A 66,310-nucleotide genomic window follows, 5' to 3' on the forward strand; every position below is an offset into this window, starting at 1 on the left:
CACAGCGGCCGACGCAGCCTAATCCGTTTGCCTTCATCATGCAGGTACTCACCATGCCTTCAAAGTTGTTCCTGTTGTTTCTCATGGCTGGCTTCATCGGATCGTCAACAATTCCCGCCCCCTTCCACAGCGGCACTTCAAACTTGAATCCCGCTACTATCGCACCGGATCTAGCAATAGCGCCGCCACTGCAAACCTTGAGCCTCGACCACACGTGGACTGCCCCATCAAAACAGACATCATCTGCAGCCACGACTACAAAACAACCACCCCTGTCCGCGCCGCATTGTGGGCTCGGTAGCTGTGCGAACGCGCAGCCTAATCCGTTTGCCTTAATCATGCAGGTCAGTAACAGAAGTGCTTTTCTTGCTAAGAGATCGAGTAATTATTTTTTAGTTCAGCTGCCGAGCCCACGGTGCTGTGTTGTGAATATTGTTGAGTGTGCGCAGGTCATACGCTCTTTTTTGCTTTTGGCGGGGGATGTCAAAGCTAACCCTGGGCCTCCCACTGGTGAAGACTTGCTTACTGGATTGCAGAAGCTATCCGCTGGACAAAATAAGTTTATTTCCGACATGCAGGAAATTAAAAACCAACTAAAATTGACAACGTAACGATAACAGATTTGTGCAAGCGCATCACTGAACTTGAAAAACATTGCACTGTCCTTTCGTCCATGCGCATAGAGCTGGTTGACCTCAAGACACTCACAAGCGAAATGGCTCACAAGATCTGTAATCTGTAATGACAGTGAGAACCGTTCGAGAAGTAACAATCTTATATTTTATGACATTCCGGATACTACTAAAACTGAAACGTATTCGGACTCGGAAGAAATAATCGTCCGTAACTGCTGTAACACACTCCAACTAACAATTCCTCCCTCAGAAATTGAGCATGCGCACCGCCTCGGGCGCTTCTCAGAAAACCGCATTCAACCCATAATTGTAAAGTTTCAATCATCCAAGGCAAAAGAACTTATCCTTTCCAACGGCCGCAAATTCAAGGACACAGGCTTCAGCGTGGGCGAGGACTTCTTCCCTGCCGTACGTCATGCGTGCAAACATCTAATTGCTTTTGCAAGAACTAAGTCAACAGCTTTCACTGTGCGCTCCAAAACCCTCTTTATCGAAACTAAACGCTACGTCTTTGACGAGACATCGCAGTCTGTGAAATAATTAAAATAGCAATCATCCCGTCCTCGACCAAGGCCAACCTCCCCCCAATTTTTCCCCAAACCAGATTTTTCGTTTTCCGTGATCTTCACTAATATTAGAAGTATCATTTCAAAGCGCGAACATATTTCGAATCTGGCTTTGTCATCCAACAGCGACTTTCTTATATTAACCGAAACATGGCTAAATGACAGCGTCTCTGATCAAGAGGTCTTGGCCGATTTGCCTAATTTTCAGCTATTTCCAAAGGATCGAAAGATAAGAAGAAAGGAGGAGTTCTTATTGCCATAAACCAAAAAATGACCTGCTCGTTAGTTAATCTCTCATCTGACCTTGAAATGATTTGGATTCTTTGTTCTGCTAGGCGTAGTCAGTATTACTTGGCGTCTGCTACAGGCCCCCGAATAGCTGTCCTGACTTTTCTAATAACCTTAACGACGTCTTGAACGAAGTTACAAAAAAGTATCTCAACGCCCCCGTAGTTTTGTTCGGTGATTTTAATTTTCCGGGTATTAACTGGCTTAACCGAACCATGCCGTAACAGGCACAAGGCGAAACCGGGGCTTCCCTGGACGTTTGTTCAAATTTTACCCTTTCACAAATGGTAACTGCATTAACACGCGTAACACAAGAGTGTGAAAATATTGTGGACCTAATACTGACCAGTCACCCAGATGACATGATCTCGATTAATTATCTCTCCGAAATAAGTGACCTTAAGGTAATCCATACCGAATTTGCGTTTAAACCGTTAATTCATCAAAACACCCAGAAAACCATTCGGTTGTACGACAAGGGCAATTATGAAGCAATGAATTTGGCGCTTAGCGCATTCTTATCCAGTTTCGAAACTACTTTCTTTTCCCGGTCCGTCGAAGAAAACTGGACACTGTTTAAGGACAAGGTCAATGAATTGACTGACAGGTTTATTCCGAAATCCCGCTTCCGCGCAAACTGTCGAAATCCGTGGTTCTTTAAAACTCTGAAAAGATTAGAAAACAAGCAAACACGCCTGTTTAGGTTAGCAAAAAGACTAGAAGACTCGCAAACGTGGCAGAAATACTACGCAGCTGAAAAAAGCTTATATATGCGCAGTTCAAGACGCGAAGAATTATTTTTTCAACGTTGACTTACCAAGCATGCTGACTAACAACCAAAAAAAAAAAATGGCAGGTTTTGAACCCCCGGCATACTGCCCCAATTACTCTTACCAGTGAATCTGGTCTCGTATTCACCGATGATCAATGCGCTAACATATTCAACACCGCTTTCTCATCCGTGTTTACCAAAAAAAGTACTGTGTCATTTACAATACCACCCACTATTATAGAATGTGCTATGCCACCGGTATCGTTCACTGCTAATGGAATTATGTGCTTAATTGACAAATTAACTTTTCTCCTCTTCTGGTATTGACGAAATCAACTCCAAATTCCTTAAGAACAGAAAATATATTTGTGCATCTTTTCTATGCTTGCTCTTCTCACAGTCACTTTTAACAAAATGCCTACCAGATGACTGGAAGAACGGGAAGGTCGTTCCAATTTTCAAATCGGGTAACAAAAACTCGCCATTAAACTATCGTCCCATATCTTTAACCAGTGTACCCTGTAAAATCATGGAACACGTCATATACACGCATATCGTAGACTTTCTTGATTCAAACAGCTTTTTTCATCCAGCACAACATGGGTTCATCCAGCACAACATGGGTGAAACGCAACTGGCCTTATTTGTTCATGATTTGCATACTAACCTGGACTGTAACTTACAAACCGATGCCATATTCTTAGATTTTCCCAAAGCGTTCGACAAAGTACCCTATTCTCGACTGTTACCAAACTTTCCCAGTTAAATCTTCACCCGAACATACTAAATTGGATCAAAGAATTCCTTACAAACCGCCCCCAGTCTGTTAATATCACCAACCGTACCTCTAATCCTCTTTCAGTAACGTCCGGAGTACCCCAGGGTTAAGTTCTTGGTCCCACAAGAGTGGAAACTTGGGCTAGTTGGTGCGTAGTCATATTGCAAAATGTTTCAGCGCGCGAACAAAGGAAAAAGGACAGGGTAGACAGAAAGAGCCCCTTTGGTCCCCTTTTATTCCTTATATACATAAATGACTTGCCTTCAAACCTAACCTGTGAAATCCGCCTGTTTGCTGATGACTGCGTTATATATGACACTGTTACTGACACTTCAAAACAGTCATCCTTACAAGCCAACCTAAACTGCCTCCAGGAATGGTGTGAGCGCTGGCTCATGGAACTTAACCCGAGTAAGTGTAAAGTCGTTTCATTCCATCGCCGCCACACGCCGCTTGTGTATCCGTACGCAGTTGATGCCATCCCGCTAGAAAATGTTCCGTCATACAAGCATTTGGGCGTCACTCTTTGTAGCGATCTTTCATAGAACATACACGTCACTATCAATTTATCTGCAAATAAAACACTGCGTATTTTTAAATGCCATATACGCCTCGCTCCACAACACGTAAAATTCATCATCATCATCATCAGCCTGACTACGTCCACTGCAGGACAAAGGCCTCTCCCATGTTCCACCAGTTAACCCGGTCCTGTGCTTGCTGCTGCCAATTTATACCCGCAACCTTCTTAATCTCATCTGCCCACCTAATCTTCTGTCTCCCCCTAACCCGCTTCCCTTCTCTGGGAATCCAGTCAGTTACCCTTAATGACCAGCGCTTATCCTGTCTACGCGCTACATGCCCTGCCCATGTCCATTTCTTCTTCTTGATTTCAGCTATGATATCCTTAACCCCCGTTTGTTCCCTAATCCAATCTGCTCTCTTCTTGTCTCTTAAGGTTACACCTACCATTTTTCTTTCCATTGCTCGCTGCGTCGTCCTCAATTTAAGCTGAACCCTCTTTGTAAGTCTCCAGGTTTCTGCACCGTAGCTAAGTACCGGCAAGATACAGCTGTTATATACCTTCCTCTTGAGCGATAGTGGCAATCTACCTGTCATAATTTGAGAGTGCTTGCCGAATGTGCTCCACCCCATTCTTATTCTTCTAGTTACTTCAATCTCGTGGTTCGGCTCTGCGGTTATTACCTGCCCTAAGTAGACATAATCTTTTACAACTTCAAGTGCACTATTACCTATCTCGAAGCGCTGCTCCTTACCGAGGTTGTTGTACATTACTTTCGTTTTCTGCAGATTAATTTTAAGACCCACCTTTCTGCTCTCCTTGTCTAACTCCGTAATCATGAGTTGCAATTCGACCCCTGAGTTACTCAGCAATGCAATGTCATCGGCGAAGCGCAGGTTACTAAGGTATTCTCCATTGATTCTTATCCCTAACTGTTCCCATTCTAGGCTTCTGAAAACCTCCTGTAAGCACGCGGTAAATAGCATTGGGGAAATAATGTCCCCCTGCCTTACACCCTTCTTGATTGGTATTCTGTTGCTTTCTTTATGAAGCACTATGGTAGCAGTTGATCCCTTGTAGATTTCTTCCAGAATGTTTATATATACTTCATCTACGCCCCGATTCCGCAGTGTTTGCATGACGGCTGATATTTCTACTGAATCAAACGCCTTCTCGTAATCTATGAATGCTATGTATAGTGGTTGGTTATACTCTGAGCATTTCTCTATTACCTGATTGATAGTATGAATGTGGTCAATTGTTGAGTAGCCTGTTCGAAATCCTGCTTGTTCCTTTGGTTGATTGAATTCTAATGTTTTCTTTACTCTGTTAGCAATTACCTTTGTAAATAGCTTGTATACTACAGAGAGCAAGCTGATCAGCCTGTAATTCTTCAAGTCCTTGTCATCTCCTTTCTTATGTATTAAGATGATGTTAGCATTTTTCCAAGACTCTGGTACTCTTCCCGTCAGGAGACACCTCGTTAACAGGGTGGCTAGTTTTTCTAACACAATCTGTCCTCCATCTTTCAGCAGATCTGATGTTACCTGATTCCCACCAGCAGCTTTGCCTCTTAGCATGCTCTCCAAAGCTTTTCTGACTTTTTCTTTCATTACTGGTGGGGTGTAATCTGGGTTACTGCTAGTTCTTATAGTATTAAGGTCGTGGTTGTCTCGGCTACTGTACAGATCTCTGCAAAACTCCTCCGCTATTTTAACTATCCTATCCATATTGGTAGTTATTTTGCCTTCTTTGTCCCTTATTGCATACATCCGACTTTTGCCTATCCCAAGTTTTCTCTTCAATGCTTTGACACTTCCTCCGTTTTTCAGAGCGTGTTCAATTCTCTCCATGTTATACCTTCTTACATCGCATACCTTACGTCTATTAATCAATTTCGAAAGGTCTGCCAGTTCTATTTTGTCTGTTGTACTTGACATTTTCATGATTTGACGCTTCTTAATTAGGTTCTTCGTTTCCTGGGAAAGCTTGCCAGTGTCCTGTCTTACTACCCTGCCTCCAACTTCCACTGCACACTCCGTAATGATACTCGTCAGATTATCATTCATTGTATCTACGCTAAGGTTGGTTTCCTCACTAAGAGCCGAGTACCTGTTCTGCAGCGACACTCTGAATTCCTGTGCTTTCCCTCTCAGTGCTAGCTGATTGATTGGCTTCTTGCGTATCAGTTTCTGTCGTTCCTTCTTCAAGTCTAGGCGAATTCGAGACCGTACCATTCTATGGTCACTGCATCGTACCTTGCCAATCACTTCCACATCCTGCACGATTCCAGGGTGTGCACTCATTATAAAGTCTATTTCGTTCTTATTTTCGCCATTAGGGCTCCTCCATGTCGACTTGCGGTTTTCTCGTTTTCGGTAGAAGGTATTCAAAATCCGTAAATTATTGCGTTCTGCGAATTCTACTAGTAGCTCTCCTCTGGCGCTTCTAGTGCCGATGCCATAATCTCCTACTGCCCTACTGCCTGGTCTCCAGCCTGCTTCTTCCTTACCTTTGCATTAAAGTCGCCCATCACTATAGTATACTTTGTTTTTACCTTACTCATTGCCGATTCCACGTCTTCATAGAAGCTTTCAACTGAAGCGTCATCATGGCTGGATGTAGGCGCGTAAGCCTGTACTACCTTCATCTTGTATCTTTTATTCAGTTTAATTACAATACCTACCACCCTTTCATTGATGATATAATATTCCTCTATGTTGCCAGCTATGTTTCTGTGAATTAGGAACCCCACTCCCAGTTCTCTTCTGTCTGCCAAGCCCCTGTAGCAAAGGACATGCCCATTCTGTAGCACCGTATAGGCCTCATCTGTCCTCCTAACCTCACTGAGCCCTATTATATCCCATTTAACACCCTCTAGCTCCTCGAATAGTACAGCTAGACTTCCCTCACTAGATAAGGTTCTAGCGTTAAACGTTGCCAAGTTCAGGTTCCAATGGCGGCCTGTCCGGATCCAGAGATTCTTAGCACCCTCTGCTGCGTTGCAGATCTGACCGCCGCCATGGTCAGTTGCTTCGCAGCTGCTGGGGACTGAGGGCCGTGAGTTATTTGACGTAAGCATGTGGGAGGTAGTGGCCAGATACTGCACCAGGGTGGCCAATCCTTCTCTGGTGAGGGAGTGCGTTCTCGGCGGTGTTTGCCGGTGAGGCCGCACCCCAGGCCTCTTAATGCAGTTCCATCAACACGCGGATTTTTTTTTAATCCGGTTGGAAACTGTGCGGTACCGGGATTTGAACCACGGACCTCTTGCATGCGAGGCGGATGCTTTAACCACTACGCCATCGCTGCACTACACGTAAAATTACAAGCATACAAATCCATCGTTCGACCTAAACTAGAATACGCATCGCCAATTTGGGACCCTCCACAATCTTATCTTACACATGCGATCGAATCACTTCAAAACCGGGCCGCTCGATTTATTCACTGTTCATACTCTTCAACCGTCAGCGTATCTGCATTGAAAGTAGAATCTGGTTTACCAGATCTAGAACTTCGCCGTCGTATGCCAGCTTGTCATTGTTCCACAAACTTTTTCATAGTCCCTTGCATGCCCCTCCTTATATCGTTCCCGCAACACGCAAATCTCGCCGCATGAGCCATTTGCTTCAAGTTGCTCGGCCACGCTCCCAGACTTCTACTTTTTCTGCCTCGTCTTTTCCACGTACCCCACCAGACTGGAACGTCCTTCCGAGTGAAATTGCAACCATTCTCTGCCCATCATCGTTCATAGAAAACATCAATAACCACTTTTTATGTTGAATTTTTGGCTTCTATGTTTTGTGTTTATAATTACCCACCCCTTATGTAATACCCCCTCGCGGGTCTTTAAGAAAATAAAATGAAATGAAATCACCTTGTACTCATGATTTGGTGTATTCCCGTGAGCTCCTAAGGCAAGCCTACCTATTCCACGTTGCTTAATTTCTAATCTTGCTTCCACTCTGATCTCATGCACAAGACCGCATTGCCGAACGTCAGACCAGGAACCATGACCCTTTTCTATATTTCTCTCACAACAACATACCTATTGTAATTCCACAGTGCCCTGTTTTTCATCACTACTGCATTCCTGTTACCTTTAGTAGTCACGTATATTTCGTGTTCCCTTAGGTAGGTACTCGGCCCCATTGCTTATCCATACGCCCAGATCTTTGTGTTTATCTGTTATCTCTAGCGTGACCTCCTGTATTCTAAGCTCACTCCCTTCATTATCATTGAAAATTTTGACTGCCTCCCTCATTGCTCCAGATGTCCATCATACAACAAACAACATGGTTTTCGCCGACGCCTTTCAACTGTGACACAGTTATTTGAAACCATTCATCACTTTGCTGCAGCTATGAATTCGAAAGAACAAATAGATGTTATTTCATTAGATTTATCAAAGGCTTTCGACAGGGTATGTCATGCGAAACTTCTAAATAAATTACATGGTTACGGTGTTAATTTACAAATAATTAGGTGGATTCAAGCTTACCTGACGAATCGTCGACATTTTGTGGAAATAGCCGGCGAACATTCATCTTTTTTGCCCATTCCTTCTGGTGTGCCGCAAGGGTCGGTTTTAGGCCCAATTTTTTTTCTGCTGTACATTAATGACATTGCAAGTGGTGTACATCCCAACATTGAAGTGCGATTGTTTGCCGACGATTGTCTTTTGTTTACACGCGTCAAGACTGTCTCTGACCAAACTTGTTTAAATGATGCCTTAAACATTATTCACAATTGGTGTGCAAAATGGGATATGGAAATCAAACCTAAGAAGTCTGCCTGCATGACAGTCTCAAACAAGAAAACGCCTTTAATGTTTGACTATACAGTGAATACTAACCAAATCAAAAGATCCACCCAAATTAAATATCTTGGTATGACAATTACAGATACACTAAATTGGAATGCACATATTGACAATATCTGCGGATCAGCGCAGCGGAAACTTGGACTACTGAGACGTAAATTAAGAGGTGCTCCTACTGAGGTTAAACTTCAGGCGTACAAAACTATTGTTCTGCCTACCTTAGAATACGCTAGTTTGATCTGGGACCCGCATCACCAATATCAAATAGATAAACTGGAGCGTGTTCAGAGGCTAGCAGCACGATTTATTTTTTCTGTTTATGAGAGGAGGCAGTCAATAACAACCCTGCTCACTGAGGTTAAACTTCCTCAACTTGCCATTCGCCGAAAAATCACTCGACTAAAGTTTTTATATCAGCTTTACAACAATAAGCTCAATTTAAACCCTTCTCTCTATTTGCGTCACCCAGGAAGAGTCTCATCAAGAACCAATCACCCACACGTAATTATGCCCTACACACCGAAAATTGACACATTTAAAAACACTTTTCTTGTCAGAACGATTGTCGACTGGAGCTGTCTTGCCACCGATTTCTTTGAGAATGTAGACACAGTTGAATCTTTTGTTGGTAAATTAGAATTGTCATTGTATGATGTAGTTCCCACACTGTAACAGCCCGACAGGGCTTACAGTATTGTGAATAAATAAATAAAATAAATAAATAAATCTCTACAAATATTCCTTGTTGTCGGCTATTAGTACTATATCATCTGCGTACATCAATGCTGGTAGTGCCTGTTCAATGAGTTTTCCTTGTTTGACGAAAAACAGGTTGAAGCCCACTCCACTTCCCTCTAATTTGGCCTACACTCCTTGTAGGTACATCATGAATAACAAGGGTGACAAAGGACACCCCTGCCTAAGCCCCCGTTTCACCTCTGTGGGCTTAGATACCTGTTTTTCCCACTTTATAACTACCTTGTCACTTTTATAGATCTCCTTTAAAAAATTAGTGACTACATTTTCCACGCCTAGTGTGTCCAGTATTCCCCACAAGTCCTCTTGAACCACGTTATCGTACGCTCCCTTGATATCCAAAAATGCTAGCCACAAGGGTCTGTGTTCCTTTTCTGCTATTTCGATGCACTGCGTCAGTGAGAACAGATTGTCTTCCAACCTCCTGTGTTTCCGAAACCCATTCTGCAGTTCTCCCAGCACCCCCTCATTATCTATCCATGCCTGCAGCCTTTCCTTTATAATCTGCATCGCCAGTCTGTAGACCACTGATGTCACCGTTATAGGACGGTAGTTGTTAAGGTAAGCTTTGTCCCCCTTTCCTTTATAGATCATGCTCATCCTGCTAAGTTTCCGTCCATCTGGGACTTCACCATCGTTTATTATTTTGCCTACTGCCTCTCTCAAAGCCTGCTTAAACTTCGGGCCTAATGTCTTTATCAGGATAATTGGAACGTCATCTGGGCCTGTTGATGTACTACTAGGAACCCTCTTCTCAGCCCTCTCCCACTCTCGTTGTGAAAATGGAGCCACTGCGCCACTTGATTCATTCTTGTCTATTGTGGTGCATAAAGCACTTATTTGTTGAAGTTTTTTCTGTCACCCTTGTTCTTATATATTCAATAGCTTCGTCCCCTTCTAGCCTAGCACCTTGGGCTGTAGTTATAAAACTCTGCTCTAGGCTCGTCTCATTTCTTAGGGAGTTTAGATGGTTCCAAAATTTCGCAGCTGCATTTCTATCTTTTTTATGTACTTCTGCCAGCCACTGAGCTCCCTTCCTTCTAATCTTTTCATTGATCAGAAGGGATGCATCCCTTCTACAGCTTAGAAAGGTTGCCCATTTTCTTTCAACATCATCTGTCGGTTCACCCCGCTGCTTAGCATGTCTGTGTTCCCTAGAGGCTTCCTGACGTTTTGCTATGGCTCTCTTAACTTCCTCATCCCACGAACTTTTGGGTTTGTGTCTTCTTTTCCGGGGTGACTTGCCACGCGTCTTAGCAAGCTCTAGCTTAAACAGTCTAACTAGATTCGTGTACGTCCACACTGTTTTATTATTTTCAGTGATTACTTTCTCAATTTCTTTAGTAGCTTTTTCTATTTGTCTTTCTGAATAAAAATTTTCTTGTAGTTGCTCATCTTGTCTCCTTCCCGTTTATCTGCTCTTCCAAAACTTAGCTTGATACGTTTGTGATCACTACCCAGACTTATGGAGCCACCTTCATCTATGTGCATTCCCCTGAGCTTATCATACATCCTATGAGACAGTGCGCAATCTATCGTCGACTGCAGCCTTCCTACCTTCCATGTTATTTGCCCTTCACCCTTCTCGGTACTGTTGCAAATGATCAAATCATGCCTTTCACACATATCCATGATCATTTTGCCTGTTGGGTCGGTATACCCATCTATATCTTCTATGTGCGTATTCATATCTCCTAGTATAAGTATCTCGCACTCTCACCCTGCTGCCTACGTGCGCCATTTGTTGACGCCTACGGAAGACCCCCAATTGCACACCTGAACAGACTCTTAGTTGGCGTCGCTACTTTCCCCTTTTGAAACAAGCCTGAAACTACAAGTTCAGTCTTTCAGGCTTTCTCACGACTTGGCCATACCGAGTACGGTAAGTTTCCTGGTTTCTCCGCACCTCACGCAAAGTTATGACCGATGGTTCTTGCGCCAAGCCTTCAGGAGGTGACTGGAAACGCTGCTTGACTCATCCTGAAATGTCCGGTCTACGGTTCTGGCAATAAATATGTAGAGCTCGAGGACGGTGTACTGTCACTTGAAGTCCGATTAAAGAGCACCGGGTTCACACATCCTATTTTGTTAGATAACCCTAGTTGATGTTTGTACAATATATGATCGAGGACTCGGTTTCGGTCTTAGTACCTTAGCGACACAAAGAAGGTGTTGCACCCATTCATTCTCTCCGGGCAACAATGCCCGCAACACCCGAACCGCATGATGTCTGTTGACTTTGTGCGCTTCCTTTTCCCTGACTTGCTTATTGTTCTTCCTCTCTTTGGAAATAGCAGGCCATTTTAGAGTGAGAGCATCGTCAATTTTGGGAATCGTCGTCTTCAGACGTCTGCCCATGAAGAGTTGAGCCGGGCTATAGCCTGTTACTCAAGGAGTGTCCCGATATGTCATACGTGACCGTCTTAAAGTGACCGTCTTCCAACTTGCAGGAATTGACGCGCAGCAGCTTCACTGGAGCAGGATACGAATGAACACGCGACGACCAAAGGACCACGTGCTGACCTACGTCATCAAGGACCATCTTCAAAAGCAGTGAACATTGAGCGCAATAGCACACACGCTCAGCAGCAGTAGCACCGAAAGGCCTGTTCGCGGTATCCCTAACGTGACCGTCTTCCAACTTGCAGGTTGGTGCTCGACCTTATTCTTTTACACTATTTTAAACGTTAGCGAGAGACCTGGTTGTCGCTGCTGCTGAACGAAATGGCAAAAAAACTGCCGTGCCTGTCACAACTGTATCCCAACTGATTCCGTGTATTTATCATGTTCAGAGTGCAGTTATGAGTATCATCTCGGTTCATGCTCAGGCGTTAGCAAAAGTGCATACAAAAAGAAATGGTCTGAGGCCAGAACTTCTTGGAAATGTCCGACTTGCAGAACCTCGATTGTTCGAGGCGGCCCGAGTAATGCAAAAGAAAAAATGGACCGTGAAATAGACCTTGCTAATGAAATTGATGTTTCTGGGCAAACTTATGTACTGTTTTTAGATCTTTGTAAAGCCTTTGATAAAGTGCCACACGGGAAATTGTTACACAAATTACAGCGTATTGGACTACCTACAAAAATTGTTCTGTGGATTCTGTGGATTCTTATCTTCAAGATAGACGTCAGTATGTAGTAGTTGGTAATTCTTCATCAACTGTTCTTCGTGTGTCCTCTGGAGTCCCACAGGGAATCCAGAGGACACACGAAGAACAGGAGATCCTCTAGGAAGCCAGGACATCCTCTAGGTGATTCTTCCTCATGCGTGAAAAAAAGCATGCACACGCTGAAATCCCATGCGCTCTGTATCTGCCGCTATGACGGAAGAAAAATACTTTCGGTCAGACAAGCCAAAAGATTCTGGGGGTGATTCTTATTCATACGCCGTAAAAAAAACAAGCGCACGCTGAAAACTTGTGCGCCCTGCTGTCTGCCGCAGCGTCCTTCGAAGAAAGCTTTCCTTCTGTTCAGCCGAAAATCGTGGCGTGATTCTGGTTAGTATGCGGAAAAAAATATGCGCACGCTAAAATCCTGTGCGCCCTCCTGCCTGCCATGGCATACCCCAAACTATACTTTCGTCGAAATCTGCCAGAACATTCTGGAGCGATCTTTGCTCATAGGCGAAAAAAAAAGCTTGCGCCCGCTAAAATTCCATGCGCCCTTCTGTATGCTTCGGTGTGCGCCTTAAAATAGTTTCCTTCAGTTCAGCCAGAAGATCCTGGTGGTCATTGTTGCTTGTACGCGGAAAGAAAAAGCAGGCGCACGCTGCAATTCCATGCACTCTGCTGTCTGCCGCAGTGTCCAAAAAATAATTTTCTTCAGATCAGCCAGAAGATTTGGCGGCGATTCTTTCTCGTACGCGAAAAAAAAAACATGCGCAGGGTGGAGTAAATAGCTCTGGCCTGTCAGCTGCGGGGTCCGTCTAAAGACATGTTCGTCAGTTCAGCCAAAAGACACTGGCGGTAATTCTTGTGCGTACACGGAAAGAAAAAAAAGGCATGCGCACGCTGTTATCCCATGCGCTCTGTTTTATGTTGTGGTGTCCTCTAAAAATACTTTTCTTTAGTTCAGTCAGGCGATTCTGGCGGTGATTTTTGCTCGTACGTGGTGTCCGCCACAAAACACTCCTTGAGCTCAGCCAGAAAATCCCAACGGTGATTCTTGCCCATGCGCGGAAATAAGCATGTGCACGCTGGAATCCGATGTGCTCTGCTGTCTGCCAAAATGTTCACAGAAAAATACTTTTCGTCAGACAACCCAGACTATTATGGTGGTGATTCTTGCTCGTACGCAGGAAAAAATATGCGCACGTTGGAATCCCATGCGCCCTGCTGTGTTCTGCGGTGGCCACCGCAAAATACTTTCCTTCGGTTCAGCCAGAATATACTCGCGGTGATTCTTCCTCTTACGCGTAAAAAAGCACGCGCACGCTGGAATACCATGCGCTCTGGTGTCTGCCGCGGTGTCCGAAGAAAGATATTTTTGTTCAGACAAGCAAAAAGATTCTGGTGGTGATTCTTGCTCATACGCCGTAAAAAACAGGAGCACGCTGGAAACGCATGCGCCCTGCATGCTGTCTGCCATGGCGTCCATCAAAAAATACTTTCCTTCAGTTGAGCCAGAAAGTTCTGGTGGTGATTCTTGCTCGTACGCAAAAAAAAAAAAAAACATGCGCACGCTGAAATCCTATGAGTCCTGCTGTCTGCCCTGGTGTCCACCAGAAAACACTCCTTCAGCTCAGTCAGAAAGTCTTGGCGGTGAGTCTTGCTGATGTGCAAAAAAGATATGCGCACGCTGTAATCCCATGTTTTCTGGTGTCTGTTAGGGCGTCCCAGAAAAAAAATACCTTCCTTTAGATAAGCCAGAATATTCTGGCGGTGATTCTTGCTCGTACGCCGTAAAAAACATGCGCACGCTGTCTCTCGTGGTGTCCGCCGAAAAATATTTTCCTTCAGTTTAGCCACAAAATTCTGACGGTGATACTTGCGCGTACGTGAGAAAAAAATCTTGCGCATGCTATAATTCCACGCCCCCTGCGGTATGCTGTGGTGTCCACCGAAAAAAATACTTTTCTTCAGGTCAGACAGAAGATTCAGCGCTGGTTCTTGCTCGTACCAGGGAATAAAAGCTGCGCCCACCGGAATTCTATGCACCTTCTGTATGCTGCGGTGTGTGCCTTAAAATACTTTTCATCAGTTCAGCCAGAAGGTCCTTGTGGTGATTATTGCTCGAACGCGGATAAAAAAGCATGTGTAGGCTGGAATGCCATGCGCTCTGCTGTCTGCCACAGTGTTGGCCGAAAAACGTGTTCCTTCAGTTCAGCGAGAAGATTCTGGCGGTAACTCTTGCTCCTACGCGGACAGAAAAAAAGGCATGCGCACGCTCGGATCCCATGCCCTCTGCTGTCTGCTGTGGTGTTCTCTAAAATCACTTTCATTTGGTTCAGTCAGGCGATTCTGGCGATGATTTTTGCTCATACGCGGAGCAAAACATGCACCTGCTGAAATTATATTTGCCCTGCTGTCCGCCGCACTGTCCACCACAAAACAATCCTTTAGCTCAGCCACGCAATCCGCGGTGATTCTTGCTAATGTGCGGAAAGAAGCAAGTGCACGCCGGAATCCGATGCGCTTTGCTGTCTGCCACAGTGTTACCAGAAAATACTTGCGTTCAGATCAGCCAGAAAATTCTGGCGGGTATTCTTACTTGTATGCGGGCAGAAAATATCCGTGCGCTGGAATCCCATGCAGTCTGCCGCGGTGTCCGCCGAAGATGACTTTTCATCAGTTCTGCCAGAAAATTGTGGCGGTGATTCTTGCTTGTACGCAGGAAAAAAAAAACATGCGCACGCTGGAATCCCATGGGCTCTGGTGTCTGCCACGGTGTCCGATGAAAAGTACTTTCGTTTAGACAAGGCAGAAGATTCTGGTGGTTATTCTTGCTTGTATGCTGTAAAAAAACATGCGCAAGCTGGAAACTTGTGCGCCCTGCTGTCTGCCGTGGTGTCCACCGAAAAACACTTTTCATCAGTTACCAGAACATTCTCACGTTGATTGTTGCTCGTCGCAAAAAAAAAATATGCGCACGCTGTAAATTCATGCACCCTGCTGTCTGCCGTGGTGTCCGCCGAAAAATATTTTCTTCAGTTTATACAGAAGATTCTCGCGGTGATTCTTGCTCGTATCAGGGGAAAAAACTGCGCCCACTGGAATTTTATGCACCCTTATGTATGCTGCGGTGTGTGCCTTAAAATATTTTTCTTCAGTTCATTCTGAAGGTCCTGGGGGTGATTGTTGCTCGTACGTGGCAAAAAAAGCATGCGCAAGCTGGAATCCCATGCGCTCTGCTGTCTGCCATGGTGTCCTCTAGAAATACTTTCCTTTACTTCAGTCAGCCGATTCTGGCTGTGATTCTTGCTTGTACGTGGAAAGAAAAAATCATGCGCATTCTGGAATCCTATGCGCTCTGGTGTCTGCCGCGTAGTACGAAGAAAAATAATTTCATTCTGACAAGGCAGAAGATTCTGGCGGTGATTCTTGCTCGTACGCCGTAAAAAAACATGAGCACGCTGGAAACTTGTGCGCCCAGCTGTCTGCCGTGGTGCCTCTAAAAATGCTTTCTTTCAGTTCAGTCAGGCGATTCTGGCGGTGATTCTCGCTCGTACGCGGGAAAATAAACATGTGCCTGCTGGAATTCTATGCGCCCTTCTGTCTGCTGTACTTTGCGCCTTGAAATACTTTCCTTCTGTTCAGCCAGGAGATCCTCGTGGTGATTCTTCCTCGTACGTGAAAAAAAAAGCATGTGCACGCGGGAATCCCATGCGCTCTGGTGTCTGCCGCGGTGTCCGAAGAAAAATTATTCTCGTCAGACAAGCCAGAAGATTCTGATGGTAATTCCTGCTCGCACGCAGGAAAAAGTATGCACGTTGTAATCCCATGCGTCCTGCTGTGTTCTGTGGTGTTATCCGCAAAATACTTTCATTCAGTTCAGCCAGGAGATCCTGGTGGTCATTGTTCCTCGTACGCGAAAAAAAAAGCATGCGCACGCTAGAATTCCTGGCGCTTTGGTGTCTGCCACGGTGTCCGAAGAAAAATACTTTGGTTCAGACAAGCCAGAAAATTGTGGCAGTGATTCTTGCTTGTACGCCGTAAAAAACATGTGCAAGCGTGGAATTTCGTGCGCCCTGCTGTTTCCCGTGATGTCCGCCAAAAAATACTTTCCGTCAGTTCAGTCAGAAAATTCTGGCGGTGATTTTTGCTCGTACGCAAAAAAATATGCTCACGCTTCAATTTTTTTGCGCCCTGCTGCATAATGTGGTGTCCACAGAAAAAAAATTTCTTCAGTTCAGACAGAAGATTTTTGCGCTGATTCTTTCTCGTACACGGAAAAAAATATGCGCACGTTGGAATAGCGTGCGCCCTGCTGTGTGCCATGACATCCGCAACAAAATACTTTTTTTGAAATCGTGATTCTTGCTCGTATGCGGGCAGAAAACATCCGCCCGCTGGAGTCCCATGCGCCGTGCAGGCTGCCGCGGTGCGGGCCGAAGAATACTTTTGTTGAGTTCAGTGAGAAGATTCTGGCGGTGCTTTTTGCTCATGCAAAGGGAAAAAAACATGCGCACGCTCAAATCTATTGCACCCTGCTTTGTTCTGCGATGTGCACTGCAAAATATTTTCCTTCAGTTCAGCCAGAAGATCCTGACAGTGATTCTTCCTTGTACGCGAAAAATAAAAGCACGCGCACGCTGGAATCCCATGCGCTCTTGTGTCTGCCGCGGTGTACGAAGAAAAATACTTTTGTTCAGAGAAGCCAGAAGATTCTGGCGGTGATTCTTGCTCGTACGCCATGAAAAACATGCGCCTGCTGGAAACGCATGCGCCCAGCATGCTGTCTGCCGTAGCGTCCATTGAAGAATACTTTCCTTCAGTTCAGCCAGAAAGTTTTGGCGGTGATTCTTGCTCGTATGCAAAGAAAAAAAATGTGCACGCTGGAATCCCATGAGTTTGCTATCTGCCCTGGTGTCCGCCGCAAAACACTTCTTCAGCTGAGTCAGAAAACCCTGGAGGGGAGTCTTGTTCAGGCGCAGAAAAAAATATGCGCACGCTGGAATCTCGTGCATCTTGCTGTCTGCTGTCACGTCCGAGAAAAAATAATTTCGTTCAGATGAGCCAGCTGATTCTGGTGATGATACTTGCGCGTACGCGAGACAAAAGTTATGCGCATGCTGTAATTCTACGCACCCTGCTGTACTGTGGGGTCCACCAAAAAATGGTTTTCTTCAGTTCTTACTGAAGATTCTGGCGGTGATTCTTGCTCGTTCCAGGAAAAAAACCTGCACCCACTGGAATTCTATGCGCCCTTTTGTATGCTGCGGTGTGCGCTTTAAAGTACTTTCCTTCAGTTCAGCCAGAATATCCTGGTGGTCATTGTTGCTCGTACGCGGAAAAAAAGCTTGCGCAAGCTAGAATCCCATGTGTTCTGCTGTCTGCCACCGTGCGTGCTGAAAAAAATGTTCCTTCGGTTCAGCGAGAAGACTCTGGCGGCAATTCTTGCTCGTACGCGAAAAAAAAGCATGTGCACGCTGGGATCCCATGCGCTCTACTGCCTGCCGTGGTGTCCTCTGAAAAATACTTTCCTTTAGTTCAGTCAGGTGATTCTGGCGGTGATTCTTGCTCGTACGCGGTGAAAAACACTCACCTGCTGGAATTCTATGCACCCTACTGTATGCCGTGGTGTCTGCCGCAAAACACTCCTTAAGCTCAGCCAGAAAAGTCTAACGGTAATTCTTACCACTGCACGGAAAGAAGCATGTGCACGCTGTAATCCTATGCGCTCTGCTGTCTGCCACAGTGTTCACAGAAATATAAATTTCGTCAGACGAGCGAGAAGACTCTGGTGGTGATTCTTGCTCGTACGCAGGAAAAAATATGCGCACGTTGGAATCCCATGCACCCTGCTGTTTTCTGCGGTGTCCACCACAAATACATTCCTTCGGTTCAGCTAGGATATCCTCGTGGTGATTCTTCCTCTTACGCGACAAAAAAGCACGTGCACGCTAGAATCCCATGCGCTGTGGTGTCTGCACGGTGTCCGAAGTAAAAATACTTTGGTTCAGACAAGCCAGAAGATTGTGCTGGTGATTCTTGTTTGTACGCCGTAAAAAAACATGCGCAAACTTGGAAACTCGTGCGCCCAGCTGTATGCCGTGGTGTCCGCCGAAAAATACTTTCCTTCAGTTCAGTCGGAAAATTCTGGTGTTGATTCTTGCTGGTACGCGAAAAAAATATGCCCACGCTGTAAATCTATGTACGCTGCCACATGCTGCCCTGCTGCAGATAGAAGATTTTTGCGGTGATTCTTGCTCGTACGCGGAAAAAAAATTGCGCACGCTGTAATTTTTTTGCGCCCTGGTATGTGCCGTGACATCCGCAACAAGATACTGTCACGGGGTCGTTACGTGGACGAATGGAGCACACTGAGAGTCGAATAATAAATTGTTTATTTGGGCGAACCCGTGCCCAGTAAACGGAAAGTTGGACTGAGCTTCATTGATCTACTAAGTCTCGGATAACTCGCGGACGGCCCACGGACGCCTCGGCTCACAGGTGGCTACGTCACATGCACGTGATCTAAACGTCCCGAGCCAGCCCGAGCGGCCTCGGGCCATCTGCGTGCTTGATGCTGACTGCATCCGCTGTGGCGTCTGCTATGCCGTCTGCTCCCTCCATAGCTGTGACACAGGCCACAACGCTGACCGAATTCCAACCTAAACAGTGGTTAGGTAGTGGATTATACCTATTTCTGTTGTGATACAACTTACTGTAAGTGAACTACTCGAGCGCGTGTCTATCGCAGACCAGCGCGGTAGTTCTACCGCTGTTTCTTCTAGCGAGCGTAACGCGTGTTTGCCCGACCTTCAGAAATGCGCACATGCTCAACGTGGCTCAAAACACTGATGACAAGAACTGGTTGCGCAAACAATGCGAAATCCAGAAACATGCGAGGAGCAGACAGAAAAGCAAAGAGAGAGCAAGAGCGCATCGAAAATTTCCTGTGTCTTACTTAAGATGGCCGCACAGTGTTGTAGCCTCGAGGGACGAACAGAGCCAGAGTGTCCGTGAACGAAGACCAGTAAGAAGGTTTATTACTACATGAATACGGAGTACAAAACAGCACTGGGCGCCCAGTTCACAGCGCTTATATAGCCATGAAGCTCCGACGCTATCAGCGTGACGTCACACAGGCTTCGCATGACACCACACTCCTTCCCACAATGTTTATGGCCTATACCAATCAGGAGGTTTTCTTGCACGAGCACTACGTCGAACCGTCTGAGCACCTATAGGAGACACAGGTATTCGCAGAGGGAACGTTGCCGGGGCGGAGCCTTGACGTGGACTTGCATTTGGTTGTTCCGAGGGAGCCGAGTCTCCGGGTTGCTCCTGCGGTGCGGTAGCAGACCTGGGAGACGCATGAACCGGAAGAGACGGGGGCTTGTAGGAGGAGCTTTGTACCCAGGGTCTGGAATTGAGCTGGGCACGAAACAGGGACGCTCACTGGGGCCTTCTTCGCCACTCTAAAAGTAGCGTGGACGTAAATTGTCTACATGCATGAACCTGTTTTCGGATCCTACGCGCACAAGGTACGTAACGGCACTGCACCTTCTTTCTATGAAACCTATCAGCCACTTGGGATCACCTGGACGAAGGCCTTGAACGAGAACGCTTTCCCCCTCTTTGTAAGCTCTTTCCGACCCTCTTTCGTCAACTTGGACCTTTACTTTGGAGAACCGTTCTTCCATCCGTCTCTCCAGGTCTGGCCGTAGCATAGTCAGGCGAGTGCGAAGTGTTACGACCGGCCCTAGGGAACCAAGCAAGAGGAGTTTGGGGGAGAACCGGTTCTTGACCGACGGTGTCGTCCACCCCACCTCCCCATTCAGGCTCCTCCTCTCACCGGGAGAACTCCGGAATCTGCTGTGCGTTCGTGACCATGTTTGGCAACATTTTAGGGCGCCGTGACCATATATGGGCATCGTGTTAGGTTGTGCCACTCTATGTGTTGTGAGAGGTGTTTCCCCCTCCCTCGTGGCCGAGGTGCCGGGGACACCGTATTGGCTGACGATGCGGACAAGGCGGCCAGTGTCAACAACGCGGCGCTATAAAATGCCGAAGACGTTTTGTATCACTCTCACTCTTCTCTCTTTGGATCAGTTGATCACTTCTCCACATGTAAATAAATCTCTGTTGTTCGTTCGGGCGCTTCTTCTCGCTGAATTGTCAGATGATGGATCCTGCGACGGGGCCAGCTACCGAAAACGAGACCGGAGGGACCCGGAGTCCCAACAACTGGGTGGCAGCGGTGGGATGCCGATAACCCCGAAAGCGACCACTGGACGGAGTGAGCCCGAAGTTCAACAACGGGACGACAGGAGAAGGATGACACGAGCTCATCGACTTCCAAAGGGAATCGAACGGCACTTCTGAGAGGCACGACGCCGGAGACATGACTGCGAACTGGGTGAGTGCCGGCTTTCTCTGTTAAATTTTACCAGGCATTTACTCTATCTGTTAAGTAAAAGCTGGTAGAGAGGGGCTGTCTTGGTCATTGGGTTAACAGGTAACTTGCGTCAGGCAGAAATTGTGTGATAGCTTGGTTAAGCTCTTTCTGTCAGTGGCGTCAAGGTTAACAGTGGCAGGGCAGGATTCCGTATAAGAGCTTTTTGAAGCTTTATTTGTAGACTAAGTTAACGGAAAACTTGAGGCAAGGCAGGAACCTAGAGCTGTCGTTGCCGTCAAGGTTAATTAGTTGCAGGACAGGAATCTTTGTGGAACAGAGACAGCGGTACTGGAGGCAGCCATGAATCTGAAATCCCTGCGAAAGTCCATGTTGTTGCTACTTGCAAGGGAGTTGAATCTGGAGGTGTCGCACTCTCAAAGAAAGCCAGAGCTGATAGAGGCGATTCTCGCATTGGGGGTGGAATATGACGAGCTGTCAGAATGTGTCGAGGAGATTCAGGAGAGGCAAGTGGCAGAGGCCGAAAGAAAGGCGGCCGCGGCCGAGGCCGCAGAAGCCGAGGCAGATAAGATGCGAAAGCACGAGCTTGAAATGAAGTGCCTCGAGCTAGAGATTAGCCATAATAGTAGAGCAGGAGGCAGCGAGGCATCCGGTACAGCAGAGCGGGTCAGGTTCAAAATGACGGACCTAATGAGATCGTACAAGCTAGGAAAGGACATTGGGCTGTTCCTCGTCAACTTTGAGAGAACTTGTGAAAGGCAAGGTTTCATCCAGGATACATGGCCTCAACGCTTGTTGTCCCTACTTCCGGGGGAGGCCTCAGAAGTAATCGCTCGCCTCACGAAAGAGGAGGCTGACGAGTACAGTAAGGTAAAGTCGAGCCTTCTCAAGAAATACAGGTTGTCAGCGGAAGGTTTCAGACAAAAATTTCGCAACGCCGTAAAAGAGAACAATGATTCATACCCGGAGTTTGCTTACAAGTTAATGGCCAACATGGGGGAGTGGCTCAAAGAGGCAAAGGCGTATGGGAATCACGACAAGGTGCTCGAGTGTATCGGTCTGGAACAATTCTATGAAAGGTTACCAGAAAAGGTGAGGTTCTGGGTGCAGGATAGACCGGACGTGAACACCGTAACAAAAGCCGCAGAGCTCGCTGAAGAATTCGTTACGCGCCGCGCCCTCGGGGCAAACAGCGAGCCTAAAAGAGAAAAATTCCTACTACCGAATAAGGCGCCGGCGTTTAGAAAACAACCGACAAGTCTCGCACAAAAGGGTGAGGAAAACAAGGCATCTAACCATGAGGCGTCGGCAGAGGCAAGCAAAAGGAAATTTGAGGCAAAAAAAACTGGCGGCTTGTTTCAATTGCCACGAAACAGGGCGCTTCGCGAAACATTGCCCGAAAGAAAAGGTGGCCTTTTTATCTATAAATGAAGCCGACGAGAACATGAAGTTGTTAGAGCCCTATATGTACGACCTTACCGTGAACGGCAAGCAGTGTCGGGTTCTTAGAGACTCCGCAGACACTATGGACGTAGTTCATCCGTCCTTTGTTCAGTCCGGACAGTATTCAGGAGACTGTTCCTGGATTAGACAAGCCGTAGAAGCAAACAGTCAGTGCCTTCCCGTAGCTAAAGTTGTCCTTAAAGGCGCATTTGGTACGTTGGAAACGGAAGCCGCGGTATCGCCATATCTACCCCCTCAGTATCCTTACTTATTTTCAAATAAGTCAGATCAAATGCTGAAGGAGAAAGGTCTAACGTTGGGAGAAGGCATAGTGCAGGCACTGACTAGATCGAAGGCACGTGCGCTGGCTGCGAGAGCAACATTCACCGAGGCAAACAAGCCTCAAATCGACAACGGGCCTGGTTGCGAGTTGGACACCACGGTAACAAATCGACTTGTGCGAGAACAGGCTGCAGAAGCCGTAGTCGTGGAGGCAACCATTCCTAAAGGCGACGATGAACCTCCTCCCGAATTGGAAGGGGTCAATTACGCCTCGTTGACCGAGCAAAAAGTAAATGCCGTTGCTCCCCAGCCGCTTCCTGGTAGTACAGAGGATAGCACAGAGGGTGACACATTCCAGGTACTAGAAACTACAAAAGAGTTGTGTGTCATGCCAACTTCGGATAATTTCAGTCGGCTGCTGCAGGTGAGCCCCGCTTCATTAATAACCGAACAAAAGGGGGACCCGATGCTTAAGCAATTCCAGGACAGTTCGAAAGAGGGAATCGCCAAACGAAATGTGAGATTCCAAGAGAGGAGCGGCATACTCTATCGAAAATATCTAGATAGGCGAGGAGTAGAGTTTGACCAGGTAGTCGTACCTCAGGCGTATCGTCAGGATTTGCTTAGTTTGGTGCATGGAGAATCATGGTCAGGCCACTTAGGTGTAAAGAAGACGAAAAATCGTCTTTTACAGGAATACTACTGGCCTGGATGCTTTAAAGATGTAGAGAGGTTTGTAAAATCTTGCGATGTGTGTCAGCGAGTGGGTAAGACGGGAGATAAGGCGAAATTTCCAATGAAGCTGGTACCCGTAATCACGGAGCCCTTTCGTCGGTTGGTAATTGACACAGTAGGTCCTTTGCCCAAGACAACTTCAGGCTACCGTCACATCCTGACCTTAATCTGCCAAGCTACTAAATTTCCAGAGGCGGTCCCGCTAAAAGAGCTAAGTTCCGTGGAAGTAGTGAACGCACTTCTGTCCGTGTTTGCCCGGGTAGGCTTTCCTGCCGAGATACAATCAGACCAGGGCACCATTTTCACGAGTGCCTTAACGACAACCTTTCTAGAGCGGTGTGGCGTGAAATTATTGCATAGTTCAGTCTACCATCCGCAGTCGAACTCGATAGAAAAGCTTCACTCCGTGATGAAGCGAGTGTTAAGAGCTAGTGATTGTTTTTTTTTTACTCTTTTAGGTGTACTTGTTTGAAAACGTTGAAGACACGGCTATCCAGGGTTTCGGGTTCGGTGTGCTTCCAGTGTTGTTGTTTTGTGTCACCTTAAAGTGTGAGTAACATTTTGAATAAATTGTGTATTTCCTTTAATATCAGTTAAAGGGGAAAATTGCCTGGTGGAGTTTGGCGGAATTGTCCGGCGCTCACCGGCTGAGTAGTTGTGTTTTCATGTGCGTATGTGATGTCTGTTGAGCCCACAATGAAGCAGGTGTTGCCCTCTACTTCATCAAAGACGGTCGTCACCAAACCGACTGCCGGCGCTGGTCTCTCCGGACAGTGGCTGCAAACCTCAGCCCATCGAGATCTTCACCCCCCCCCCCCGCGCGAGAGACTGTTACGACCGGCCCTAGGGAACCAAGCAAGAGGAGTTTGGGGGAGAACCGGTTCTTGACCGACAGTGTCATCCACCCCACCTCCCCATTCAGGCTCCTCCTCTCGCCGGGAGAACTCCGGAATCTGCTGTGCGTTCGTGACCATGTTTGGCAACATTTTAGGGCGCCGTGACCATATATGGACATCGTGTTAGGTTGTGCCACTCTATGTGTTGTGAGAGGTGTTTCCCCCTCCCTCGTGGCCGAGGTGCCGGGGACACCGTATTGGCTGACGATGCGGACAAGGCGCCCAGTGTCAACAACGCGGAGCTATAAAATGCCGAAGACGTTTTGTATCACTCTCACTCTTCTCTCTTTGGATCAGTTGATCACTTCTCCACATGTAAATAAATCTCTGTTGTTCGTTCGGGCGCTTCTTCTCGCTGAATTGTCGGACGATGGATCCTGCGACGGGGCCAGCTACCGAAAACGAGACCGGCAGGACCCGGAGTCCCTACAGGGGCGACCACGACAAAAATAGTTCTGCCGGTGTCTGCCCCGTGGTTGTGGTCGGTGTGTTCCGGTACCTGAACAGAAAGAGATCTATGCGGTGCTCTAGGGTCTTACTCTGGCCCGATGACCTTTCGTCGAGAAGCTGTAGCGTAAGATCCCGTTTCACCGTCTGGACGCATCTCTCGGCGCTCCCATTGGACGCAGGGTGGTATGGAGGTGTTCTGGCGTGCCGCACTCCGTTCTTAAGCAGGAACTCTGTGAAACTCTTTGCCGTGAACTGAGGCCCGGTGTCCGTAACAACCTCCTCTGGAAGGCCATACGATGCGAACACCCCACGCAGCCTCTCGACGGTCTTCTCGGTCGTTGTTGAATTCATCACAAACACCTCCACTCACTTCGAGTGTGCATCCACCAGCACGAGGAGCCACTTGTTGTCTGCTAGTGCAAAATCCAGGTGGAGTCGCTGCCATCTGCGGCTCGGCCAACCCCAAGTTTGTAGTGGGGACTTAGGTGAAGCGTTCTGCGTCAACTCACAATAACAGCAACTTTTAACAACATTTTCAATATCTTGGGTTAACTGAGGCCACCGGACATAGCTGCGCGCGAGCATTTTCATACGCGCAACTCCGGGGTGACCTTCATGACAAAGTGCCAATACTTGTTTACGCAAACAGTGCGGAACAATTACCCAATTTCCCCGCGTAACGCACTGCTGATCTACCAATAGTTCATACCGGCGAACAAAGTACGGTTCGAATTCACTATCAGTGACATGCGCAGGCCAGCCGTTTTTCGTGTACCACAACACTCTTGGTAGCACTCTATCAGTACTCGTTTTCTTGCTGATTATGTCAGCAGACAGTGGATGTTCATTGACAACGGAGAAAAATTGTACGTAATCTGAGACATCTCGCTCATTCGCCAACGGCAATTGCGAAAGCACGTCAGTGTTTCCCATGTTACTGCCTTTTCGGTACTCCCATCTGTAATTGTACGCCGCCAGTAGCAAAGCCAATCGTTGCATGCGCGCTGCAGACACACGGGTGGCGGCGGCGGCGGTGAAAGGACGTTCGCCTAATCAGCTCTTTTTGCTTACCCAGACTACCTGAAAACGGTTGCCGTGGCTACGGAATCACATCTTGACGTCACTGAGCCTGCGGAAGTGTTTACGTGTTTCCGGCGTCGACATCGTACCTGGACACACGGGTGGCGGCGGCGGCGGTGAAAGGACGTTCGCCTAATCAGCTCTTTTTGCTTACCCAGGTTGGTGTCCTGCATTTCGGCGGCCGGTGCTTTAGGGTTCCTGCCTTGTTGGAATCGTTGCGCTGGAGCCATTTATCAAAGCGGCGCTCCTTTACAACGTTCAAATTTCCTCCATTTATTAGACTACCTGAAAACGGTTGCCGTGGCTACGGAATCACATCTTGACGTCACTGAGCCTGCGGAAGTGTTTACGTGTTTCCGGCGTCGACATCGTACCTGGACACACGGGTGGCGGCGGCGGCGGTGAAAGGACGTTCGCCTAATCAGCTCTTTTTGCTTACCCAGGTTGGTGTCCTGCATTTCGGCGGCCGGTGCTTTAGGGTTCCTGCCTTGTTGGAATCGTTGCGCTGGAGCCATTTATCAAAGCGGCGCTCCTTTACAACGTTCAAATTTCCTCCATTTATTAGACTACCTGAAAACGGTTGCCGTGGCTACGGAATCACATCTTGACGTCACTGAGCCTGCGGAAGTGTTTACGTGTTTCCGGCGTCGACATCGTACCTGGACACACGGGTGGCGGCGGCGGCGGTGAAAGGACGTTCGCCTAATCAGCTCTTTTTGCTTACCCAGGTTGGTAAATTCGCTTATTTCTCAATACCGCCTTACCGCCACCGCCGTTGCCACCGTGTTTCAGTGCTTTGCTGAGTTCTCTGTGCATAATGTGCCTTTTTCCTAATTGAATGCTCCCGAATTGAGTGCGAACTGAGTGCTACTGTGAATGCCTGGACAACGTACCATGACAAGCACGTGCCAGTCTTGTGATGAGCCCCTCCCCTGTGATGGGCGTGTCCTGAAGTGCAACGAATGTGAGTCCTCTTACCATGTTGGCAGTTGTTCTGGCTGGTCGGAGACGACATTTAAGACTAAAGGAGAGAGCGGTCGCAGGGCATGGCGATGTGCTGCTTGCCGTTCATCTAAAGCGAAAAGTGGGGAGAAAACTAGCATGGACTCTGAGTTAACCATTTGCCTGGCAGATATAACTAGGAGGCTTGATGCTTTAGCAGGGCTGCCGGCTCAGGTTGGTGAGATTAAGGTCTCAATCCAGCTGTTGTCACAAAAGTACGATGACATCTTGAACTGTCAAGCTAAGCAGGAAAAGGACATTAGTAGCTTAAACAGACGCGTTGGGAAATTAGAGGCGGACTGCACCTCAAGTGATATTCAACAACTGAAAGCTACGGTGAATGATCTCGAGTTTCGTAGTCGGAGACTAAACATAGAAGTTCACGGCATCCGGGTTACGCCAGACGAGAATTTGCTGTGTAAGTTGAATGATGTGGCCAAGATTGCTAACCTGCCAGAGCTGACTGGGAATGACATCGCCGCTATCCACAGACTTCCGGCAAAGCCAAACAAAACACCCGGAATTATAGTTCGATTTGCCCAGCAATCAATTCGTGATAAGTGGCTAGGAAGGCGGAAAGCCCTAAGAGATGCTTCGAATGTTTCGATCACTGAAAACATGACCCAGCAAAACAGAGAGCTGCTGCGCAACGCAAAAGACTGGGCACAGAACAATGGCTATCGTTTTTCATGGCACTGCAACGGCAAGATTCTCGTTAGGAAAAGAGAGGGTGATAGCGCGGTTGTCATTCGTCGTTTGGGTGACCTTGATAAGCTGTGATACTGTTACCCCGCATTGCATTGTTTACTTCCTGATATTCTTTTGATACTCGTCTTAACATGTTTCCCTTAACCGCACCTATAGACCTTATTAATCTTAAAAACTTGTATGACACTTGTTGTGAAAAAAGCCTCAGTTGCGTTCATTTCAACCTTAGATCGGGAAGGAATAAACAGGATGAGCTCGAATATTTTTTTAGTGAAGCACAAGTAAATTTTGACGTTGTGATGTTTTCGGAAACGTGGTTTGCTTCGGAAGATGATGTATTTACGTTTCCAACTTATAAATCATACTACATGAACCGCACAGGCAAAAGGGGTGGTGGCGTAGCTATGCTAATCTCAAGTAAAATAGACTGTGAATTGATGTCTGAATTCTCCTGCATTTCTCCTCTATATGAAATACTCACTGTTAGATGTGGTACATCAGTGTTTTGTGTATGTTACCGCCCTCCATCAAATAATGTCCGTTTGTTTTTTTCTTTTTTAGACTCACTGTTAGAATTTGTGAGTGAAAAAAAATATGCCTTGATTTTAGGTGGTGACCTCAACATCAACATGTTAGCTGAGAGCAGTGTTAAATTAGAACTTGAATCAATGTTAAGCTCGCATTATTGTCAAAATGTTATAACGGCTCCTACGCGAATCACTTCACAGTCATCAACACTCTTAGATCTTTTTATAACAAACTTTGATACTTCCCTTGTTACGGCTGGCACTTTGATTCACAATATTAGTGACCACATGCCTATATTTATGTTTGTTAACCAACTCAATAACGTACCCAAACAAGTGCGTGCAGAATTTTCCTATAGACTTATAAATCCTGAAACACTAACCCTCTTTAGAGAGCGCTTAGGCAGAACCGACTGGAGCAATGTGTTCGCAGCGAGTGCCGCCAATTTGGCATACGATTTATTTATGAACAAGTTCACCGAAATATACCTTCAATGTTTTCCCCTAAAGTCATTTAAAACATTTAAAAAAAGTCGGAAACCTTGGGTAAATAAAGAATGCCTTAAGCTTATAAGAAAGCGGGACCAATTGTTCAAGGCATTTATTGTGAGTAAGTCCCCTGAAGCCCTCAAAGCATTTAAAAAGCACCGAAACTTTGTCACCAAACGCCTTCGTGATGAAAAGAAACTATATTATTCGAACCTGTTTAACTCAACGCAAGGGCGTACAGAAAACGTTTGGAAGGCAATTAACAGTACGCTTAATAATCCACCGGAGGAATTAACCAAAATTGTGAAAGATGGTACAGAAATACAAGGGCCTGATTTAGCTGATGCATTTAACGACTTCTTTTTGTCAGTTGGCGGCCCTACAACCAGTAGTACTTCTTTAAAATATATGAATATTCGAAATAACCAAACAATATTTCTAGAGCCAATTTCAGAGAGTGAATTAGTAGCGACATTTTTGACACTCAGTAATAGCAAAGCCACTGACGCGGACAATATTCAGATGAAACCTGTTAAGTATGTTATTGACATACTAGCACCCTGTCTTGCCTACATTTTTAACATATGTTTGTCCACAGGACATTTCCCGCGAAACATGCAGATAGCAAAAGTGACAGTTATCTATAAAAAGGGTCCCAGAAATGACATGTCCAACTACCGCCCTATATCGATTCTACCTGTATTCTCTAAGGGTCTGGAAAAAATAATTTTGAAACGTTTGAACTCTTTTACTGACAAGTTCAACTTGATTACTTCAGCGCAGTATGGCTTCCGGAAAAATAAATCTACTGAGCTCGCGCTACTGGCACAAAAAGAATACATTCTAGAGAATTTTGAATCCCGAAATATGGTACTCGGTCTTTTTCTTGATTTCTCAAAAGCCTTTGACCTCATTAATCATAAAATTCTCCTACAAAAGTTGGACCATTACGGTATAAGAGGCGTTGCACACAAATTAATCACTTCATACTTGCAACACCGAACTCAATTCGTCGTAATTCAAGGCAAACATTCCGCAACAAAATCCATTAAAACAGGCGTCCCGCAGGGAAGCATTTTGGGACCGTTTCTCTTTATACTTTACGTTAATGAGATAGTTCGTATTGATGAATCTGCCCATTACATTATATATGCTGACGACACAAGTTTGTTTTTTTCAAGCAGATGTAGCAGCGATCTAGGTAGCCGAGCGAATAACGCACTGTCTAAAATTAACACATGGGCCCAAGAAAACTCTCTAAAACTAAACATAAAAAAAACAAAAGCTGTTTTATTTCACCCCCGCCACACACAAGTTCAGTTACCCATCATTTCGTTAAATAATTTAGAAATTGAAGTCGTCAAAAGTTTTAAATCATTAGGCGTGTATTTTTCACAAAACATGACATGGGATGATCACGTGAACCATATTATTACTAAACTATCTCGTATAATCGGCGTCATGCGCCGTCATTGCTACTATTTTCCTGTTTCTGTAAACATGCTCATATATAACTCGTTGTTTTCTTCATTATTGAATTATGCCTTTCTTGTATGGTCCACAACGACAACTGTAAACGTTTGCAAACTTACCATCTTGCAAAAGAAAGCTTTGCGTCTTGCCTCTAAATTACCACATCGCAGCCACACAGCAGAATTGTTTAAAAAACACTACATCATTCAGGTTGCATCAATATATGATTATAAACTAAGCCGTTTATATAAGTTCGGTTTATTGAAAAATAATGATACGATTGCTAGAATAGCCAGGTTAGAGAAAAATTTTCCTGCTTATAATGTACGTCAACCTGAAGTGTGGCACATATCAAAATGTAGAACGAAATACGGAAATCAAATGTTAAAGTTTCAACTGCCTACACTTCTAAACCGCATAATTAGGGAACATAACATTGATATATCTAGCTTATCACCAAAAAAATTGCGATTAGTGTTTATATAATAATGTGATCTAGCGACTACCTCGGTGATCTTTCATTGTAATCTTTCATTGTTTCTTTTTTTAGTGCACATTGTGATACACTTTTATTTTGGTTGTCCTTAGCCGCACGTCTTTCTGTGCTACCCTGTGTACTAGGGGGTCAGGGCTTCTCAAGCTGTTCTCACAGCTTTTACCTGCCCTCCTCGTAACATGTATTTTGTTGTTGCGGAATAAATTTCAATTTCAATTTCAATTTCAATAGGTCTGCCGTGCCCCAGAAGGCTGGCTAATGGCTGGTGGTCTGAATAAATGACAAAAATACGCCCAAATAGGTATTTGTGGAACTTCTTCAGCCCTAAGACCACGGCGAGAGCCTCTTTTTCAATGTGAGCATAACCTTTCTATGCTTTGCTCAGTGCCCTAGACGCATAAGCAATAGGTTTTTCCACCTTATCAATCTTATGAAACAGAATGGCGCCCACGCCATACATGGATGCGTCACACACCAGCCCTATCTCTTTCGTTGGGTCGTAGTATGTGAAAACGTTTCCTTCCGTCAACCACGTTTTACTTTGCTAGAACACTTGCTCTGCCTCACGGGACCATTTGAAACCTTTTTCTTGGTTCAACACGTCATACAGTGGTCTGAGTCTCGTGGCCACGTGGGGAACGAACTAGCATAACAATTTATCAACCCTAAGTAAGCTCTTAAATATGTCGCTTTCGCAGATGCAGGGGCCTCCGTTATAGCTTTTACTCTGATGGGCGTATGCCCTTTTCGTCAAGACCGTGCCCCAAATACAGGACGTAAGTTTGAAAGAACTTACATTTCTCTTTTTTCAGTCGAATGACTCATTCTAGAAACCAGGACAGCACAATTTCCACTTTATGGAAACATTCTTCAAAGGTAGCTCCTGCTATCAGCACGTCGTCTAGATATCACGCTACCCGATCAAGTACTTTCAACTCGTCATCCATAACTGCCTGGAAAATTGAAGGTGCACTCGCTATGCCATAGGGTAAGCGCGTATACTTGAATAACCTCAAATGCGTGTTGATCACGACTAGCGACTGCGCTTGGGGATGACATTCCAGCTGCTGGTATGCAGTGGACAAATCGAACACCGTGAAATATTTGCAACTGGCCAGCTTTACAAACAGATCCTCAATCACGGGAAGGGGGTAATGATCAGTTCTTAGGCATAGGTTTAGTGTCACCTTGAAATCCCCACACACCCTGACCTGGTTGTTTGGTTTCGCCACCACTACTAGTGGCGTCGCGCATTCATTCTCCTGAACAGGTACTAGCACTCGGGTTTTCACAAGATTCTGCAGTTCCGAAGACACCGCTTCTTTAACTGAATATGGTACCGACCGCGCTTTACAAAAACGGGTGTGCTATTATTATCTTTAAGAACTAACTTAATGGCCCTGTTCTTAATTAGACCCAAGGTAGGCTCAAAAATCTTAGCATATTTTTCAAGCAGCAATGCCACTTTATCCAAGCAAACCCCATGCATCCCTGAAGTTTCTTCTCTCTAGCGTGGTGGGCGTTTCCCGCTATCTGTTTTGCGGTTAAGGGTGCTGATCATTCCTTGCGCTGACTTGGGCTGAAAATCCTGGTTTTCTTTCCGGGCCAACTCGATACTCCTAGCGATATCGCAGGCCTCTTCAAAAGCAACCTTGCTTGTCTTTAACAGCTGTGCTTGTGTTTCTTTGTCACAAAGCCCTGCCACAAACCGGTCGCGCAGCGCGTCGTCCAGAAACGTTCCGAAATCACAGGATACAGCAAAGGCTGTCACCTCTTGCTTATCTTGTTGAAAACAAAGATTGAATTTGAAACGCTCGGCAATCACGGAAGTTTTGGGAACGTACTGCTCTTTCGGTGTCTGTACTAACTGTGCGTACGTCTTGTTTTCTGACATTTCTGGCTCCAGCAACGTTTTCAGAGTTTTGTATGCCTTCTTTCCTATTGCCGTTATGAACACTGACACCTTCAGGTCATCGCTCACCTGGGAGGCCTTTAGGAAGTTGTCGAACCGCTCCACGTAGGACTGAAAATCTTCGTCACCGTCCTTGATGAACTGATCGAACCTTCTCAACGTCGCCATCCTGCCTGTATCTTCACAGCGCTTCGGAACCGCCGCTAATGGTGTCTTGTAGCCCAGTGGAATTTGAATCCCACCTTCGTCGCCAGTCTGTTGTAACCTCGAGGGACGAACAAAGCCAGAGTGGCCGTGAACGAAGAACAGTAAGAAGGTTTATTACTACATGAATACGGAGTACAAAAGAGCACTGGGCGCCCGGTTCACAGCGCTTATATAGCCATGAAGCACCGGCGCTATCAGCGTGACGTCACACAGGCTTCGCATGACACCACGCTGTCGTCTGCCTGCTGCCCGAAAAAAATTGTTCGGGCGGTCCCGGGCCGCCCGCAGGCCGCCAGGCACGCGAAAAACGAACATGCGTCCGAGTGATCCCGGACCAGTGGGCGGAGCTTCCAGTTGGTCCCCGAGAAAAACGAATGCGGCGCCGGCGTACGGGGCCGTCCGGAGCCGTCCGGGACATGTAAATCGATGAAGCTCACTATTGTGGCAGTCTTGGACTGATAGCGGCGAACGAAGCGTCGGCCGTCGATCAACAACTGTCAAGCGGCGAAATGCGTCGGCATTTATACTCTTGCCATCAAATGTTCTAGCGTTATCGCTGGCGGGGACGTAGGTTCTAGAATAATCTGTACAGTTCACGGAGTGGGCGTGATCTTATCGAAATGATCTACTACAGTCCTGAAGCTTCTTAAAAATTGCAGGCACGGTTTTCCCTAGAATTGTGTAATGTATTCGGGTGAAAACAAAGCTTGAGAAGTGGAACGTGGCAATACTTTCCTTGAAATTGTGATTCTTGCTCGTATGCGGGCAGAAAATATCCGCCCGCTGGAATTCCATGCGCCCTGCTTTGTTCTGTGATGTCCACCGCTAAATATTGTCCTTCATTTCAGCCAGAAGATCCTGGCAGTGATTCTTCCTCGTACGCGAAATAAAGCACGTTCACGCTGGAATCCTATGCCCTCCGGTGTCTGCAGCGGTGACCAAAGAAAAATACTTTTGTTCAGACAAGCCAAAAGATTTGGGTGGTGATTATTGCTCGTACGACGTAAAAAAACATGCGCACGCTGAAACCTCGTGAGTTCTGCATGCTGTCTGCCGTGGTGTCCATCGAAAAATACTTTCCTTCAGTTCAACCAGAAAGTTCTGGTGGTGATTCTTGCTCGTACGCTAAAAAAAAAAAAACATGCGCACGCTGGAATCCTATGAGCCCTTCTGGATGCCCTGGTGTCCGCCGCAAAATACTCTTTCAGCTCAGCCAGAAAATCCTGGTTATGAGTCTTGCTCTTGCGTGGAAAAAATATGCGCACACTGCAGTCCCATGTGCCCTGCTGTCTGCTGTGCTGTCCCAGAAAAAAATACTTTCCTTCAGATGAGCGAGAAAATTTTGGTGGTGATTCTTGCTCGTACGCCGTAAAAAAACATGCGCACGCTGTAAACTTGTGCGCCGTGCTGTCTGCCGTGGTGTCCGCCGAAAAATACTTTTCTTCAGTTACCAGAACATTGACAGCCGCGGCAGCATCGAAGCAACACCTAAATCAGCACCTATTTTTCACAGATATCAATCGGCTCTCCTGATACCGCTTTCACCGAGCTTCTGCTGTTGACGAAGGGGCGGTGCGTGCGACAAAGCCCACGGGAGCCTGATACAGTTTATTTATTATTTATTTATTTACAGTACCTCAAAGGCCCCAATGAAGGGGTTTTACATGAGGGGTGGGCTAATTGATTGATTTGTGGGGTTTAACGTCCCAAAACCACGCTATGATTATGAGAGACGCCGTAGTGGAGGGCTCCGGAAATTTCGACCACCTGGGGTTCTTTAACGTGCACCCAAATCTGAGCACACGGGCCTACAACATTTCCGCCTCCATCGGAAATGCAGCCGCCGCAGCCGGGATTCGAACCCGCGACCTGCGGGTCAGCAGCCGAGTACCTTAGCCACTAGACCACCGCGGCGGGGCAAGGGGTGGGCTATTACAATCGGTTAAAGGAGTAGATGCTCGATCGCTGCTTTGAAGTTGATGATACTGGAGTGGTGCGCAACGTGAGGAGGAAGGCCATTCCAATCTTGTGCGGTCTTGACAAAGAAGGATGAAAGGTGCGCAGTGGTGTGAGCTCTTGGCGGGTAAACAGCTTTCCTGTGATTGATGCGGTCTGAATGACGATGGGCTGGCTTGATGGTGGGAGTACGAGGCGATCCATGATAAAACTTAAAAAACAGGCACAGACGAGCTATACAGCGGCGTGACGAAAGGGTAGCGAGGTTAGCACGAGATTTAAGTTCGGTTACGCTTGACTGATATGAATAATCTGAAAAGATGAATCTTGCTGCCCGGCTTTGCACTGTTTCAAGTGTTTTAGTATTGTTACTCTGATGAGGGTCCCAAACAGCGCATGCGTATTCAAGTTTTGGTCTGATTAGTGTCTGATAAGCGAGAAGTTTGACAGGGGTAGGAGCTAGATGAAGGTTTCGGCGCAGACAGCCAAGAGCACGGTTTGCTTCGTTAGTAATGTGCGTTATGTGAAGGGACCATGTTAAATGAGAAGAAAAATGGACACCTAGATACTTGTATGTAGTTACGCATGAAATTTGAGTGTTGTTAATGAAGTATGCTGAAGATGGGTAGCACTGTCGGCGAAGGAAAGAGACTAGTGACGTTTTGTTTGCGTTAAGGGACATTAACCACGTTGTACACCAGATTTCAATTTTATGAAGGTAAGATTGAAGTTCATGAACATATGATGTGTTGTTAATTTAATTGGGCGATAAATTTATTTATTTATTTATTTATTTATTTATACATGTACCTACATCGCCCTTACGGGCATTATTGTAGGGGGGAGAACAAGCGAAAGAATACAGTACAGTCGATATACCGAAAAAGATGGTTGCGGATAAAAGGCTGTATCGTTTGAAAGAACATAGTCATAACAAAGTGAAACAACAAAGTGAAACAACACTGTCATAAATAAGGCATCAAATTGCAAATACAAAGCAAACGTTGAAAGAGAAGAGTGCTATTGGTAACACAGGGCAAAAAACAAAAGAAAATAATTAGTACGGAACGTATCAGAAATGTACAGTAATGATTAGTTCAATAAAAAATTGTGCAAATTTTTAACAAAAGATAAGGGAGGCGCAGAGACAATTTCCTCTGGCAAGCCGTTCCACTCATGCGTGGTTCTTGGAAAAAAGGCGCATTTGAATGCGTTGATCCTGGAAGTGTATTCACGCAGTTTTAAAGAATGGTCAGTACGGGGTGACACATAGGTAGGTGGCCTTATATACTGATCCTTGTCGATGCCTGTTTTGTTCATGAATATGCTGTAAAATAGGGACAGTCGTAGGTATTTTCGCCGGTCAGCTAACAGAGGCCATTGCAATCCTGAACGAATGTCAGCTGATCTTATGGTAAAGTTATAATTGCTTGCCACAAAGCGTGCTGCGCGTGCCTGTACACGCTCCAGGGCTTCTATATTTGATTTTGTTGAGGGGTCCCAGGCACTGCAGGCATATTCTAATATGGGACGCACATTGGATATGTATAGTGTTTCTTTCAACTTAGTTGGTGCCTGTCTGAAATTGCGCCTCAAAAAATTTAGCACTTGACTAGCCTTTAATGTTAGGTAATTAATATGAGCGTTCCAAGATAGGTTGGCAGAAAAAATGACCCCTAGGTATTTATATTCTGTTTCAACCGGCAAGGTAGCCCCGGCCATGACGTAATTTGAAATCCGAGGCTGTTTTTTGTTCGTAAACCTCACCAATTTACACTTCGACAGATTTAGTGTCATTCTCCATGAATCACACCAAGAAACTATGGAGTTCAAGTCATTCTGCAATTGAACGGTGTCCGCTTCAGAGGTAATGTTACTGTAAATGCAGCAATCGTCAGCATACAATCGAACACGGCTAGAGAGATTGTCGGAGATATCATTTATAAAAATAAGAAAAAGCAGGGGCCCCAAAACTGACCCTTGCGGCACTCCTGACAATACACCGACGCTTGGTGAGCACACACAGTCAAGAATCACACACTGCTGTCTTTCTGAAAGGTACGCCTCAATCCAAATGAGAAGGGCATTAGGTATGCCTAGACAATGAAGCTTTTGCAACAACAACACATGTGACACGGAATCGAATGCCTTCTGAAAATCCAGAAATATACAGTCAACCTGAAGGCCTGAGTTAATAGAGGCTGCAATGTCGTGCGTGAACTCGACCAGTTGTGTATCGCACGAGAAACCCGCCCTGAAACCGTGTTGCAATGGGGAAAAGAAGTTATTACTTTGAAGATGATTCATTAAGTTTGTGTGAATGATATGTTCGAGTGTCTTGCAGCACACGCTTGTCAGAGAAATGGGCCTGTAGTTACACTTTTTTGTTTTATCTCCGCTTTTATATACTGGGGTTACGTTGGCATTTTTCCAATCAGCCGGTAAAACGCATTGTTCAAGCGACGTTTTGTACATGAGAGTTAAAAAAGGGGCGATAGACACTGCGCAGTTTTTCAAGACGAAGTTGGATATACAGTCAGGACCAGGAGCAGAGTGAACATTTATTTTTTCCAACAAGAGCACGACACCGCGTTCGGAAATTTCTATGTCGTTCATTTGCGGGAGCGAGCCATCATTCTGGCATAGACTACATGTGTTAACTGGATGCGAGAACACAGACTGAAAGTATGTATTGAAACCCTGAGCCTTGGCTTCCGTGTTAGATTCGTAATTTATCCCGTCCATGATGTCAGGAATAGTGGGTCTAGAATTACTTTTATTTTTCACGTATTTCCACACTTCTTTGGGGTTGGTTTTAAGTTTCTCGCCTAGATCACAAAGGTACATTTCTTGTGCTCTGCGCATAGCTTTTGTCACCATTTTGCCTATCTCTTTCATTTTTGAAAGCAACGCAGGATCAGGCACTTGGCAATACTTTCGATACAATCGATTCTTTCTATTTATCTTTGATCGGAGTTCCCTACTGAGCCATGGTTTATCATTGCGTCGCCTGGCCGAAATGATACACGAAGGAATGAAAGTTTGGGTCATGGACATTATCTTTGTTTTGAAGAAATTCCACTGCGCATTCATGTCTAACGATGAACTATGCGATTGGAACTCAGGAAAAAATGCATCCAGTTTACGCGACAGTGATGGGTAGTCACCTTTTTCATATGAGAACACTTTGCGGGGTGCCTGAGCGCGGCGGTTTTTAGCACTACAAGACATTTTAGTGACAACAACTTCATGGTCGCTGATACCAGGGACCGTGACAACAGAGGATACAAGATCCGTTTTACTGCACAAAAATAAATCAAGAATGTTTGCACTGTCACCACCAATTCTTGTTGGCGCTTCGACAAATTGAAATAATGAATGGGCATTAATCATCTCCCTAAAGGTAGTATACAGGAAAAACGTTGTGTTTAACACGGGTTTAAAGGACTTCCATTCTACATCCGGGAAGTTAAAATCGCCTCCGAGAATTACGTGCGTTGTTTGCAAACTTAATAAAACGTTGCTCAACTGAAAGAGGGAATGGGCAGTTCTTATACCGGGCGGCCTATAAAATGAGCCAATGGCAACGGAAGAACCGTTTTGTAGCAAAATTTTACACCAGACAGTTTCGCATGAGTCGGCTTCGATGCTTATAGAATTGCTAGCTATGCTATCTTGAATGAGAACAAATACACCACCACCATGGCAATTACGGTCTTTCCTATATACGGTATAGCCAGAGGGAAACATTTCGCTGTCGCTAATTGTGTTGTCGAGCCATGATTCTGTAAATGACACAATCATCGGCGAAAAGTCTGATGTTAGAAGAAATATTATTCGGCAAGTCGTTAATATATATGAGAAAAAGCAAAGGTCCTAGAACCGTGCCTTGAGACACGCCTGAAATGACAGGGCGTAAAGACGAAGAAAAATTATTTGCGTAAACGAACTGCTGGCGGTTAGTTAAAAAAGTCGCAAATCCAATTGAAAACTAAGGGGTCAAGGTTGAGACAAGAAAGTCTTCGAGTTGCTTTCAAGCACCGTCTGAATCACTGGTGGCCAAGCAGAACAACCTATAGTGGAGCCAGCCGCAGCCGTCATACAGCGCCTCGGTGGACGGACAACTTGTGGGGCAGTCACACAAGGCACTCCGTCACATTGGCAGGCACCTGCTTTTTCGCAGATATCAATCGGCTCTCCTGATACCGCTTACACCGAGCTTCTGCTGCGGACGAAGGGGCGGTGCGTGCGACAAAGCCCACGGGAGCCAGACACAGTTGCTTCAAGCAACGTCTGAATCACTGGTGGCCAAGCAGAACAACCTACAGTGGAGCCAGGCGCAGCCGTCATACAGTGCCTTGGTGGACGGACAACTTATAGGGCAGTCACACAAGGTACTGCGTCACATTGGCAGCCGCGGCAGCATCGAGGCAACACCTAAATCAGCACCTGCTTTTTCGCATATATCAATCGGCTCTCCTTATGCCACTTTCACCGAGGTTCGGCTGCTGACGAAGGGGCGGCGCGTGAGACAAAGCCAATGGGAGTCAGACACAGTTGCCATCAAGCACCATCTGAATCACTGTTGGCCAAGCAGAACAACCTACAGTGGAGCCAGCCGCAGTCGTCATACAGCGCCTCGGTGGACGGACAACTTATAGGGAAGTCACACAAGGCAGTGCGTCACATTGGCAGCCGCGGCAGCATCGCGGTAACACCTAAATCAGCACCTGCTTTTTCGCAGGTAAGTATCGTTGAATTTTTTATTTCGCTTCTTGCTTCTCTCTTGATGCCGCTGCTACTGTCAAAAAAGTGATGATGGCGTCCAATATGCTATGTTTCAACTGTCAGGTACGGCTCACGGAGTCGGACACTTTTGTTGTGTGTATTGACTGCACTTCTACTTTTCACACCGGAAAATGTTCGGGAATATCTGTGGCAACGCTCAAAACAAAGGGGGAGGCGTATCGCCAAGCTTGGTGCTGTATGTCTTGTAGGAGACAGAAAACTCGACTGCAATCAACAAATGAAAGTAATGAATCAGACCAGCAAGATAATCGCATAATATTAAAAAAAAACATTAGTTCTAAGCTTGACCAATTGTTGCCACTTAAGGAAGTAGTAGAGGGCATAGAGGATTCCTTGCAATTTCGCTCGGAGCAGTATGATGAAATGCGGAAAACTGCCGAGAAACATGAACAAAAAGTAAAAGAACTCAGACGCCGCACTGAAATACTTGAGAAAAGCGAAAGCGATGTTAATCACTTCCAAGCTGAAATCGACGCCCTCTAATGGAAAAGCCGCCGCCTTAACCTTGAATTTCATGGCATTAAACAGAAAAGGAAAACTTGATTGATAAGCTAAACGAACTCGCCACACAACTTCAGCTGCCACAGCTATCGGGAAACGACGTGGTCGTGGTTCACCGGCTACCGTCTGAGAAAGATAAAATCCCCGGCATTATCTGTCACTTTACCAAGCAGGCTGATAGGGATCGGTGGTGGTTTAACCGAAAAAATTACGTGACAGGAATGATGCATGAGGAATGATGCATGATCTTTATGAAGGAAAATGCCACGAAACGAACACGTGCTCTTCTGTTTGAAGCAAAAAAAAAAAAAAACTGGGCCAAAAGGGCAATGTACAAGTATGTGTGGCACAACAACGGTCGGGCACTTGTTCGCAAAGCGGAGGGTGAACAGGCGTTGGTGATTTCCACCGCAGACAATCTGGATAAACTAGGCTAAGAGCCCTGTGATTTTCTAACTCAATGGCAGACACAACCGTTCAGACCTATGTTTTTCATCAAGTGTGTGAGCAATACATCGAGAAACCGTTCCTCAAATCATTTAAATGCTTTCACCTAAATATTCGTTCTGTACTAAATAAAAAGCCCAATCTTTGTTCCTTGAACAACTCAGTTTTTCATTTGATGCAATATTATTATCAAAAACTTGGTGTAAGATTGATCTTGATGTTTTGTGCCTTCCACCCTACTATACAGTTTATTTAAACCGTTCCTATTCCCGCGGTGGCAGTATATGCATCTTGATTAAAGAAACATTTACTTGTGAATTACTATCTGAACTTTCTGTCACTACACATGACTGTGAAATACTGTCAATTAAAGTGCAGAACATGGTATTACCTGTCTGCTACCACCCTCCCAGTGGTGAAATGGCTCCATTTTTTTAGTTATCTAGAATCAATTGCAGAGTTCATTAACGAAAATCAATTTGATGTTGTGTTTGGTGGTGACATTTATATAATTATGATGAGTAATGACTTTCTCAAGGAAAAGCTTGATTTTTACTCTTGGTAAATGGCTTAGTTCTTCTAATTAATTTACCGACTCGAATAACTCAACATTCCTCATCTTTAATCGATATTTTTTCACAAATATAAATTATGCAAATTTGAAAGCAGGTGTTTTCGCGTATGATATAAGTCATCCCCTACCTAACTTTTTGTTGCAAGATACATATACATAGTAAGAGGCCGAAATAAAACATTTTGTCCAGAGAATTGCCGAAGAAACTTTATCACGATTTTGTAGTCAAATAGAACATACTTCTTTGGAGGAAGTGTTGAGGTGTTGTGACGCAAATAGGGCGTACGAAATCTTTCTTCGTATTCTAAACCCATATATGAAACTAGTTTTCCGGCCATTTGCATGAAGCAAAGACGAAAAATTCGAAAGCTCTGGATAAGCTCCGGTCTTCTTTCTAGAATCGTTGAGAAGAATAAATTACACTACAGATTCATTCAAACTAAAAACTGTGAGCTGTTTCACCAATTCAAACCATGTCGTAATCCACGAGTGTTGAAGATTGGGTGAGTTGGTTCGTCGTACTTGAACTGGTATAGCGCATTACGGGGAAGAAGAAACGGCCGAGCAAACCGACACAGGAGGACAGAGCGCTAACTTCCAACTGAGCTATATTGTCAAACTGCATCAAATATGTAGACCGGCGCAAGCATACAAAACCACCCAACGCAACGACAAGATTACACAAAACATCGCACCGTCACATATCACAGATTCATAGGCAGTTATCCTGATTAAGGAAGGTCACTTCATGTTCAGATAAAACCAAAGAAGGGGCGCTAATACACGTGATGCCAGCTCTTGCTATACAATGCGCTTCTATAATTTCCCGAGTTAATTGTGACTCTTTGTCGCATGAGAAGTTGTTACAGTGTGTTGACAATGCCATTGACTCATTTGGTGCTGTAGCCTTCCAGAATCTCACGGGGGTCCATAACAGTACCCTCTTAGAGCTTCTGTCTTTTTATATCAAGTGGACTTTTGTCTCTTTTAATGATCGTAAATACATACAGAATAGTGGGGTCTGCATCGGGTCATGCCTCGCCCCGATCCTTAGTGACATATACCTTGCATATCATGACCGTTTGCTGATGAGCATGCTTGACCAAAATATTGTCACCAAAATATGTCGTTACGTAGACGACTTTTTGATTTTCATCGACTGCAGCGACGCTGCCTGCCAGCACCTAAGCGACGGTATTGTAATGACTTTTAAAGAATGTTCTAAACCGCTTTTATTGACTCATGAGATGCCAGTTGACAACAGCTTACGCTTTTTAGATTTGAATTTAATTCTTTTACCTGACCATGTGTGCTGGATATTTGAACCTAGAACTGGGAAACCTCTTTTACCTTATGACTCTTCCCATTCCAAGTTAGTTAAGCGAAGCATCACAAATCTTTGTCTCATCAATCCTCTTAGGAAATCATGTCATCATGTCATGCAGCGCAGCTTTGCAGCTCAAGCTGAAAGGCTTTTGAGTGCTGGGTACCCAGCTATTGTACTGGCATATATAGCTGAAAAGCTATTAAAACAGATAAAGAAAGGCTGCAACTCCGAGGCTCAGCCGGAATCTAACGACCGAAAAAGACCCGTAGTTTTACCCTACGTGCTTGACATTTCCCACCGGCTAAAAAAGATAGGGGAGAAATGCAGCGTCAAAGTGGTGTTTTCAGCGCCGGATAAGTTACAGCGGCTTTGCAAAGCAGTCAATCCTCTCAAATCACGTTCCACTGGTTGCTCAACCAAGCACAAAACTCGGTTTGTGCCGTGTGTAGCGGGGGTTGTTTACGCGATTCCATTCTCATGTGGTAAGTGGTATTTCGGCCAAACGGGGCGCTGCCTTAATGAAAAGCTAAAAGAGCACCATTATAATGTTCACAAAGCAATCCAGGGCCACATTGGAATTCACTGCCACGATTGTGGATGTTCCCCCATGTTTGATCATTGTGAAGTGGTTAAAAAGCACCCGTCACAATTAACTCGGGAAATTATAGAAGCGCTTTGTATAGCAAGAGCTGGCATCACGTGTATTAGCGCCCCTTCTTTGGTTTTATCTGAACATGAAGTGGCCTTCCTTAATCAGGATAACCGCCTATGAATCTGTGATATGTGACGGTGGGATGTTGTGTGTAATCTTGTCGTTGCGTTGGGTGGTTTTGTATGCTTGCGCCAGTCTACATATTTGATGCAGTTTGACAATAAAGCTCAGTTGGAAGTTAGCGCTCTGTCCTCTAGTGTCGGTCTGCTCGGCCGTTTCTTCTTCACCGTAATGCGCTATACCAGTTCAAGCATGTCGTAGTCGCTTGGATAAGGATATAAAGAAAGCTAGGCGTAACTACTTTGTAAGCTTTTTCACCACCACTGCTGGATGCTCTGAGCTTATGTGGAAAAGGCTAAGTACTGTCTTAAAAGTAAACACCACTCCTGAAAAGATTACAACATTAGAGATAAATGGTGAAGAGCTCTTCGGTACACTGCTTGCAAACGCTTTCATTAAGCATTTTGTTAGCGTTGCAAACATTCCCGTTGTGCAATACAATGTAAATAGCCCTCCTTACATTAAAAATACAATTTTTTGAACTTAATAAATGAGCTTGAAGTAATTTATATAACTCATCACCTAAATACCAGTAAAGCAAAACATATAGATGGCTTCCAGAATAAACTCATAAAGCATGTAATTGGTTTATTAGCACTTCCTCTTACATTTTCAACCTGTGTCTAAACCAATCTGTCTTTCTCAGCAGAATGCAAGCTGCACATGTGACTGTGTTATTTAAAAAGGGTAATAAAATGACATGGGTAATTATCGCCCTATATCTAATCTTCCAGTATTTTCAAAAGTACTTAAAAATAATTTTGAATCGATTTACTGAATTTGAAGAAAAACATAACTTATAATACCATTTCAATTTGGTTTCCGTAAAGGTCTTAGCACTCATCATCATCATCAGCCTGGCTACGTCCACTGCAAGACAAAGGCCTCTCCCATGCTCCGCCCGTTAACCCGGTCCTGTGCTTGCTGCTGCCAATTTATACTCGCAAATTTCTTAATTTCATCTGCCCACCTAACCTTCTGTCTCCCCCTAACTCGCTTTCCTTCTCTAGGAATCCAGTTAGTTACTCTTAATGACCAGCGGTTATCCTGTCTACGCGCTACATGCCCGGCCCATGTCCATTTCCTCTTCTTTATTTCAACCATGATATCCTTAACCCCCGTTTGTCCCCTAACCCACTCCGCTCTCTTCTTGTCTGTCAAGGTTACACCTACCATTTTTCTTTCCATTGTTCGCTGCGTCGTCCTCAATTTAAGCTGAACCCTCCTTGTGAGTCTCCAGGTTTCTGCTCCGTAGCTAAGTACCGACAAGATACAGCTGTTATATACCTTCCTCTTAAGGGATAATGACAATCTGCCTGTCATAATTTGAGAGTGCTTGCCGAATGTGCTCCACCCCATTCTTATTCTTCTAGTAACTTCAATCTCGTGGTTAGGCTCTGCGGTTATTACCTGCCCTAAGTAGACATACTCTTTTACAACTTCAAGTGCACTATTACCTACCTCGAAGCGCTGTTCCTTTCCGAGGTTGTTGTACATTACTTTCGTTTTCTGCAGATTAATTTTAAGACCCACCTTTCTGCTCTCCTTGTGTAACTCCGTAATCATGAGTTGCAATTCGTCCCCTGAGTTACTCAGCAATGCAATGTCATCGGCGAAGCGCAGGTTACTAAGGTATTCTCCATTAACTCTTATCTCTAACTGTTCTCATTCTAGGCCTCTGAAAACCTCCTATAAGCACGCAATAAATAGCATCGCAGAGATTGTATCCCCCGGCCTTACGCGCTTCATGATTGGTATTCTGTTGCTTGCTTTATAAAACACTATGGTAGCAGTTGATCCCCTGTAGATTTCTTCCAGGATGTTTATATATACTTCATCGACGCCCTGATTCCGCAGTGTCTGCATGACTGCTGATATTTCTACTGAATCAAACGCCTTCTCGTAATCTATGAAGGCTATGTATAGTGGTTGGTTATACTCTGAGCATTTCTCTGTTACCTGATTGATAGTATGAATGTGGTCAATTGTTGAGTAGCCTGTTCGAAATCCTGCTTGTTCCTTTGGTTGATTGAATTCTAATGTTTTCTTTACTCTGTTAGCAATTACCTTTGTAAATAGCTTGTACACTACAGAGAGCAAGCTGATCGGCCTGTAATTCTTCAAGTCCTTGTCATCTCCTTTCTTATGTATTAAGATGATTTTAGCGTTCTTGCAAGACTCTGGTATCCTTCCCGTCAGGAGACACCTCGTAAACAGGGTGGCTAGTTTTTCCAACACAATCTGTCCTCCATCTTTCAGCTGATCTGATGTTACCTGATCCTCACCAGCAGCTTTGCCTATTTGCATGCTCTCCAAAGCTTTTCTGACTTCTTCTATCATTACTGGTGGGGTGTCATCTGGGTTACTGCTAGTTCTTATCGTATTAAGGTCGTGGTTGTCTCGGCTACTGCACAGATTTCTGTAAAACTCCTCCGCTATTTTGACTATCCTATCCATATTGGTAGTTATTTTGCCTTCTTTGTCCCTTAGTGCATACTAAGGGACAAAGAAGGCAAAATAACTACCTTGGGATAGGCAAAGAAGGACTTTTGCCTATCCCAAGTTTCCTCTTCACTGCTTTGAATCTTCCTCTGTTTTTCAGAGCGTGTTGAATTCTCTCCATGTTATACCTTCTTACATCGCATACTTTACGTCTATTAATCAACTTCGAAAGCTCTGCCAGTTCTATTTTGTCTGTTGTACTTGACACTTTCATGATTTGACGCTTCTTAATTAGGTTCTTTGTTTCCTGGGAAAGCTTGCCAGTGTCCTATCTGACTACCCTGCCTCCAACTTCCACCGCACACTCCGTAATGATACTCGTCAGATTATCATTCATTGTATCTACGCTAAGGTTGGTTTCCTCACTAAGGGCCGATTACCTGTTCTGCAGCGACACTCTGAATTCCTGTACTTTCCCTCTCAGTGCTAGCTCATTGATTGGCTTCTTGCGTATCAGTTTCTGTCGTTCCTTCTTCAAGTCTAGGCGAATTCGAGACCGTACCATTCTATGGTCACTGCATCGTACCTTGCCAACCACTTCCGCATCCTGCACGATTCCTGGGTGTGCAGTCATTATAAAGTCTATTTCGTTCTTATTTTCGCCATTAGGGCTCCTCCATGTCCACTTGCGGTTTTCTCGTTTTCGGTAGAAGGTATTCAAAATCCGTAAATTATTGCGTTCTGCGAATTCTACTAGTAGCTCTCCTCTGGCGCTTCTAGTGCCGATGCCATAATCTCCTACTGCCCTACTGCCTGGTCTCCAGCCTGCTTCTTCCTTACCTTTGCATTAAAGTCGCCCATCACTATAGTATACTGTGTTTTTACCTTACTCATTGCCGATTCCACGTCTTCATAGAAGCTTTCAACTGAAGCGTCATCATGGCTGGATGTAGGCGCGTAAGCCTGTACTACCTTCATCTTGTATCTTTTATTCAGTTTAATTACAATACCTACCACCCTTTCATTGATGATATAATATTCCTCTATGTTGCCAGCTATGTTTCTGTGAATTAGGAACCCCACTCCCAGTTCTCTTCTGTCTGCCAAGCCCCGATAGCAAAGGACGTGCCCATTCTGTAGCACCGTATAGGCCCCATCTCTCCTCCTAACCTCACTGAGCCCTATTATATCCCATTTAACACCCTCTAGCTCCTCGAATAGTACAGTAGACTTCCCTCACTAGATAAGGTTCTAGCGTTAAACGTTGCCAAGTTCAGGTTCCAATGGCGGCCTGTAGTCCAGAGATTCTTAGCACCCTCTGCTGCGTTGCAGATCTGACCGCCGCCGTAGTCTGTTGCTTCGCAGCTGCTGAGGACTGAGGGCCGTGAGTTATTTGGCGTATCCATGTGGGAGGTAGTGGCCAGATACTGCACCAGGGTGGCCAATCCTTCTCTGGTGAGGGAGTGCGTTCCCGGCGGTGGTTACCGGTGAGGCCGCACCTCAGGCCTCTTAATGCAGTTCCATCAACTCGCGGTTTCTTTTTCTCTTTTTTTTCTCTTTTTTTCCGGTTTGGAACTGCGCGGCACCGGGTACGTGGTCCGACTGTAGTTGTTTTCACAGATTCACACTGTTTTCCGCTTCTAAAATTTAAAATTTTCGTTTGTAATAGCAGTATTTGTAGCGGTTGAACTGCTTGTGTCTTCACGAACAAATAGACACCACTCTGACCCTCCCAGGACCAAAATTGCTAAAGTTATAGGTAGATATGTGCAGAGCTCACTTACCCGTGCTGTTGACGCGGCCGCTACCGCTCCCGCAGTTGGAATAATCTGTGCTTATTGGCTAAGAGGTGGAGGAGCAGTTCCGGTGGGCTTAATTCGGTGTGGAAGCTGTTTCGCGAAACTCAGCTCAAGCAGTGACAGCAGTCCGGCAACACTGAGTGTGTCTTCTGAATAAGTCTTTTTTGACGCTTTTAGTTGAATTGGGCGCTCGCGGTTTTTTCTACGGCTATCTCCGGATTTTAACGACTCAATTGAGACCTGATTTGTCGTCCAGGGGTGTGTAAAAGCTGAGATATGACTCGTCGTCCTCAAAGTGGCTTGGTCCCACGCAAGATGGCGGCCCCCATATGGTCATAAGGTGGAAATAATTTCTTGTGGGTTTGTTTTCGCCGGTCAGAAACTGGTAAGATTGAGCTCAGAGCCCGAAATCTTCCTTCTGCGTGATTTAATAATGTTACCAATATTTGTTGTAATCTTTTGCCTTTTCATTCAATCTTTGAGCTCGAGGAGGCAGGTGCTAAATTCCCCTATCAACATGGCAGCCCCCTTAGGGCGGATACACGTGTTACCCATAGTTGATTTTCGGTGAAGAAAAACCATTTTTTCCCGCAGATTCAAGATAAGATGGTAGCGGCGAGGCTCCGGAACGTCCCAAGAAGAATCGAGGGTGGTTTTAGAGGTGCGTAGTAGCTTTTCTTGCGGAATTCCTGATTTGATCGAAGTGGAGCCAGTGGCTGCTGTTGTTAGGCCTAACCGAAGGGTGAGTCGTTAATTTCTCAAGTTGTAACGGATTTGGGTGGCTAAAACGTGCTCCTCGAAGTGCTCCGAAGCCTCATAAAACCATGCGAGGAAATTTAGATTATTACTCACAGTTTTGACGGGGATTTGAGGTCCGAAGGCTGAGCTGTTGTGGAACCGCTCAAGCAACCCGGGCCCCCTGGTCTTAGCACTGAACTCGTGTTAATGGCTCAAAAAGACCTAATATTAACAGCACTTAACGATAGTAAATTAGTCCTAGAAATTTTTGTTGACTTCACTAAATTATTCGATCTTATAAATCATACCCTTCTATCAGAAAAACTGTTACGCTACGGTTACCACGGCAAGGCGGCAGAACTCATAAAATCCTATCTACAACATCGTATTCAGCGAGTCGACATCAACCAGGATCTCTCTAGTCCCCTTGCCGTGTCTCCAGGTGTGCCACAAGGAGGTATCTTAGGCCCATTAGTTTTTAATTTCTATAATAATGATATTATTGCCATAAACCTTCAGGCAAAATTTATAATTAACGCTGATAATATTAGCATCTTCTTTATAGGGAATGCGGCTGATTAATTAATAGATGAAACCAACTTAACCTCACAAAAGTTAGACGAATGGGCATCTCAAAAGAGTTTCAAATTAAATACAAAAGAACAAAAGCTACGTTATTTCGCAGTAAAAATAAAAAAAATGTAGGTAATAAAACTTTAACAGTAAACTCCTCACCTATCACCCTCGTAGCCAGTTTTAAAACATTAGGTGTCGTCTTTCAGGAAACCTTATGCTGGGATGCACATGTCGATTGCCTAGTAACAAAGCTCTCTCAAGTGACCAGCATTGTTTACCGCAATCGTCATATACTGCCACAGAGCATTATGATGCTAATTTTCAACAGTTTGTTTCAATCCAGACTGAACTGTTGTCATTTAGTTTGGGGCACCACTACACAAGGAAATCAACACCGAATACATGTCCTACAAAAAAAGTTCTTAAGCACAATTGAAAATGTCCCAAGACATTTCCACACACGTGAGTATTTCTTAAAATATAGGAGACTTCCAGCCACAACACTATATCATTACCGTTTGTGTAAGGCGTATAAACAAGAGTTAAAAATCAGATCAGATTTTCATAAGCGCCTTTCCAGGTTATAAGAAAACACCCCTGTATATGCAACACGTAAAAGGGAGTACTGGAAGATACCGACAGTGCGAACAATATTTGGAAAACAAACACTCGGAAACAACTTACCAAGATTATTAAACAGATTATTTGCGAAGGGCTACAATTAGAGAACATCTCTTTCAAAGCCATACACAGTTATTTTGAACTCAAGACAAGTCTTGCAAAGCATTCTTCTGATGCCTCTCATTTCTAAATCTCGCGCGCACGAATCTTAAGGTCACGTAGGAAGAACGTTATTGTAATGCGGTACTTTTCTTCTTCTTTTTCTTTGTCTCTGCAAAAGATTGCAATTTTGTATACTTAGACATCATTGTTCTTTTTCTATATATGTCTTGTATTATATAATGCTGATTTATGTTTGTTTCTTGTTGCATCACTGCTGTTAAGCACCAATGAGGGACCCAGCCGCCTCGTCAAGCTGTCCAAATGACAGCTTTTTCCGCCCGCCCCGTCGTATCATTCATTGTATCTGGTGTTGATTCTTGCTCGTACGCGAAAAAAAATATGCGCATGCTGTAATTCCACGAACCCTGCTGTACTCTGTGGTGTACGCCAAAAAATACTTTTCTTCAGTTCAGACAGAAGATTCTAGCGGTGATTCTTGCTCGTACCAGAGAAAAAAACCTGCGCCTGCTGGAATTCTATGCACCCTTCTGTATGCTACGGTGTGTGCCTTGAAATACTTTCCTTCAGTTCAGCCAGAAGGTCCTGGTGGTAGTTGGCGCAAGCTTGAATCCTACGCGCTCTGCTGTCTGCCACCGTGTTCGCCCGAAAACATGTTTCTTCAGTTCAGCGAGAAGGTTCTGGTGGTAATTCTTGCTCGTACGCGGAAAGAAAAAAAGGCATCTGCACGCTGGGATTTCATGGGCTCTGCTGACTGCCATACTGTCCTCTAAAAATAATTTACTTTAGTTAAGTCAGGCAATTCTGGCGGTGATTCTTGCTCTTACCCGAAAACAAAAACATGCACCTCCTGGAATTCTATGCGCCCTTCTGCTTGCCACGGTGTCCGCCGCACACCACTCCTTCAGCTCAGCCAGGAAATCCTGGTGGTGAGTCTTGCTCATGCGCGGAAAAAAAATGCGCACGCTGGAATCCCATGCGCCCTGCTGTCTGCTGTGTAGGTACAGAAAAAAAAAACTTTCGTTCTGTTCAGCCAGGAAATACTCGCGGTGATGCTTCCTCGTACGCGAAAAAAAAAAAGCATGCGCACGCTGGAATCCCATGCACTCTGGTATCTGCCGCTATGTCAGAAGAAAAATACTTTCGGTCAGACAAGACAGAAGATTCTGGGGGTGATTCTTATTCATACGCCGTAAAAAAACAAGCGCACGCTGAAAACTTGTGCGCTCCCCCGCAGGGGCGCCTGCGCAAGTAGGCGTTTGGTGTGTAGCGACACCACGGACCCGAGCTAACGGGGGAGTTTCTACTCCCTCCCACGCCTAGCCGTGCGTGGCTTTGCCGTGTCCGGGGAAAAGGGGATCCTGGGGGTTGAGCCGACGCTGGGTGATTGGACCGTTAAGGCACCCCCGGCAGAGGCAACACACCCCTTTGGCCCCGGCTTCACGTAGACAGCACCCCTGGGCTGACCCACCCAGGGGAAATCGGCAGTCGCCTTTTCCTATTTCTCTCTCCCTACATCTTCGTCTTTATCTCTTACTATTTATCTGTCCTGTCTTCTACTCTCTTCCGTTTACTTCCAAACTTCCTGGCGGCTAGGGTTAACCCTGTGCAAATAGCCTACCTTGGTCTAGGCGCATTGGGTTATAGTGGCGTTGTACGGCTGGCGTCTGCAGGTTTCAGCATCTGCAAACTTGTAGCGTCCCCTCGTTGGGCTCCGTGGTGGGTGGCCGCCAACGCTGCTGAACAACGTACAATTAGCATGCACAAAGCATTCCCTTTACTTGGTGATCGTGCCTCCTCAAAGCGGGTACGCACCGAAGATATCAATTTTTTCATCCGGCCAAGACAAATCTTTCCTCATTTCCACGTTATACACTGCGAAAAAACTAACAAGCAAGCCAGAACTGTATCCCCCTTCATAGTGGATAGGTGCTTAACCGAAACTCTTGGTGCCGGGTACAAGGTTACCAAATTGGCAAGCGGAGATCTACTCCTTGAGATACGTGACAAAGACCAATTCGATAAACTGAACATCCTCACAACGTTTGGAGACACACCCATCAGTATTAGGCCACACAGGTCCATGAACTCATCTCGCGGGGTCGTATCGGACGTAGATTTGCTTGACCTGACCGAAGCTGAACTTCTGGAAGGATGGAAGAGCCAGAACGTGACAAACGTACAGCGTATTAAGATCAGAAGAGATCAAAAGGAAATCCCAACCAAACACTTAGTACTGACCTTTGCTTCGAGAGATTTGCCGGAAACCATTCAGACTGGGTACACAAAGACAACCGTGAGGCCATATATTCCCAACCCCCGCCGTTGCTTCCAGTGTCAGAGATATGGCCACGGCTCGCATAGCTGTCGTGGCCGGAAAACTTGTGCTCTGTGTGGAGTCGTGGGCCATGCGTCCGACAACTGCGAAGCACCTGCACACTGTGTTAACTGTGGCGGTAATCATGCCGCGTACTCACGTTCCTGTTCTTTCTTGAAAAAAGAAAGAGATCATCACTTTAAAGATAAAAGAAAACATTACATTTAAAGAAGCAAGAAAAAGAGTCTCGCCATTTTATGGCCCCACATATGCTGATGCGGCGCGCCAGGGGGAAGTGTCGCACCAGCCCTCTTCGGCCTGCGCAGAGCGAGCCATTGGCTGTGGCGCCTGCCCCCAAGGCGACAGTAGTTGAGTCTACTCCGCCTACTATTGAACAGAGACCAGAGACTGCAGGGTCTTCGGCTCTCAAGGCCTCACCTCGCCAGGCGAGGCCCAAGCTTCGAAAAACCAGCTCGCATGAGCGGGCATCGAGTGCCTCCGAGGAGGCAATGGATACGGCGGCACGCCTGGTGCCAAAAGAGCGGCGCGGCTCTCTGGAGCGCGCCAAGAGAACTAAAAAGCTCATAACAGGGCCTGATAATAGCCCTGTTACTTGAGCTCAACCTTTCAGCTTAAACAAGTCACTCCCTTAACGTACACACAGCACTACTTTAATTTCAATATGGAAACACAAATTATACATTGGAACGTCAGAGGACTGCTTAAAAACCTCGACGACGTCCAAGAGCTTTTATACAAACACTCACCTCAAGTGCTGTGTGTACAGGAGACACACCTAAAATCCTCTAATACAAATTTTTTACGTGCTTACATCATATACCGAAAGGACCGAGATGATGCTGTAGCGTCATCCGGTGGCGTAGCCATTATTATTAACTAAGGAGTAGCGTGTACACATTTACCACTCCAGACATCCCTTGAGGCGGTGGCTGTCCGAGCGGTACTTTTCAACAAACTCGTCACCATCTGCTCTTTGTATGTACCTCCCCACCACTGTCTTGAAAGACGTGAATTCCAGTCTCTAATAGACGAACTGCCCAAACCTTATCTGCTTCTTGGGGACCTAAATGCACATAGTTGACTGTGGGGCGATTCTCGCTATGATGCACGAGGTCGTCTCATTGAACAATTTCTCTTCTCTTCCGGTACCTGTTTGTTGAATAGGAAAGAGCCAACATACCATAACGTTGCCAACAAAACTTACTCGTCTATAGACCTCAGCATCGTATCACCTTCACTCCTACCCCTACTGGAATGGAAAATCATAAATAATCTATATGGAAGTGACCATTTTCCTGTAGTGTTGAGTTCACAAACAACATATGAATGTCCTCTACACGTTCCCAAATGGCTGATCCTCTACACGTTCCCAAATGGTGGGCTTCGCGGCTGTGCCACCACACAGGCCGCTAACCCGTTCCTCCTGATCATGCAGGTTTTTGCCCGCATTATCGCCGACCTGCTACTGCCTGCCTTGCTGGCTGTATCGTCTGCCACCCCGGGAAGCCGCCTACCTGCTACCAACGAAGGCGAACATTTTGTTTGCCCCCTCCCTGGCACCCATGCTTCCGGATCTTCGGCAGCGCCACCCCTCCTTCCGTGGATCGTCGAGATAAATCCAGCCACCCTATCGCCGTCGACAACATCCCCTGCGCAGCCTATAAAGCAGCAGCCACCATCCAGCGCGCACTGTGGGCTTCGCGGCTGTGCCACCAAACAGGCCGCTAACCCGTTCCTCCTGATCATGCAGGTTGGTAGTTCGTATCCCACGTCTACTAAAAAATCAAGTAACTACTGTTTGGTGCAGCTGCCGAGCCCACAGTGCTGCTGCTTGCTTGTTACCGAATGTGTGAATGTCGTACGTGCCTCGCTCTTGCTATCGGGAGATGTAGGGACGAACCCCGGGCCAGATATACTCGCTGAGCTGAAAAAGTTGTCGCAGGGCCAGTCGGCAATATTATCTGAGATGCAGGGTCTTAAATCTCAGATAGCCACCACAAACCAGACTATCACCGATCTTGGAAATCGTATTGCTGACTTGGAAAATCACTGCCAAAATCTTCTAACCCTTCGAGCGAAAGTAGATGCAATAAATACTAATACCACTGAGCTAACGCACCGTGTGTACGACATAGACGGGCGTCTCGATGTCATCGAGAACCGTTCCCGGCGTGACAATCTAATATTCTACAATCTCCCTGACACTAATCCTAAGGAAACATACACTCAGTCAGAAGAAATAATAATCCAGCACGGCCTTGAACGACTTCAACTCACAATCGAACCGAAAGACATAGAGCGTGCACACCGCCTAGGGCGGCACACCAATAACAACAAACGGCCTATAATAGTGAAATTGTCGTCTTTCAAAACTAAAGAATCTATCCTTTCAAACGGCCTAAAACTAAAAGGTACTAACTTTAGCATTGGCGAAGATTTCACACACCCTGTTAGAATAGCCCGAAAAGAGCTCGTTGCTTTCGCTATATAGGAGCAAATCTGTGCCATTTTCACTGCGTTTCCAAACTTTGCACATCGGCTCTAAGCGATACATTTACGACCACGAAGCAGGAATTGTCAAAGAAAAAACATAGGGATCAGTACGCCGACGGCAAGCGCACCAACAGCCACGTACAAGCACTAAAGCTAAGCTATCGTTTTCGGTAATTTATACTAACATCCGCAGCTTTCTTCCTAAGCGCGTGCCCCTGTCTAATCTATTAAAATCATCTGGCAGTAGTATACTTCCGAAACGTGGCTTACTGACGACATTTCGGATACAGAGGCTCTGGCTGACTTGCCGCACTTTATTCTGTTTCGTCATGACCGTAAGAACGCACGTGGTGGGGGAGTACTCATCGCCAATAGCAAAGAGCTATCTTGCTCCCTTATCAACATTCCTTCACAACTTGAAATATTATGGGTATTGTGCCGTGCCCCACCCGAAACAGTATTACTTGGCGTATGCTACAGGCCCCCTCGCTCTGATCCAAATTTCGCCCGCGAACTGAATGAAGTGCTGTCTACGCTTACTAATAAACACCCATCCGCACATATCCTCCTCTATGGTGACTTTAATTTCCCGAATATTGACTGGATAAACGAAACACAACTAATTACAGGAAATGCCGAAGCAAGAGAATTTGTCGATGTTTGTCTGAACTTTAACCTTACGCAACTGGTGTCGGAACCAACTCGTGTAACTAGTGAATCTTCGAACATTTTAGATCTTATACTAACAAACAGCCCCGAAAGCTTAGAATCTATCTCCTACTTACGTGAAATCAGTGATCATAAAATCATTCAAACTACATTAAACTTAATCCCTAAAACACGCCACATTTCCAGCAAAACAATTCATATGTACAACAAAGGTGATTATGAAGCAATCAATAATGAACTGCGAGATTTCCTGCCCGAGTTTGAATCCAGTTTCGATTCAAGATCTCTTAACAGTAACTGGTTAGTCTTTAGGGACAAAATATTCGAGTTAACTAATACATATATCCCAAAGATGAACTTACCTGCTAATCAAAATAAACCATGGTTTTCGAAACTTTTATAAGGCAGGAAAATAAAAAGAAACGTCTCTTTCGTACTGCGAAACGTAATGGTACTGCGTGCGCATGGGAGAAGTACTATGCTGCAGAAGACGCATAATATGCTGCAATTCGAAGTGAAAAATAGACGTTTTATCGCATTGACTTACCTAAAATTCTAACAAATAACCCTAGAAAGTTCTGGGAAGTTATAAACCCGCAACCGCCGCGCGAAATAACGCTTACTGACCAATATGGTGAGGAAGTTAGCGACGGTGATTGTGCCGACGTTTTTAACATCGCGTTCTGCTCTGTGTTCACAAAAGAAGCCGATTCGCCACTTCCCTCGCCACCTACTACGACGTTGCCGATAATGACTCCAGTGGAATTTTCTGTTGCTGGAATTTCGTCCCTTATCGACAGACTTAAACTTTCATTATCGGCTGGCGTTGACAACATTAACTCTAAACTGTTAAAAAACACTAAACAAATTATTGCAGTGTGTTTGTCGATGCTGTTTTCATTGTCGCTTAAAACAGGAATGCTGCCAGAAGACTGGAAAGTGGGAAAGGTCATTCCGGTCCACAAATCAGGTAACAAACAGTCACCCCTAAATTACCGCCCCATTTCACTAACCAGCGTCTCATGCAAAATCATGGAACACGTCATATACACTCACAAAATAAACTTTCTGGACGCTAACAATTTCTTTCATTCTTCCCAGCATGGATTTCGTAAATCTTTATCTTGTGAAACACAACTAGCTACATTTACTCATGATTTGCACGCTAATCTTGACCGTAACTTCCAGACTGATGCAATCTTTCTAGACTTCGCTAAAGCTTTTGATAAGGTACCACACAAACGCCTGTTACTAAAACTTGCCCAGTTGAATCTGCACCCCAAAATTCTTGCATGGATTTCAGAATTTCTTGCTAACCGTTCCCAGTTTGTCGATAATAGAAATAAACATTCTAGTTCCCTCTCGGTAACATCGAGAGTCCCCCAAGGTTCCGTCCTCGGACCCCTTCTGTTTCTAATATATATTAACGATTTACCCATGCATGTATCTTCTCATATCCGCATGTTTGCCGACGATTGTGTTCTATACCGCAAAATTACTAAACCCTCTGATCAAACTGCGCTTCAAAATGACCTTCATCGTGTACAGCAATGGTGCGACCTGTGGTTGATGGAGCTTAACCCCTTTAAATGCAAACTCGTTTCTTTTCAACGCCAGCATAATCCCTTGCATTTTTCTTACATAATAACTAACTCTACTCTTGAACAAATTAAATCCTATAAATACCTGGGCGTCAACTTATCCAGTGATCTTTCATGGCGCACGCATATCACGAACGTCATATCATCAGCGAACCAAACTCTGGGTTTTTTGAAGCGTCATTTGCGTCATGCCCCACCTGACATCAAACTTCTCGCCTATAAATTTTTAATCTGAACTAAACTAGAATATGCAGCTCCCATATGAAGCCCGCACCAGGTATACTTGATAAATGAATTAGAGTCTGTGCAAAACCGCGCCACTAGGTTCATACATTCTTCATATTCATATAACATAAGCATATCATCCCTTAAACGTGAAACTGGTCTTTCGAATCTTTCAGTGCGCCGCCGCATTACCAGCCTTTGTTTGCTACACAAGTTCTTTCACAGCCCTCTTAATCAAGCACCCTACATCGTCCCACCGACGCGCATATCTCACCGCACTGCCCACGCGTTTCGAATTGCCCGTCCACATGCTCGCACTACTACTTTTTGTGCCTCTTTTTTTCCCCGTGTAGCAGTGGACTGGAATGGCCTTCCCTGTGACGTTCCAGCCATCACGTGTCCATCAACATTTAAAGAGAAGGTCACCACGCACATTTCCATTTGAAAACCTGTGTACATTTGCCTGTAACCCACCCCTTATGTAATACCCCCTACATGGGGGTCTTTAAGGTATTAAAGTGATGTGATGTGATGTGATAAACAAAGCAGACTGGGGACAGTTTCACAACACTACACGTTTGAGTTGGACAGACATATGTAGGTTAAATATAGATGAAGCTGTGCAGTACTTCACAGCTTTTCTAACTGACGCAGCAGCCAAGTGCATACCGCAAAGATCTGGAATGCCCGGCAAACGACACGTCCCATGGTGGAACACAGAGTGTCGTAATGCGCGAAAGAAACAGAACAGGGCATGGAGGTTGCTGCGAAACTCGCCGACAGCGGAAAATCTTGAGAGCTCTAAGAAAATAAAGTCTCAAGGCAGGAGAACGCGTCGGCAGGCCAGAAGAGAAAGCTGGCAGAAGTTTTTGTAAGGGATCAATTCATACACACAGGAGGCTAAAGTCTCGAACATGGTCGGTAGGATAGCAGGAAAACAAGTACACACACTTCCACTCGTAAACACTCAGGGTGATACCTTGGAAGATCAGGCAAACTTCCTCGGTGCACACTTTGAACGGATATCCAGCTCGTCCCACTATACCGACACTTTCCAAAAATACAGAACAAGAATAGAAAAGCAGAAACTCTAACACAAATCCACTAGATACGAGGCGTATAACCAAGCTTTCAGTCTAGCTGAGCTCCGAACATCTCTAAACTCCTGCAGTACTTCTGCCCCAGGTTCTGACCGTGTGGTGTATGAAATGTTAAAAAACCTACCAGCCGAAACACGAAAAACCTTACTTTGTTTATACAATGCTATCTGGCTTTCTGGCACTATCCCTACCTCCTGGAAAGAGGCTATTATTATTCCCATTTTGAAAGAGGGCAAGGACCTTTCTTTAGCTTCAAGGTATAGACCTATTGCACTTACAAGCTGCTTGTGCAAAGTCTTTGAAAAAATGATAAACTGCCGACTTGTACATATCCTTGAAACAAACAATTTGCTCGACCCATTTCAGGGCGGGTTTCGAGAAAGTAGATCCACCACAGTCCACCTTGTTCGTATCGAGGCACAGATCAGAGACGCCTTCGTCCATAAGCAATATTTTCTCTCTGTGTTCCTCGATATCGAAAAGGCTTATGATACAACAGGGCGTTTTGGAATTCTAAAAGACCTGTCCCACCTTGGCGTGCGCGGAAGAATGTTTCACATAATCGAAAGTTACCTGTCAAACCGGACATTCTGTGTCCGAGTGGGCACGGTTCTTTCCCAAACATTTGTCCAGGAAACAGGCGTGCCACAAGGTGGTGTACTTAGCTGCACACTTTTTCTCATCAAAATGATTTCCTTGCACTTGTCCATCCCCCGCAATATGTTCTATTGTACATATGTCGACGACGTCCAGCTTGGCTTCAAGTCATACAACTTGGCAATGTGTGAGCGGCAGGTTCACTTGGGTTTAAACAAGGTCTCCAAACGGGCAGATGAAAACGAATTTCGACTTAACCCACAAAAAAGCACGTGTGTCTTGTTCTCTCGAAAGAGAGGCATGCACTCGGAACCTGACATTCGACTGAATGGGCAACGTCTGTCTGTCAAAGCCGAGCATAAATTCTTAGGCTTAATCTTGGACAAAGCGTTGACCTTCGTACCGCACATCAAGTATTTAAAAACAAAAATGTTTAAAAGCCATGAATGTTATAAAAGTGTTGTCACGTACTACTTGGGGTAGTGATAGGCAATGCCTCATGAATCTGTATCGAAGCCTCATTCGCACCCGCTTAGATTATGGGGCTGTTGTTTATCAGTCTGCAACTCAAAGTGCTTTGAAGTTGCTGGATCCCATGCACCATTTGGGCATCCGCCTTTCTACGGGTGCTTTTCGCACCAGCCCTGTAGAAAGCCTTTACATGGAGTCAAATGAATGGTCGCTTCATCTACAGAGAACTTACATGTTCTTTGTATATTTTTTTAAGGTGAAAGCAGACAAGAAGCACCCCTCATACTGTACTATTAATGATCTGTCAAGCTACATTCTGTTTCAAAACAGGCCTTCGATGAGGCAGCCCTTCTCAGTTCGCCTGAAGGGTCTAGCTGAAGAAACTGGAGTGTCACTTGAACACAGTTTAATGGCTCCTGTAGCATACTCGCCACCGTGGCAGTGGCAGACTATAGACTGCGATGTGTCTTTCCTAGAAGTAACAAAACATGCACCTATTGCCCATATCCGAACATACTTCCTGGAACTTCAACAGAAATACACACGTCCTGAGTTCATTACAGATGCCTCCAAGTCTGACTCCTCTGTGTCCTACGCTGCTGTCGGCCCATCCTTTTCGGATGCTGGCCCTCTATATCCAGGCACAAGTATCTTCACAGCGGAAGCTTACGCGATACTTGTGGCAGCTAAACACATAAAAAAATTACAAATACAAAAAGCAGTAATTTATACAGACTCCCTCAGTGTGGTAACGGCTCTGCGCAGTCTTAAAAAACAAAAAAACCCGGTCATTGTCTCACTTTACTCCATTTTGTGCACACTCTACACACTCAAACAACATGTTGTAGTGTGCTGGGTGCCAGGGCACCTTGAGATCCAAGGCAACGTGAGGGCGGATCAGCTCGCTGCATTCGTCCATAAAAGCACTGCCCCTACACCCATATTAATCCCGGCCCTTGATCTTAAGCCGTCTCTCAAACGAAACCTCAGGGACTACTGGCAGAGCAAGTGGGATACACACACACAAAACAAACTACACATTATTAAGCCACACCTTGGTAATTGGCTGCCAGTATCAAAATCACGTCATACGGAGGTAATACTAACGAGACTCAGGATAGGACACACATACACGACACACACAGATCTTTTCTCCGGTGGCGATCCACCATTGTGTGACAGATGTGGTGAAGTATTGACAGTCCTTCACATTTTAATTGAGTGCAAACAATTGGACACTGTAAGAAAACAGCACTTTCCATTACCCTACCGACATAATATACCTTTACACCCTGCAATGTTCGTTGGTAGGGAACCGCTTTTTAGTCATAAATCATTGTTAGCGTTTTTAAAAGAAATTCATAATTTTCATGTCATATACCCGGGCATCCCGTAGCACGACCTCTCCAGGGAGGTTTTTGCTGTGGTGGCTACACAGGAAAGCACTTGCCTCACGGCCCTTGGACGCAAGGGTATGAACGAGTGAGGTACTTGTGCTAATGCCATACATGTCCACCATCGTTTTACATTATCACCAACTTTTGTCATCTATTCACACCACACACACATTTCACGGCATGGTCATGATTTTATTACTTGTATGTTTTTACCCGCCTTACCGCGAGGAAATTTATGGCCCTTATACAGCCGCTAATCACAATCATTGTCCACATTCGTTGTCCCATGAACTGGCGCTCTTTGGCCATCAAATGGCCCTTGCGCCAAAAAACACCATATATTGTCACGGGGTCGTGACGTGGCCGAAGACAGGAGACTTTGTGTTAGGATTTAACTGTTTATTTGGGCGAACCTGTGCCCGGTAAACTGAAAGTCCAATTACAGCAGCAGTCTCGCACAGATAGCAGTCTCGGACTGATAGCGGCGAACGGAGCGTCGGCCTTCGATCAACAACTGACAAGCGGCGAAGCGCGTCGGCATTTATACTCTTGCCGTCGAATGTTCTAGCGTTATCGCTGGCGGTGGCGTAGCTTCCAGAACAATCTGTACCGTTCGCACAGTGGGCGTGATCTTATCGAAATGATCTACTACAGTCCGGAACCTTCTAGAAAACTGCAGGCGCGGTTTGCGCTGAGAATCGTGCGGTGTTTTCGGACGATAACAAAAACTTGGGAAATGGAACGTGGCATTGCCCCCCTCTGAAAAAAGGCATCGTCCCGATGCTTTAACTAAAGATGAAAGTACAATAATAATGCAAGAAAGTACAATGAATAAATTACGATACAACAATAAAAAAACACTAGTTCAGTTTGTTAACGCGCATGAAACGGCTTGAGGCGCGCGACATGGACGATTTCAGGTCGCGATCGGCGTCGTTGAGAGTTCGTGATGCCGTCGGGGACAACCTCGTAATCAAGTGGGCCGAGCCGTCGAACCACCCTGTACGGTCCGAAGTACCGTCGCAGAAGCTTTCCACTTAGTCCACGTCGGCGTATCGGCGTCCACACCCAAACACGTTCACCGGGCTGGTATTCCACGAAGCGTCGTCGTGGGTTGTAACGGTGGCTGTCGGTCGTCTGTTGATTCTTTATACGGAGACGCGCAAGTTGTCGGGCTTCTTCGGCGCGTTGAAGGTACTCGCTCACATCGAGGTTTTCTTCGTCGGTGACGTTGGGTAACATGGCATCGAGCGTCGTTGCCGGGCTCCTTCCGTAGACCAATTTGTATGGCGATATCTGCGTCGTCTCCTGCACTGCCGTGTTGTATGCGAAGGTCACATACGGAAGAATGGCGTCCCACGTCTTGTGTTCGACATTGACGTACATTGACAGCATGTCGGCGATCGTCTTGTTAAGCCGCTCGGTGAGGCCGTTGGTCTGTGGGTGGTACGCTGTCGTCCGGCGGTGGTTTGTTTGGCTGTATGCCAAGATTGCTTGAGTTAAGTCGGCAGTGAATGCCGTTCCTCTGTCGGTGATAAGGACCTCTGGAGCGCCATGACGTAGGACGATATTTTCGACGAAGAATTTAGCTACTTCGGATGCACTGCCTTTTGGCAGGGCTTTTGTCTCGGCGTAGCGGGTGAGGTAGTCGGTAGCTACCACGATCCACTTGTTTCCGAAAGCCGACGTCGGGAACGGCCCCAGTAGGTCCATACCAATCTGCTGGAAAGGTCGGCAAGGTGGATCAATTGGCTGCAGAAGACCCGCTGGCCTTGTCGGCGGTGTCTTTCGTCGCTGACAGTCCCGGCATGTTCTCACATAACGAGTGACGTCGGTGGTAAGACGTGGCCAGTAGTACCTTTCTTGTATCCTCGTGAGCGTGCGAGAAACACCGAGGTGCCCTGCCGTCGGATCGTCGTGAAGGGCCTGCAGGAGTTCTGGTCGCAGAGCTGAAGGCACCACAAGAAGGTACTTAGCTCGAAGCGGTGAAAAGTTTTTCTTTTGTAGAAGACCGTTTCGTAGAAAGAACGACGCAAGTGCGCGCTTGAATATCTTCGGGACTTCGGCGGTCCTGCCTTCGAGGTATTCTATTAGGGCCTTAAGTTCCGGGTCGGCCCTCTGTCGTTCAGCGAAGTCGTCGGTAGTTATTGTTCCTAAGAAGTAGTCGTCATCCGGGTCGTCGGGTAGCGGTTGGTCGACAGGCGCACGAGAGAGACAGTCGGCGTCGAAGTGTTTTTTGCCGGACTTGTAAATGACAGTAATGTCGTATTCTTGAAGTCTCAGGCTCCATCGTGCGAGGCGACCTGAGGGGTCCTTCAAGGTGGCTAGCCAACACAATGCGTGGTGGTCGCTCACAACTTTGAAGGGCCTGCCGTAGAGGTAGGGGCGAAATTTCGACGTAGCCCAGATGATGGCGAGGCACTCCTTTTCTGTTGTGGAATAATTTGCTTCTGCTTTGGATAGCGATCGGCTGGCGTAACTAATAACCCTTTCAAGTCCGTCAGCCCTCTGCACAAGAACGGCGCCGAGACCTACGCTGCTTGCATCAGTATGTATTTCTGTCTCGGCGAATTCGTCGAAATGGGCAAGTAACGGAGGCGTCTGGAGGCGATGTTTAAGCTCCTGGAAAGCGTGTTCCTGTGGCGTTTCCCACTTAAACTCCACGTCGGCCTCGGTAAGGTTAGTGAGAGGATCGGCGATGCGGGCGAAGTTTTTCACGAACCGCCTATAATAGGCACACAGGCCCAGAAATCAGCGCACGGCTTTCTTGTCAGTGGGCGGCGGAAAGTCGGCGATGGCGGCTGTTTTCCGTGGATCGGGACGAACTCCAGACTTGCTGATAACGTGCCCCAGAAACAAGAGCTCCTCATACGCAAATCTGCACTTTTCTGGCTTCAGTGTGAGTCCGGAAGTCTTGATGGCTTGAAGTACAGCTTCAAGGCGCCGAAGATGCTCGTCGAAACTCGAGGAAAACACGACGACGTCGTCCAAGTACACAAGGCAAGTCTGCCACTTCAATCCTGCCAGTACTGTATCCATAACGCGTTGAAACGTTGCAGGCGCTGAGCAAAGGCCGAAGGGCATCACCTTAAACTCGAAGAGGCCGTCCGGTGTTCTGAACGCCATCTTCTCTCGGTCTCTTTCGTTGACTTCGATTTGCCAATAGCCAGTCTTAAAGTCCATTGACGAAAAGTACTTGGCGTTATGGAGCCGATCAAGGGCGTCGTCTATTCGTGGGAGGGGATACACGTCCTTTCTTGTGATTTTGTTCAGGCGGCGATAATCGACCCAGAAACGTAGGGTCCCATCCTTTTTCTTCACTAACACCACGGGGGATGCCCATGGACTCTTGGACGGCTGGATAATGTCATCCCGTAGCATTTCATCAACTTGTCTCTTCATGGCCTCACGTTCTCGCGTCGAAACCCTGTACGGACTCTGACGGAGTGATCTGGCATTTTCTTCGGTTATGATGCGATGTTTCGTATTTGGGGTCTGCCGAATTTTCGATGACGACGAAAAGCAATCTTCGTATTGCAGGAGCAGGGCCTTGAGCTGTTCTTGCTTATCGTTCGGAAGTCTGGGATTGACGTCGAAAGCTATGGGAGGGGCTTGGTTCCTCTGAGCAGGTTCCGCAGAATCGGCGAGGGCGAAAGCACTGGTGGCTTCGACAATTTCTTCGATGTATGCGACCGTTGTTCCTTTGTTCACATGTTTGTACTCATTGCTGAAATTCGTGAGCAAAACCGTTGCTTTGCCTCCCCGTAGCTCTGCAATTCCTCTTGCGACGCAAATATTTCGGGTGACCAACAGATGCTGACTGCCTTCAACGACGCCTTCCAAGTCAGGTGATTTAGGAGCGCCGACTGAAATAATGAGGCTTGAGCGAGGCGGAATGGTGACTTGTTCTTCCAGCACATTCAAGGCATGGTGTCCTGACGGCGTGCGCGGCGGTAGTGCTTCTTTTGTGGATAACGTTATCGACCTTGTTTTTAGGTTGATGACAGCACCATGGAGGCATAAGAAGTCCATGCCAAGGATGACATCTCTCGAGCAACGCTGTAGGACTACGAAGTCTGTAGGATAAATACGGCCGTTAATGGTGACTCTCGCTGTGCAGATTCCTGCAGGCGTTACGAGATGACCTCCGGCTGTGCGGATTTCAGGGCCTTTCCAAGCTGTCCTAACTTTCTTTAACTTCGCGGCGAACGACCCACTGATGACAGAATAGTCGGCTCCAGTATCGACGAGAGCAGTCACACTGTGGCCGTCGATAAGAACGTCGAGGTCGCTAGTTCGCCGTCTCGCATTACAGTTAGGGCGTGGCGTCGGGTCACGGCTGCGTCGGCTTGTTCCGCTGCTTCCATTCTGCGTCGTCAGGCCACCTTCGGTAAATGAGCTTTCGCCGTCAGGGCTTTGCCTGGCTGGCGTTGTGTTCGGAAAGCTCCGTCGCGGCGTCGTCGTCGTCGGAGGATCTTCGGTAGTTCGTCGCACAGCAACCGCACCTCCACCGGTTGCTGCCGTTAGTTTCCCGGATACGGGCTAGGAGACCGGCCCCGCGTTGGGCCAGAGTACTGCCGGTGGTGCGGTGACGTGCGGCGGCTGGGCGACGGCGAACGCGAAGGGCTTCGTGGTGTCCACCGAGTTCCTGTCAGGTAGTCGGCGATGTCACGTGGTCGTTCTCCTGGCTGTGGACGCGGTGCATTGACGGCGAAGCCACGCAGTCCCATCTGTCGGTACTGGCAACGGCGGTATGTGTGTCCGGCCTCGCCGAAGTGGTAGCAGAGCGGGCGATGGTCAGGGGTGCGCCAGACGTCAGTCTTCCTCGGTGCACTGCGCTGGGCCGCTGGCGAACGGTATGACGTCGGTGGGGGTCGTGGCGGCGGTGGCGTCTGTCGACGAAAGTGCGATGGGGCGGCGTTTTGGCGTGGACGGGGAGGAGCGTTGTGGCGCAGTGCAGCGGCGTAGCTCTTAGCTTCCGGCTCGGGCAGCGGTGCGTGGGGAATTTGAAGCGATTGCCGAACTTCTTCTCGCACAATGTCGGCAATTGAATCCACTTGAGGCTGGGCCGAAGGCAACAGCTTGCGCAGCTCTTCCCGCACGATCGCTCGGATCGTTTCACGCAGGTCTCCGGAGTTACTGGCTTGAGCAGCAGCGCAGTCTGCAGTCAGGCGACGATTATACTGTCTGGTGCGCATGTCCAGGGTCTTTTCGATAGTGGTCGCTTCTGCTACAAATTCTTGGACGGTCATCGGTGGGTTTCTCATCAGTCCCGCGAACAGCTCCTGTTTGACCCCTCGCATGAGGAAACGAACTTTTTTCTCCTCAGGCATGTCTGGATCAGCGTGACGGAATAGTCGGGTCATTTCTTCTGTGAAAATGGCGACATTTTCATTTGGTAGCTGAACCCGAGTTTCTAATAAAGCAGCGGCCCTCTCTTTTCGAGCGACGCTCGCGAACGTTTGAAGGAATGCACCGCAGAAAACATCCCACGTGGACTCCCGATTTTCAAGCCAAGTCCTTGCGGTGTCTTCCAAATAGAAGAACACACGACGCAGTTTTTCGTCATGGTCCCAGTGGTTGAAGGCGGCCACACGGTCGTATGTCTCCAGCCAGGACTCCGGGTCTTTGAACGATGACCCATGGAAAATTGGTGGTTCCCTGGGTTGATGCATGACCATCGTGGGCTGGGACGCTGCGGTTGTCATTGTTGCTGCAGTCGCGGTCATGGCCTTCGTCTTCCGCGCGTTGTCTGGTAGGAGCCCGTACTCCGGTGGTAGCCCTTGCTGTCGGCGGCTTGTTCGCTGCTCCTGGTTGGTGTCGGTGTCTTCTCCGCGACGTGGGCTGGGTTCACGGCTTGACGGGAGCGTCCGGTACATGAACGAAGCAGCACCTCCACCAGATGTCACGGGGTCGTGACGTGGCCGAAGACAGGAGACTTTGTGTTAGGATTTAACTGTTTATTTGGGCGAACCTGTGCCCGGTAAACTGAAAGTCCAATTACAGCAGCAGTCTCGCACAGATAGCAGTCTCGGACTGATAGCGGCGAACGGAGCGTCGGCCTTCGATCAACAACTGACAAGCGGCGAAGCGCGTCGGCATTTATACTCTTGCCGTCGAATGTTCTAGCGTTATCGCTGGCGGTGGCGTAGCTTCCAGAACAATCTGTACCGTTCGCACAGTGGGCGTGATCTTATCGAAATGATCTACTACAGTACGGAACCTTCTAGAAAACTGCAGGCGCGGTTTGCGCTGAGAATCGTGCGGTGTTTTCGGACGATAACAAAAACTTGGGAAATGAAACGTGGCAATATCATCAAAACTTGTGCGCTTTGCTGTCTGCCGCAGTGTCCGCCGAAGAAAGCTTTCCTTCAGAT

General features: G+C 46.2%; 1 protein-coding gene, 1 long non-coding RNA gene and 2 pseudogenes across 3 annotated transcripts; 3 read left to right on the plus strand and 1 right to left on the minus strand.

Moving 5' to 3' along the window:
- The first annotated feature begins 24,038 nt into the window (after positions 1 to 24,038).
- LOC142786831 (uncharacterized) lies at positions 24,039 to 27,590 on the plus strand. Its single transcript, XR_012889173.1, has 2 exons — positions 24,039 to 25,704; positions 25,827 to 27,590. It is a non-coding gene; the product is annotated as an uncharacterized LOC142786831 (long non-coding RNA).
- A 3,459-nt stretch (positions 27,591 to 31,049) lies between these two features.
- LOC119165919 (uncharacterized) lies at positions 31,050 to 33,011 on the minus strand (annotated as a pseudogene).
- Positions 33,012 to 38,290: 5,279 nt separating this feature from the next.
- LOC119165510 (uncharacterized) lies at positions 38,291 to 54,436 on the plus strand. 2 transcript variants are annotated; one of them, XM_075884503.1, is made up of 3 exons: positions 38,291 to 39,060; positions 47,582 to 47,648; positions 52,816 to 54,436. In XM_075884503.1, the coding sequence occupies exons 1-3, from the start codon at positions 38,857 to 38,859 to the stop codon at positions 53,106 to 53,108; spliced, it is 564 nt and encodes a 187-aa protein (XP_075740618.1). In that variant the 5' UTR covers positions 38,291 to 38,856; the 3' UTR covers positions 53,109 to 54,436. The 2 variants fall into 2 exon arrangements, with proteins under 2 accessions (XP_075740618.1, XP_075740617.1); XM_075884502.1 differs by lacking the exon at positions 47,582 to 47,648.
- Positions 39,110 to 40,300, plus strand: LOC119165918 (uncharacterized; annotated as a pseudogene).
- Positions 54,437 to 66,310: the final 11,874 nt, after the last annotated feature.

Source organism: Rhipicephalus microplus, unplaced genomic scaffold, assembly GCF_043290135.1.
Source record: "Rhipicephalus microplus isolate Deutch F79 unplaced genomic scaffold, USDA_Rmic scaffold_34, whole genome shotgun sequence".
In the NCBI taxonomy this organism is placed as follows: Eukaryota; Metazoa; Arthropoda; class Arachnida; order Ixodida; family Ixodidae; genus Rhipicephalus; species Rhipicephalus microplus.

Coding starts and splice junctions, on each gene's coding strand:
- LOC119165510 (XM_075884502.1), top strand. CDS start 38,857: ATGGGAGTCAGACACAGTTGCCATCAAGCACCATCTGAATCACTGTTG. Junction 39,061..52,815: donor CAGCACCTGCTTTTTCGCAG/GTAAGTATCGTT, acceptor CTGATCATGCAG/GTTTTTGCCCGCATTATCGC.